The sequence below is a fragment of the Cricetulus griseus genome, chromosome 2 (genome assembly GCF_003668045.3).
Source record: "Cricetulus griseus strain 17A/GY chromosome 2, alternate assembly CriGri-PICRH-1.0, whole genome shotgun sequence".
NCBI lineage: Eukaryota > Metazoa > Chordata > Mammalia > Rodentia > Cricetidae > Cricetulus > Cricetulus griseus.
The window spans coordinates 190,362,728-190,434,816 of record NC_048595.1 but is presented as its reverse complement, the minus strand read 5'-3'; the positions used below and the strand labels follow the sequence as shown (position 1 = coordinate 190,434,816).

At 41.2% G+C, this 72,089-nt stretch overlaps 3 pseudogenes; 2 read left to right on the top strand and 1 right to left on the bottom strand.

Annotated features, from left to right (window-relative positions):
• Positions 1-29,726: 29,726 nt before the first annotated feature.
• On the bottom strand, positions 29,727-33,534 carry LOC100771698 (annotated as a pseudogene).
• Positions 33,535-36,387: 2,853 nt separating this feature from the next.
• LOC100770268 lies at positions 36,388-37,235 on the top strand (annotated as a pseudogene).
• Positions 37,236-65,498: 28,263 nt separating this feature from the next.
• On the top strand, positions 65,499-66,748 carry LOC100771989 (annotated as a pseudogene).
• The last annotated feature ends 5,341 nt before the right edge of the window (positions 66,749-72,089 follow it).

Below are 72,089 nucleotides of genomic sequence, written 5' to 3'. Positions count from 1 at the left end.
TTTTTTTTTTCTCTTGGAGAGCCAGAGATTGAGAACAGAAGGCAAGATGGAGGTGGAAGAATAATAAACCCAGCTCATTTAGGAGTCCACTCTGGGCTCTAGACGGAAAGAGTCAAAATTGCTATACCAGAACTTTGTAACTGGCTTCCTTTTATTTTAGATTAAGAAACTATCAGGTGTTAAAATTTATCCCAATTCTTATTTTAGTTGGTGAAGTGGGTGGTTTTGTATTGTCCCAAATTCTAGCTAGCAGTCCCATTCTGGCCTTAGAGATAAGCATAGTCCTTTGGCAGTTTCTCTATTGACTAACTCATGACTCACTTTGACTCTATTTATGGATTTCTGCCCTTCTTATTCCCAGAGAAGATTGAGGCAGTTTACAGTAAAAACAATATACTCAAGCACTTTCAAAATCAGGGCAAAACAAGGGATTGTATTAGGATAGAACAGTCATTATTTCCAAAGAGAGAACAGCCCAATCCCACCATGTCTTTTTTATAAGACTGACTGGCAAATTTAGCCCTAGGTGTTCCAATTTCAATCAATAGCCTGTAAATAGCACAGATGGGATTATCTTACATTTAAGACAGAGTTGCAGATCAAATTATCTGCACACTGTAAGAACTCACCCATGCTTGAAGCACCATTTCTAAACATAAATGAATAGTCAAAGTCAAAACAGAGTAGAGCAACATGATAAATTTCAAATTAATCTCTCCCAAATACCCAGCATTTTCACATATTTAATGTATTTAATGCACAGTTGCTCTAAGCAAGAGTCATCAGAAAAACAACATCGGATCTGAACTGATATAATTAAAATTGTTTGGTGCTACCATGCGAGTAATGTAAGATGTACTTAATTCATTGGTTTATTTTGAATCCTCAAGCTATTACTTAGTAGTATTTCAAAGAGAGGCTTCATATTTAGATCCCATGCCCTCTTTTATCCTTCAGTAGTCCATCAAATGACAGTTTGGGGCTAGATGGTACTTCATATAGTTTGCTTCTTAATAATTCCAATGTTCTCTCTCTTTGCCTCCACACAAGAAATCGATTCTGTTTACTAGCCTAGAAAATTTCTGCTGTGGCCCCTACTCCAGTGTTAGACACAGGCTGCCACTCTGTGGCCCTCACAGGACACCAGCAGTCAGGCCTCCATGTAGTTTATGCACACAGCCACTATTAACAGGACACTGATACAGCTGTGCAGGTGAATGGAGAGAAGAGAAGAGGGGCAAAGAAGGACAGAAATGGAAAAATTGCAGCTCAAATATAGGGACAACTAGGTCTGGTCATAATTGATTCCCTCGAGACTCAAGCAGCAAAATCAGTGAGTGGTTAATACAGACAAAAGTAGTAAAAGGTGCCCCCGCTTGGGTGATACAGTAGTGTTTGGCGGAAAATATAATGAGATGGTCTTTGTACACATCCTGTGTTGCCTTCAGCATAATCTTTAACCTTTCTTAATTCATCCACTAAAGTAAGTAAAAAACGGAAAGTTGTTAGCTGTGTTTGTGTGAGTTCGCAAGTGTGTGGGAATATGCTCACACATGTGCACCCAGGTATGTGGAATCTGGGGAAGTTGAAATCAGGCCTCTTTCTCAATCGTTATCCCCTCTGCTTTGTTGAGGTCATGTCTCCCACTGAGCCAGTAGCTCACTGCCTTGGCTACTCTGGCTGGTTAGCAAGCAGGTTCCTAGCTCTGGGACTGCAGGTGTGCATTGTTATGTGTGGATTTTAACCCAAGTGTTGGGGATCTAAACTCAAATCTCCATGCTTATATTGCAAGCACTTCATTGGCGAACCCAATGGGCTTGGGGTTGTTTCTGTTCCTGTTTTGATGTAGGATCTTGTCCTCTGTAGCCAAAGTTGGCCTTGAAATCATGGTCCTCCTGTCCCACCTTCTCAAGTGTTGGATTTTGGGTATGCACCAATCTAGGCTCCCACTTACAAATTTGAAGGTACCAAGTTATCTTACAACATTTTTATAAATTCAGACTGATGTGATTTATGGAACATGTCTAACTGAATGTCAGGATAGTACTCAATGAACATTTTGTGAAATAATTACAGTGCTTAGATGATACATAACCATACTTTTCCTTTCACAGATTCATTTGAAATTTCTTCTCAGCACAAAGGAGTTGTATTTGCCCCAGAGGGACAGAGGGCATGGAGTAAGAGACAAAGACAGGAGATAGAGGATGAGGGAGAAGGGGAGAGATCAAGAGAAGGGAGCAGGGGTATTTGTCCCAGAGGGGACAAAGGACTGCCACTGGATAGAGAGGAGGCAGACAGAGCCCATAGGCAAAAGGTGGTTTATAAAAGGGGAAACCCTAGGTTAGGATGAGGTGTTTAATTTTGATTGGGCATGTTAACTAGGTGAGCCAAAGGGCTTTCTGATTACTGGCTTTCAATACTTTGATAGCAGGACCTTGGTAGTCAGCCTCAGGAGGAGGAGGAGGTGGCCAAATAAGGGAATAGACCTTGAAGCTAGTTTAGGAATGCAATTTAACATTTTTTTTTCAAGGCAGAGGGAATGAGGGAGAAGGGTAAGGCCTGCCAGAGCCACATGCTTCATTGGCTAGTGTCCCTTCAATGTAAAGTCAAGAGTCAAGGAAGTGAGTTCTACTAGGGTGAGTGAGACTGTATCATCACAGAGCAAAGCTAATGATTTAAGAAAGGATTTGATTAAGGCAGAGAAGCCATTGCCACAGGAATTTTGAGGCAGCTGGCTACACTGTATCCATAGTTAGGAAGAAGAATGCTAATAATATTCAGCCCACTTCTTCATTTTTATCTGGGACTCCAGCCATGCAATAGGCTGGACCTTTGTTAGGTTTGTAGTTGGGGTGGGTCTTCCCACTTTAGCACAGTATAGAAACTCCCTCAAAGATATCCCCAGAGGCCTGCTTCCTAGATGATTCTAGATTCTGTCAAGTTGGGAGTCAGTAGTAACCATCACAAAGGTCAACAGGAAAGGCAGGAGGCAGAGCCAGAAGTGTCAAAGCGTCCATTTTCCAAGCAGGCATAGACTGTAATAAACCTCCCCAAATTTCGGAAGATACCCTCACACAGTTGTTAAGCACCACTGGATAGTATTTTGAGCATTTCAAAATAAACTGTTTCAGCAGAGCTGAAATGTACTAATTTTGAATACTTAGCCATCTGGAGCATTAGATGCTTAATTACAGCTGAAAACATGAATGAATAGTGCCAGGCAGTTCTTCCCAGTGAGTCTAAATCGTGTTTGTCTTTATTCTCAGAAGAGAGAGAAAAACAAAAAAAGAAGGGATTTGCCAGTTTGGGGCTATATTTTGTTCTTTTTTTCTTCTCTTTTTCTATAGGCATATTAAGAACCTGAAGCCTTGCCAAGATCTCTGTATATTTTCATGAACAATAAACTGTAAATAAAAGTATATCTGTTATGTTATAAAAAAACAACAACAAAACAATGGGCTATTGCAGAGCTCTGTCTTACTATGTCATCTGCCTTTAATGTTAGCTCCCTTGAAGATTACAAGTTTTATGTTTTGCTTGGAGCATTTTCCTCCCTGCTGGATCTGTTCTATGCTCTCAGCAACTAGCCACAACTATCAAGATAAAGGAAATTATGGTTCCATCTTTATTGTGAGAAATAAAAACGTGTTTCTAATTATTGAGCTAAAATCTTAAGAGCCTTCTAAAATGCTATCAGACAGAATACTACATTTAAACTTTTGTAACATTCATGTGATTACTGACTTCAGAATCTCTTTTTATTTATTTTTTCCTTCTGTCTTGCATATGTTAAATGACAGCAAAAAACCAACTAGGTAAACACTGTTGATAAATCAAGATATGTTCAGCTTTGCCCAGGTTCTGCAGGATTTGCATATGTGAAATAAGACTCTCCATGCCACCAAAGAATTTGTGATCTGTTGGGAAACAGGCGAACATATGAGATAGTCAATTGTCTTGTTTCTGTGTTCTAAGGTAACCTCTCTTTATTCTATTTAATCAGGTCCATTTCTACCTTTGTTATTGTCTCTCACAATATGCTGCTTATGACTTTCAGAGCACTAAGTATGTTTGTGATTGTATATTGGCATTGTTAGTTATTGCCTGTTGTTTTTATAGCAGATTGTCTGATTTAATCCGCTGATATATAACCTGTGCTTAGCCTAAGTGTTAGCATTGATAATTACTATCCAATGATGATGAATTAATGAATTGGTGAAGAAAAGAATGCATAAATACAGCTTAGCAAGATGCATAGTTTGTTGTTGCTTTCAGGATCCAGTGTGTTTGTTGAGAAGAAAGAGCAGCCAGGAAGCAGATTCAAGAGAGCTATGTGTGTTTACCCTTGCTTTCTACCACCCAGTATGACCAGGAGCCTGGTCAGTTCTAGAGACACAAGTTGATGCTTGGAGGACCAGAGATGGGAGCTTTGCCTCCCTGTGGTTGAATAATCCTGGTTCTTGAAGATGTCTCTGAAAGAGTTAAATGCATATTTTAAGATCTCCTTGTTACCACAAAGGCGATCAAAATAGCAGGTACTATTTAAAAAGCTGGGGAGATGACTCAGTGGTTGAGAGCCCTTGCTTTTCTACAGGGCCCAGATTTGGTTCCTAGGACTCATATCAGGTATCTCACAAACACCTGTAACTCTTGTTCCAGGGGATCTGGGAGGCATCGTGGGCAGCGAGTGCCATTGCATGCCCGTGATTCATGTAAATCTCAAGCAGGCTGTCACGCATACACATAACATAAACAAAATTCTTTGAAATCACTTTCAGTGTGCCATGGCCTGTGGTCCAGTGCTTCCATGTATCATTTCTGCTGTTGAACAACACAGCTTTGAGTGGTAGATACTACTGCTGAACTTATTTTCCAAGAAGGTGACTAGGGATGAATAGGTATAGGGATTGAAGAAGAGCTTGGATGGGAATTGAATCCAGTTCTATCTGGCTTTAGGATACATAGTTTTAGTTGAAGCCTCTCTCATGGAAAAGCAAAGAAAAATAAAACCCATGACCTATTTCTGCTTCTGGTAGATTTAATTTTAATTTTTTAGTTCTTGTGCATGAGAACACTCTAAGTCATATAGTTAGTAATGATTAATTAATTAATCATTAATCTAATAAATCAATAATTATTTAGTTTTTAGAGTTTTGATATGGAAACATTTACTCGTCTACTTTGTCTTCAAACAGCTTCTGGGCACTCCTTTATATGCCAAGTGCTGTTTTAAAAGGTTATAGTTTGTCAGTAAACACTACCCAAAGACGCCTGCTCCAGAAACATGCATTCTAGATAATAAGCTACACCCTGAAATGCGGGCATTACAGTATGCAGGCATTCACTAAGTCACAAAAATCCGGGAAAGGTTGAAGGGTGTGGCCAAGGGGATCAAGGGAGGTGTCAGGTTTCAGACCTTAACACTAAATTGAGATGAAGGTGGTATTGGACAAAGTGCTCCATGTGGCTCTCCATAGCCTCATGGCCCAGGCCAAAGAAACAGCTGGTGTAGAGGTCTTCGGATGGAAAGAGGGTGAAAGGGCTTCTGGGTCTTCAGTTTGGGGGTGAAAAAGCTAAACAAACAAAGGAAGTGATTATGGATAATTATAGTTGAGAGTAAGGACTCACTGGGAAGCTGTGTGCTGCCTTCCAAGCCCAGCAGCTGAGCATCATCAGTCCAGAGGTGGACCACAGTGTCTCATGGAGGATGATGCTTTTTTTTTTCTTTTCTTTTTCAGACAACCTGAGCATTGAAAGAGGCTGAGAACCTGCACAATGGAGCAAAGAAATCCGGAAAACAAACAGACACTCTGCTAATGCTGGTGGTTGGGGTGGACGATGGGCTATGGAAGTAGGCTGGTGCCAGATTGTAAAAAGACTAACTTGCTGCTTAGGAGGAAATTTCACTTCTTGGATTTGATGAAAGAGCTCAGAAAGGTGCAGTGATGTAGTCTATACTTAGGAACATTGATTTCCAGACTGGTTAAGGAATTTCTATGGTAACAGAGGTAGTAAGTGGTACAGACAGGATTTAAACCCAAGCTGGTCTGACTTCAGAACCCAGGAGTATGTGAAAGTCCCCGTTGCTCTAACATAAGGGTGCAATGGGTAGGTTGTGAAGTCGGGGACTGTGCTTGCTTGGGGAGATGGGGTGCCTCCTTGTCTTTTAGAAACCTAGAATACACTCAGCCTGGCAGTCTGCTTTCCCAAGGAATCTGGAGTGCCAGCTATTTTACAAACATTGCCATCAAAGTTGTCACAGCTCATATTTCTCATTTTAATAATTGAGTATATGGTGTCACAATAACTTCATTGAACTCAACCAGCAAGTCAACCTCAGACCCAAATCAACGAGATGAAAAAGTTAAAATAAAACTGCACTATAAATGTACACATTCAACAGGAATATGTTAGGTCCTATTTTTAGGACCCAGCTTGACATGTAAAAGCAATTATGCTGAACAGACTCAAGTTTAGTATTTAGACTTAGAGGTGTATTAAAATTAGATGGATAAATACCATATTAATGGTGCAGTATAATCACAGATGGCTTTCTTCTTCTGTTCTGGAAAGATAAATGCAGAAGCCGAGGCAATAACAGACATCTTTGCAAGACTGTCTCATGCTGGATTGTTAAAGGAAAGGGATATATTGCCCCAAACTCAGGGTCTTTTTTATGTTAATGTCAGCATGAATGTAAATAAATTCAAAGTAAGACCGGCAATATTTATCTCAGTCTATTTTTTAAAGATTTATTTTTATTGTATGTATATGGGTGTTTTGCCTGCATGGATGTCTGTGCCATGTGTTCACAGTGCCCATGGAAGTCAGAAAGAAGGACCTGATCCTCTGGAACTGGACTTAGAGTTGTTTTTGAGCCTACTTATGGGGCTGGAAACTGAACTCTGTGTTCTTAACCGCTGGGCTATCTCTCCAGCCCCATCACCCCCACTACCTTTTGTTCTTTTCTTTGAATGTGTGTGCATGTTCTAGGAACAGATTTCTAAAAAAGTACCAAGCTTTCAGGTTTACACCCTTTCCTTGAGAGGATGATGATGTTCAAGTACAGTTATAGAAGGACATATCATGGACCTGTGGACTAGCATATTATTAAGGGCAGATAAATTAAGATAAAAAAAATCCATCTATCACCTGCATAACAAGATGTGCGGCTTTTGTTGTTGTTTGCTTTCTCATCTAGTATTCAGGGTGGGAATTTGGTTCTGTCAGCACCAATTTGAAAAATCAAGGCTGTTGATTATCATGATAGCTTGAGTGGGTGTGGTCCAGACCCTCCTGATGTTGCCATCACAGTCAACCTGAGCTGGGGAGGAATGTGGAAAAGGACACTTGAAAATCACTCATAGTCAAGATCTGGAAGCAGCACACACCCTATCTACTAATGTACCAAAGAAGAGACTTGAAACATCTGTGGTATCTTGTATAATAGCCTTTTTATTTGTTTGTTTTGTTATTTAGTGATAGAAAAAAGGATTCTTGGGCTGGGGAGACAGCTCCGAGGTTAAGAGCACTGGCTGCTCCTCTAGTGGTTCAGAGTTCAATTCCCAGCATCCACGTGGTGGCTCACAACCACCTATAATGAGATCTAGAGCCCTCTTCTGGCATTCGGTGAGAACACTGTATACATACATACATAATAAATAAATCTTAAAAAACATGATTCTCAAAGAGGAAAAATAAATCTCATATTATTTACTACAGATCCTATGTACTAAATTGTCACACTTATGAAACTTTAAACCATGATTCATATGGGTGTTCTTGACTGACATTTCCTACCACATTAGCTTTCCCATACTTTAAGTCAAATTGAATGACATTTTTCATGGATGCAGAACTTCCAAATTCAGGTGAGAGCAGCAATTATCTATCAAGGACTACCAGTTTAGCCCCACCACCAAGTTTCTGATTGGTTAGGTCTGTAATTAGCCCTGAGAGTTCACATGTCTACCAAGATTCAGGAGACATTGACTCCTCTGGGGAGGGTCACAGTGGCTGAGCTTTTGCTAAGCTGTTGGCCTTTTTCTCTCCTTACTTTCTTCCCTCTGAGCCCAAAAGGTCTGGGACAATATCTGCCACCTTCTCTCCCAAAGTGGAAGGCCTTTGGAGCTGGTAAATGCTTTTCCACCATTTGTTACTTCAGAACTGTCCTCTTCAGTCAGATTTAAATGGCAGAGAAACTGAGAGTGGGACTGCTGCCTTTCCAAAGAGAAACCCCCTTTGCTTACACTTTCTTGTCAGTGTCTGAATTCAGGCTTTCCTGTATAAACGCCTGACTTCCCTGTGATATTTAAACCATCTTCTTTGAAGCCCTTGAAGAGTGCTGCTCTTACCTCTCTGGGAAAGGAGAGTCTGTGGCAGCTCTCTCTGCCTTTTCCATCAAGCATCTGGCTTCTAAGCTTCTATGGGATGTTACGAAATGTTTAAAAACTAGCAACTGGACAGTCTTTGAGGTACATAGAAGACTGGTGTGTGGATGAATGTTTTTATGGCTTGACAACTTGGGCTTCATTATTGATAAATTGTGCTTTTTGTTGGTCGTTACAAGTCGCCTGTGTAACTGAATATTTATCCCTATTTATGATTTTTACATTCTTTTCTTCCCAAATGGTTACCTCAAGGCAAAAGGAGTCTCTGTGAAGCACTTTCTCTTCTTTGACCCAATTTGTCCACTTACTTCTTTAGGAGATTCACTGTAAGACACTACAGGTGCTCATTTGCCTGGGGCAAGAAAGTACAAAATAGATTTCATAGTGCAGTTTCAAGTCTTATGGGTAATTAACTCAGCATGCTTCCCCTGGATTTGTACCAAGTGCTTGCTTGCCCATGCCGAGAAAAATAATACATTGTTGCTCTCATCAGCATTTCAAAAATACTTTGAAAACATTAATTAATGCATATCTCACATCCCATCATCCCCTAGTTCCAGATGAGGAAACTGAGTGTTTGGAGCCAACAAAGCAATTTACTGCTGCTTTTTTTTTTTTTTTTTTTTTTTTTTTTTTTCTGTTGGGCTCAGTGGAGTGTGGAGCACAACATGGGATGTTGCCCTTTAACCTTGGGGTCATACTCTTTCCTGCTGAGGTGGCAGCTGATACCACATCAAGTTGAAATCCCCACCTAAACATCTGCTGAAAATGATGAGTGCAAGTGGAACCATAGGAAAGATGTATGGCTGGACTTCACACGGATAAACCCAGAAAATATTATGTGTGTGTGCTTCTGTGAATGCCTCTGAGTGTGTGTGTGTGTGTGTGTGTGTGTGTGTGTGTGAGTGTGTGTGTGTGGTGCATGCATATACTTATGTATATGCATCTGAGCATATGTGTTTTGTGTGTGTGTTTTGTGTGTGTGTTTGTGTATGTATATATGTGTGTTATGCATGCACATATGAATACACATCTCATTGCTGAGATTGAACAATTTTTTGCTTAGGCAACATTTTGGAGAGTTAATTTTCCAGCAGGGTGTGGTGATGTGGGTCTTTTATTCCAACAGTGGGAAGGCAGAGGCACTTGGATCTCTGTGAATTCCAGGCCAGCCTAGTCCACATAGTGAGCTGCAGGCCAGCCAGGACAACTTAGTGAGACCCTGTCTCAAACAAGAGGTTAATTTGTTCTGTGGAGAGAATGACAGACTGGTGGCTGACAATGGGAGAGAAAAGCTACGTTGCTTCCTTCCTGTGTCAGGTCACGAGAAAGGAAGAAATAGAAATCCGCGCAGTGCTCAGGGAAGGTCTTACACCTCAAATCAGCTTCCCAAAGGCCTAGGAGTTTCCTAGGTCTGGAGTGGAGCTGTGACTGAACCCAAAAACACAGCAGGTGGTCACCAGGCACTCACAGCTGGCGCTCCACACAGCCCAGCTACTGCTTGGCCTGGGCTGCTCATTGTCAGGCTGCAAATCAGCCCTGATGCTTAGCTTGGAAGAGGGCTCAGTGGCAGCACAGAGGGAGTTCCAGCTCCTATCAGTATGGGTTCAGTCTCTTAGGCCAGTGGATCCTTCTTTCATGGAGACCTGGGCACCTGCTCATCTGGCTGCCCCAGTTTCAGTCCAGAACTCGGTCCAGTGCCGGCGTCTGTCCGAGCTCTCCACACAATGTACACAACCTATGCTTCCTAACATTGGTTCCCAAGACGCAGGCCTTCAGTGCTGGTATTGTATATAGCAGTGCTGGGAATGATTCCATTTGCTTTAATTGAGATGTTTTGAAGATGCTAAAGAAATTACTGAATATTGAAACTCAGAATGGCTCTATAAGATACCAATATAAGCATCGTTTACCCTTAGTTAACATTTTAGATGTCTGTATAGAAATGCAAAGGTTTCTGCTTTATTGTAGCCTGATCCCTTTTGCTTTTTTTCTCTACTTTGGGTCTCCCCTTCTGCAGCATAAGCTGTTCCTGTATGACGAGGTGATGTTGTGTCTTAACCACTTCTGTATTTGATGTTTTCATGTGACTGTGTTCATCAGAATTATCTAGAAACCTTGATTTAACAAAAAAAATGTGTGTATGTATACATGTATATGTGCATATGTATATATGTATACACACACACACACACACACACACACACACACACACACACACACACATTTTTTTTCCTGGTCAATAAGTCTCAAGCGTGTAGATCTTATGAGTCTTCGATGGGTGCAAGTGGCTGTGTTTTTACAGACCTGTCCAGGTTGTGTTAAAATATGAGACACACTGCTTTCACTTTTACATTTGAAACTTTACTCCATGAAATGCTGTTTGCAGGATCATCAGATAAACCCTAGGAACAGCCTGGGTTGCTTACCTTCTCTCAAAGCTTGCTTTATAGGGGCATGTCTGGCTTGGCCTGGGATCTGTTTATACCCCTGCACCCAGCAGGAAATATAACTTTCAGATAGAGGTTCTAACTAAAAAGAAATCTCTTTATTGCACACGGTCATCTATTACACTGTTAAGAACCCCCTGGGGGGTAATTACTGTATTTTTATTGTTTTAACAGTAAGAATGTTATGCAGATAGCTCAGATTTTAGGAATTTTAATATTTACCATCAATCAGAGAGAAGATAGCTCCAGTTTATGCTATGTAATCACTGAATGTTTAAACTCAGACTTGAAAACTAGGTGTGTTGTACAGGGTAGCAATGTAAGCATAGTTTACATTCACTTAGCATTTTAGATGTCTGTATATCATGTGCATACATATATTCAGTGTGGGCTATTCAATAGCTTCCAGATACTGATAAATTCCTAGCTACATACATAAAATTGCAGTCCACATTCAAGAAATTAAGTCCTTGCCATTATTACCATCTGATTCATTCTGTTCTCATTGAAGCTCACCATTAAAATTATCACCTGTAATCCAGGTCTATACTCTGTTATCATCTTCTAGCCCTTTAATTTTGACAATCGATGAAGCAGTCAGCTTCTATGAAACAACAAGAGTCTGCTCAGTGGCAAGCCTAAACGTTCATAGGCTGCTAATGCCACGCCCTATAGACAGCACAAGTCATCAAACTACCTCTTATCTACATGCCAAATCAAGTTCATGCTTCCCCTACCCTCTGTGAGATAGGGTCTTCCTTGAGTCCAAGTTGGCCTGAATTTCTTGATCCTCTTTCTGAGTTCCCCTACTGTTGGGGTTTTATATGCATGTGCTTCTCAGCCTGGCTCCTCACTACTTGTGTTGATAGTGTTTTATCAAAACATAGCCATGCATGTTTGTTTATGCACAGCCTGTATTTGTTTCCATGCTATGAAAGCAGAGTTCAGTAACTGCAAAATAGGTTTCGTAACCCACAAGCTTACAGATTTTGCTCTCCAGTTCTTTACTGAAGTAATTGGCCCATTTAGCCCGTGCTATCACGTGCAACTTTCTGCTGTCACTCTTGGCCTTATAAACACAGGAGCAGGTGGAAGATGTGATCCTGTGTGATACAACATTTCCTCTGCCCTTCCTGGAGGATTGGGGTCATTTACTAGCTGTGCATTTTGCTGAATGTCACTGGGTGTCAAGGTAGGGGAGCTGCCTCTAGAGCCCAACACTGCTTTTGTTCATTTCCCCATCTTTGCTTTTTGATGCAAAAGTACAAAATTTTTCCACATAGTTTTCTAGGTAGAAAAATTTAGCATTGCTAGTACTTTTCAAGAGATCTCCTGCCAGACTTTTCTGCAATGGACTGTGAGATAGGGTAGTTTGCTAGTATGACTTTAGGTCTGAGTACTTTTTTGAAAACATAAATTAAAGTATTGACAAATGAAGAGAAAAAGTGCTACTTACACTTAAAAAAAAAAAAACTATAGAATTTCTCAATGATTTAACATGCTCCATCTCTACAAGGAAACTTAAGCTTGGTGTAATTTCCAAACTGGTTAGCACACATTCTCAAGACTAGCAACTGGGGTGCGGATGTGGGAGTGGGGATGGAGGGGAGCAATCAGGAGACTCTGACCTGAGTCCAGCCTTTGCCTCCTGCTGTTTGTTCCAAAATCAAGTCCCTTTCAGTGGATTTAGGCTGGAAATTCTCTTCTCACAGCCACAGCTTTAAGGCTCACCTAGTTGAAATGCTATTAATTTGTGGCGTCAAAGTCTATATTCATACCATTCCAATGAGTAGAACTGCTTCATTCTAATTGCTTTGAACGTGGTTGCTGTTGAAACCAGCCTCCAAAGACTGCCTCCAGAGGTTGCTCAATTATTTAAGATGTGAACACCAAAAAAGCAATACATCCTGAGGAAGACACACCATTAATTAGTATGTCTCTGGTTTATCATTGTCCTTTTCATGTTTTATCCCACTGTCAGGTTTGTTTAGTTCATTAATAACTAAGGAAGAGTTTCATTTTGTGTCGAGCATGCAGTGTTTATGTTCTTGTAAAAACCTGGTATGTTCATTATATATAAGCCAGAAGTGCAGTTTCCTCCATGCCTTCCTTCCTGTGTTGGGTGGTGTTTGGCTGAAGTTCTCTGTTCAGCACATCATCAGTAGGCTGAAACCACCATACATACTCCTGGGCAAAGTTCTCTCTACATTTGGAGGGGCTGTTGATTGGTGGCCATGGGGACTTTCATTATTGATAGCTTAGCTTTTTCTCAAGTGGTGCTCACTCATAGTCACACCTGCAAAGATAGTACCAGAGGGATTCATCTGAACCCACTAATGAAATCAGTGGACCCGGGTAAGCTTGTTACCGTCTCGTTTTCAGTCCATTGGTCCCCATTCAGGTCTGATAGATTCTGAGGACATTTATGGTTTTTAAACGAATACTTTCTGGGACAATGCAGTCAGAAAGCATCATATGGGCATTGGGACTGTGTTCTTGGAATGACTTCAGATGGTACTCTGGAAGCCCAGGCACCTGCGGCAATAAACAAGCAGGTGTGTGATGGGCAGCACACAGCCTCTGACTCAGGGAAGGTAGTAGGAAATTAACTTGGGAACACACCAGAGGAATTTGGCTGTGCGTAGGGATCAGGGCTCCATCCACAGTGTTCCTACAAGCGAGTTTCTGCTTTGGAAAGCAGAACTCTAATTTGTATTGACTTTCTGTGATGTATCTGTAGGTGTTAGACAGTAGGTAACTGCCTGGATCAGGACAGCAGTGACCAAAGGCAGTTGCTGTATTTTTTTTTCTTCTTTCTGTCTCATGTCATCTTTGAGAGAAAGTCCTAGCTTTTTAATCAGGAATAGCAGGTGCCTGCAGGAGTCTGGTGTTTTCTCATTATAGTCCACACCTGTGCAGACACCAAAGCCCTAGCACACCGGCTTGTTAAACTCTGATTGTCATTGCTTCTTTCAGCACCATGGCTTTGAATCCACACCCCCCCCCCCATGCCAGGTGGGTTGGACCTGGCTTTTTCCCAGCTCTAGGTCACCAAACACTTCACACAAGTCTTCCTGGCCCTATGTTTAGCAATATTGGGTGGCTTGCAATTAGGCACATTGGAAGACTTTATAAGTCTGTTTCTTAAAGGAGCCACTGTTAAGCATTTACTGATGAAGTTCTTTCTACCTGCTTTAGTCTTCTAAGACACAACTTAGGCATGTGGAACGTTTTTCAGTATCTATGCAATCCAACTGAAACCGATGCTCCTTCTGTGATCTGACATGTTTGTTGGTTTGTTTTTTATTAGTAAATGTCATAAGCCAAGCACTATAGAGTGAAAATAAAATAGGTCCTATGCCTTTAAAAATTACAGACACACAATTTTCAACTAGTAAAAACATATAGTTTACTGCTTTTGTTTTTCCTACAGGAACCATACTGTACAACTGTTGCATAGTTTAAATCTAAAACATTATATTATCCTAAAGAGAAACCGAACATACCACAGCTCTCTTCTTCCTTCCAGGCTGCCACCCACACATTTATTCCCATTTCTTTATTAGCCTGTTTGTGGGCATTGTATGGATGGATTCACATAGTTGATGTTTGCTCTTTGTACCTATCATTATCAGGCAGAACATTTCCAAGAATCATCCATGCTCACGCACATATCAGAAGTTTATTCTGTTTTTTTTTTTTTTTTTTTTTTGAGATACGTTTCATGTCATTTTGGGGTTTACAGCAAAATTAAGAGGAAGTTATAGAGATAAAGTAAGTGCTCCTTGACCACAAATATGTGTATCTTCCTTCCAACTGATTAGCTTACAACAATATGTCATAGTCACCCGAAGGCCATCCTTCACCTTAGAGATCGTTCTGGGAGAGCCTACTAGGAGTTTAGGCAAGTGTAAAAGGACATCTGTCCATCAGTACACCATTATTCACTGAACTCCTCTATGCCTTTTCCCTCCCGTCTTAGATTTCTATCTGGGACCCTTCTAACAGAAGGCAGATCAACCACGGAAAGCATGCAAATGTAATTACAGCCACATATGTTTTCTCTTTCTCACTAATCTGACTTGGGAAACAAAGTAGCAAGAAAGTCCCACCGTTTGTTGGCCGTCCACAGCAGACAGGAATCTGACTTTAGTGAATCTTGCCTTTTTTTGTCTTGAAAACCATATTTATTTATTCATTTATTGTTAAGCTAGGGTCTTGTGTAGCTTAGGTTGGCCTTGAACTCACTATGTAGCTGAGGATGACCTTGGCTTTTGATCCTCTTGTCTCTGAGAGCTCTAGGATTCTGGGGTTATTGGTGTGCATGGCCACACCATGTTTATTTTGGCTTTCTCAGGGTTTCATCTGCCTACTCTTGAGTGGGTGGAGGGTCTCAGCTACCATTTTCTGAGCTCCTGAAATTATGGGGAGGAAGAAAAAATAACCTTTCACAAGCACTCCAGATTCATAAGTTCCCATAGCAAAACAAGGTGTGAAAGAAATGTCCATAATCTGTTTTTTTTTTGTTTTGTTTTTTTGTGTTTGTGTGTGACAACACTAAGAACCTTTATATATAGATAAGGAGAAGAAATAGCCAGTACATTCCCACACCAGGTGTGAGAGAAACTGGATACATTTTGAGAAATATGACTGGGCACAAAAGCTGTAGTCTAATGGTATTAACCCAGGGAAAACTTGAAAGACTTTTTTGTTTATGTCTTTTCTGACCTTTCACCTGAAGAAATAGGAGTGCTCCCTTCCTACACATAAGGAGAGGACCTTTTCCCAATGAGCAGCTGATGACTTGTCTAGGCTAGAACTGCAAGAGTGGACACATTCGATATTCCCATTTCTTTCTTGGCTGCAGTAACATGCCCACTTCACTCCTGTTTTAAAACCTTGAGTCTTTGCTTTAAAGAATATTTACATATGGGACTGGAGAGAGAGCTCAGTGATTAGGAGCACTGACTGTTCTTCCAGAGGACCTGGGTTCAATTCCCAGAACCCATATGGCAGCTCACAACTGTCTGTAACTAGAGTTCCAGGGGATCTGGCACCCCCACACAGGCATACATGCAGGCAAAATGCCAATGCATAAAAAATATGGAATATTACATTTATTTACTTATGTACTTGTGCTTTTATTTGTATGTGTGTTTGGGAGTCAGTGTGCATGTGTATCCACACCTTGATGTGTATTTGGGCATCTGTCCTTCCATGTGAGTCTAGAGGAATGAACTCATCTCATCAAGTTTGGTAGCCTGTGTCCTCACCTGCTCAGTCATTGCACTGGCTTGTCTTCTCTTTTTCCTGATTTCGAAAACTAAAGATAATGTTGATTTTGTTGATATTTTCTTGCAACCCATTTTGAGTTTCATTTATCCCCCCCTCAGTTGCTTCCCAGTCTATATTTCATAATCTACATTATAATCTTTAGTGTTTTCTTTGACTTTCTTGAGTTTTTCTTGTTTCTTAAGGTGCATGATGAAGTTATCGATTTCAGATTTTCCTCTTATTTGGTGTAAGCATTATAAAATTTCCTATGAAGCTTTTTTTTTTTTTGCTGCACCCAATTATTTTTCTCATTAATCTTTCCCTTCTTGCTTGCCCAGAACCTCAAGGTCAGCTGGCGTGAGAGCACTGCACCTTCTAGGTTTTTCCTGAGCAAGTCCACAGTCTTGGCCATGCTGCACACAGTTAGCTTGATTTCTAGGACTTCTGTCAGACACCCTTTGGAAGCTCTTGTTTCTCCCAGAGCATCTTCTTTTCTAGCCTTTCATTCCAAAGTTTTCAGTTAGGGTGCTGTTCTCCCTAACTAATGAATTACCTGATATAGCAGAATCCAAAGTTTCTGCTTATAAATGTTTCCACAAATACTTCCTGCATAGCAGCTATATAGCTCTGGGTGAGTTCCCAGTTAGATGAAATAATGACAAGTCTATATAGCAGGTCTTCTAGGGAACCAGAAGATCAACTGTGAAGTAATCTGTAGCAAGGAGTTCCTTCTGTCCCCTCAACACTGAGAACATGGCTGCCACTTTGAAGGATGCTGAGGCAGGGACTGGTGTTGGGTAAGGCAGGGAAAGGGGCTAATAGGAGTCATACCAGCATGAAGCTTGCTCTGCCTCTGGGACTCAGCTTTTCCTGAGTCAGGCACTGTGTGGTTGATGCAAGCTCTTGATTACCATCCAGGGTTCTGAGGAAGTGCATTGTAGTAGACTTTGCCACTCTTGCTGGTGCTTTTATGGAGGCACAGACTTCCATGGTCCTCTACTCTGACATTGCTATGGATGTTAAGCAATAAACCATATTTCACTCCTGGGACAGAGACAAGAGACAATTATTCCTCACAGCAGTTATGGAACATCTCACCAATTTGGAGCCAGCTTGCTAAAACTCCAGTTCCTGTACAGCACATTAGGAAGGTCAGGTGATGTCTGTTGACACAAAGGGTGATGGTAAGAGTAGCATCCTGGGCAGCTGGAACCAGAGTCTTTTATGCTGGGAAGTACACACATCTGCTCACTGCTGCAGGTGGAGATGTTATCTTTACTAAAAAACAATTCCGTGTGTGGGTGCACACATGCACTCACTCGTGTGCCTGTGAGCGCCTGAGTGTGTGTGTTGCATGTGCATGCGCATGCATGTATGCACATGCACACCGATATGGGTAGGTGAGCTTATGCCTCTAGAGGCCAGAGGATAACTTGGCTATTCATTCCTCTTCAGGCTCAGCTCATTTTACTTTTGTGATCTGTGCCTTTCAGCTTGGCTGGGCTGGCTGGCTAATGAGCTCTCAGAATCTTCTTGTCTCCACCTCTGCGTTGCTGGGAATACAAGCATGCACCTCCATGCCTGAATTTTTTGTGTGGGTGCTGGGATTCTACTCCAGCCCTCATGCTTCATGACAAGCATTTTACTAATGTACTATCTCCCCAGCCTCTTCTTTATACTGTTTAAAGCTTTTTCTTAAACAACTGTGTGTTAAAAGATAGTCTGAAACAAAATGAAGTTGTTTTCTTATGTGCACAGCCTTCAAAACTATGAGAAACTCATAAAATAGACCCTGTCATCAAATCAGAAAAAATATGCCTTAGAGAGGGGCCAAGGGTACTAGAAATTGTTTTTTCTTTTTACTTTTATTAATTCATTTTGTGGGGAGAATACATGACGTGTGTGTGTGTGTGTGTGTGTGTGTGTGTGTGTGTGTGTGTGTGTGTGTGTGTGTGTAGGTCAGAGGACAATTTTTGGAATTTTTGGGAATGAGTCTTCTGCTAGCACATAGATGGATTCTACAGGGATCAAACTCAGGTCATCAGGCTTGGCTACAGGTGCCTTTTCCATCCAGTCGCCTTACTTGACCTAGACATTAGTTTTTGTAGAAGAACACAACTGGAGGGCTGTGAGGAAGAAGGGAATGCATTATTTGAAAGAATCACTTCAGCATCTGTGTGGAGACTGTAGAAGAAAGAAAATCTGATGCACTGGGAGGCAGGTACACTGACTGACAGGAAATAGTTATTTTGCATTTGGCAGTGGAGGCCTGGGTAAGTGCTCAGACTTGACATATATGTTGGTAATAGAATTACCTAGATTCGCTGATGAGATGAACAAAGTTTGGGGAACAAATGAGTTAAGTGTGACTTGTATATTTTAACATGCACAACTGGGTAAATGGTAGCTGTGTTTATAGTTTGGGGGTCCAGGAAATTGAATCTATGTGCCCGATTCATGTCCAGGGTAGGAATTGAGGCATGCTGGGTGTAAGGATCTGTGGATTAGAGAGATCAAAGCTAGAGATACAAAACTTGGAGGTCAGTAAATGCTTATAATTCAAGGTCCCAAGACTTGATACCAGTAAATAGAGATAGTGCAGTAAAAAGTTTGTTTAATCCCAACATTCAAGAGGCAATGGCAGGTGGATCTCTATGAGTTCAAGGCTAGCTTGGTTTACATAGTGAGTTCCAGGACAGCCAGAGCGACATAGGGAAACCCTATCTCAAAAACAAAATGAAACAAAACAAACAAGCAAAACAAAAAAAAAACCAAAAACAACAACAACAAAAGAAATTTTGTGAAGTAAGACTCTTTAACCTTGATGTCCCTTTGACATTTGGGGTCAGAAAGATTTACTGAATTAGAGAAAAAAAGAAAAAGAAAAAAATAAAAACTAGGAGACAACTGACTTCAGAGCTGGCCGGGTAAAGACAGTAGTAACAATAATAGTTCAGAAGGCTGTACCAAAGGCTGGGGGTTCTCTTCTTCATTCAGAAAATACCCTCCTAAGTATTTTAGGATCTGTGATTCACTCTCAGTGTAAATTTAAGTGAAACAAGGAAGCAACTTACATACTATTCCCAAAGTTAAAGCAGGTACATGGAGGGCAGAGAAAATTTTAGTAGGTAGGGTCTGGGAGCAAGAGGAACATGGCTAGTGAAACACCAAAGAGTTTTTGAAGTTATGGCTGGGCGTTGGTGGCACACGCCTTTAATCCCAGCACTCAGGAGACAGAGGCAGGTGAATCTCTTGTGAGTTCGAGGCTAGCCTGGTCTCCAGAGAGAGTGCCAGGATAGGCTCCAAAGCTACACAGAGAAACACTGTCTCAAAAAGCAAAACAAAACAAACAACAACAAACAAACAAACAACAACAAAAACAAAAGTTTTTTAAGTTACTTGAATTGCCCAGAAGCATATCCTTCAGTTTCTCTAAGACTTCATTGTCAACATGTGCTATATAAAAGTACTGTCAGTGGTGTGTGTGTGTGTGTGTGTGTGTGTGTGTGTGTGTGTGTGTGTGTGTGTGGTGGGGGGCAGGGGATAGGAAGAAATAAAGATAGAAAGATGGGAGAGTAGGGAGAGAGAAGGTAGAGGGGGGCTGAGAGCTCATGTGTGTGAATTGGGACAATTGAGTTCCTAGTTGGGAAACGAGGGAAAAGTATTGAGAGGAGTGAGATGCAATTCATACATCTCAGAAAAAAGCTAGAGGGACAAGGAAGCATGTGTGGGAATGCAGACATCTTGAGGTCTAGGGATTGCACAGGTTATTGTGTGCCATTAGGTTGACCATTAGGTTGGGTCAGGACATCTCCATATATAAATCTGAGCATTAAAATTTATTGATTTCTTCATGGCCTGTCTCTACTTACCTTGCTGGCTGGCACCATTGTGCTATCCCCTGGCTCTGGCTGTATTTTCCTTCTGAAACAGGACAATGGGATTGATGTTTATTTCCTCCCGATAGCTAAGCACAAATAATTAAGTTGAATAAAGATGTGCCCCCAGAAGAAAGAATGCATCTTGATGTATTTTCAGCTGCTAAGCTTTTGAAACACACCCTGTATTTCCCCACCCACTAGGTTTGCTTTGTTTTTGTAGATGCTGATAATTAATTTCTTATGTTATCATTTGTACACATTAACTCACTTGTTTCCCTTAAAAGAAAGCCCAGTCTCCCCAAATTCACACTATTTTTCAGATAATAGCTACTGATTATATTTTTGATAGACTCTGAATTGGTTTCAATATTGGAAGACCAGAAAGACTGTACGAATGAGACTGATTGTGTTCAAGGGAGGGTCTTATAAGTGGGGCTTACTAATTACGAAGTTTTTAAGGTTCCTCCTAAGTAGTTGGAGTACACAATGCTGTTCCTTTGGTCTCCACCTGTTCTTTACTCCTCTCACTAACCCCATCTTATCTCTTCTTTCTTTTTTTCCCAACTTGACTTCATAACCTCCAAAACTGAAGGAGTTAGATATTCTCAACCATTGAACTGAGGAAGTTGAATACAGATTAGGTTCACATCTCAAACTTGCTGCTTTCCATCCTTGTGACCTTCATCCTTTCTTAAACCCTCTTGTGGTTTCCTAACCTTTAAAAGGTAGGTAATAATAGTACCTTATCTCATAGAGCTCTTGGGCAATTTTGGTAGATTTTTATACACAGAGTACTTAGAACAATGCCTCTCAGTACTTGATAAATGTTAACTGCTGATATTCTTTTTTTTTTTAAGCTTTGTAAGATGTTTTTATTACTCAGTAGGGGGAAAATAATCACATCATGAAATTCACAGGCAAATGGATGGAAATAGAAAAAAATCATCCTGAGTGAAGTAACACAGATCCAAAAAGACAATTGTGTGTAGCTCTGCCATTTAGATTGAAAAAAAGAAAAAAAAAAAACTTCATGTGTGTACCTCTAGCACTGGCCTCGCTACTTACAGAAGCAGAGTGACTTTGAGAAACTCATTTAACTTTGAGAGTCCTGATTTGATTGATGTTTTAGTTATCTCTTTGTTTACACATAGGATTTCAGACTGTAACTCCCGACTGACCTGGGGCTTTCTATGTAGCGTAGGCTGGCCTCCAGCAGGAGGCAATCCTCTATTTCATCCTTCCAAGTGCTGGGAAGGAACAAGTTGGTTCTGGAAACGAAGCCACCTTTGGCTGGAAACCTTTTAAGATTCCAGTGTTACTGAGTGATGGCTGAGTATGATGCTGCAAAGTTCATCCGTCCCTTGCAGAGTAAGTTACTCACGGGACTGCTTTGTATTTCTGGGGAAATTATTTCAAATTATTTCAGTTAATCCCTGAATTGCAGCCTCTCCCCTGGCACTGCATACAACAGCTGTTCAGTACACCACAACAGAAGACAGCATTGTTGGCTTGTCACAGGAAGGACACATTTTTAATTTTTTAAATTTTGTTGTTGTTGTTCAACTATAATCACAGGGGAGTTGAAGAGGTGGGAAGGAAAATTGCCAGAAGAGAAGAATTTTTTTCTACACGTAAAGTAGAAATAGATTAATGAATTCTACCCATGCAATGACAAAAGGAACTCAATTCACACACAATCCCTCTGTTGGCTGCTCATCTTTGGGGCCCAGGCACTCGCAAACATTTCTGCACCACTGAATGCTGAATATAATAACCCTTTGGGAGCAGTTATGGTGAATCTTGTCGGAGGCCTTTTGGGGACATTTGAATCCTTGTATTAATAATACAATAGCCTGGAAATGGATTCCTGAATCCTTCTTGACACCATGATAACAGCAGTCTGAACTCAACTGACAAAAATCTTTTCTATTTTGAGGAAAAAAAAATTCATGGTATAGACAAGAGTTTAACACTTCAAAACACTTTCTTCCATAGCTCGCAAAGAACCATAGTTTTACATCAGAGCCTTATCACCTACAAGATTTTATTGGAAAAGGGTAATAGCTATTATACAGATACTCTTTAAATTGCTGAAAGTGTAGGCTGTGTTTTTCAGCCTTCAGAAATAGTTAAAACTGCTTTACATTAAATTCTTATAAAAACAGTTTGCCCTTGGACAGGTCCTTGGTTGTCTCTGTGCTGTTTTTGTAATTTTTTCCACTAACAGTTTCAGACGTTTTGGCAATTTCAGTACCAAACATAGATTAATGGGAATTTAATTCAGTAAACTGCATAGGTTTAAACCTAGAGCCCAGAGTAAGGACTATTTTAGCAGGGGCATTAGCTGTCTACTTTCCCCCAAAGCCCCAGGTTGGTTCAGATTTGGTGGGGCTGTTTGTATGTCTGTACCTGTTTTGTGTGTTTGTAACAAAGTGGTCTATTGTATCTGTCTGAGTGTCTGTGAAGGTTTGTGCTCTGCTCAACACCATTTTGAAAAGAATTAAGCAGTGTTTTCTCACTGCTTGACCACAGGAAAAAATAATGTGGAAAGTACTCCCCATTCCAGCTAAAAAAGCTTACTTTCTGTATTACAAGGAAAAAGGTGAAAGTAATTAGCAGGATATTGGTAGAACTCAGTCATTGGGGCTGCTCAGTAGTTGGGAGCAGATGACTCTCCCGAGGGATTTAAATGTAGATGACAGGAATAATCATGCAGTTCAAAGAAACTGAACAAAAGCAACAAATTGTACCTAGCAAAACAAGAGGAAGGAATTAATACACGAATGCAAAAATTGATGAAATAACAAAAATAACAGAACCATTCAATATAACCATTATTATGTTTCTATGATAAGGAAATAGTTGATGATGAGAGTTTCCAGGTAGGTCACTAGTGGGAAATAGATGAAGACTACTTTGGTAAGGATGAAGAAGAGCCAGAGAGCTGCCACAAAGAATAAAAAAATGTAGACTACATGAAGATCTCACTAAATTATATTCTAGAAAGATGAGCATTATGGAAAATCAATCATGAAAAGTTTTAAAGCTGGACAAATTGTCAGGGAAACCATGAGAATCCTATAGTGGATGTGAGACTAGACTTCTACTTCAATTAGCTGGTAATATCTACACTCTATTTCCTGTTTTGGTTTTGGTTTTGTCTGTCCTTATTGTGTTTTCTTCCCCTGTGAATACCATAATATTATTGGTTTAAAGAATGTGTCAAACATGGGTAAAATGTCAGTTCAGGTACAAGAAAGACCAAAGAGTTTCACACAGTAGAACATATAAAATTCATTTCTATGCTTTTATATTTCTAAATTATGATTTATATGTAAGAAATTACCACTTGCCACAATTAATGGACTATGAAAAAGTATGTAACTATATATAGTAACTATATATAACCATATACACCATATATAACTGTATATATTTAAAAGATTTATTTTTAATCTATATAAGTATTTGACTGAGTGTATGCAGACGCATATATACTACCAGAGTAGTTTTATGTACATATGTGGATATTTTAAGAATTTATGGGTTCAATGTTGAAGTTTAATTCGAACACCACATTGTAATGATTAGAGTTAGTATGAGCTTATTTTGGTGCTTCTGTTTCATCCTGACCTGAATTTCCATCCTTCGTTACAGAGCCCTGTTTTCTTCTCTTCTTGCTCTCCCTCACAGTGGTATTGTGACTAGGTGCTATAGGATGCTATAGTCTACAACATGAGGCTGAGTCATCTTGCCAGTATATCAGAGTAGTCTACCTAAGCATCAGTGTTTTGGGGTGACTATTTTCCCCCTCCCCCCTTCCTTTGAAACTACAGCTCATTTCACAACTCGACACAGGAACCAGCAGTCTATGGACAAGAGCAGAGTGTAATTGTTTAGTTTAGTTTTGATTATGAGACTATTGTGGGTCAGTGAGGCTACTCCAAGTGAGGGTCCTAGGCCGTCATTTGTTTGTCATTAAACATCTTGCATTGTGAATGGAGCCCTTTCACTCTAAATGTGTCATGATAAATTAAACTGGACGGGCCTTTCCTGAAGGTGAATGAATGTATTTTTTCCAGGAATAAAAACCTAACATAGACTGAAATGAAAACTGATCAAGAACAAAGGCATCATTAATTTCAACTAGAAGAAATAATTCACAAAGCTGAGGTCAGTCTCTTCTCATGGGCAAACTATTTCCTTTCATATACCCTAGTCACCTGGGTACACATTAGTACACAGGAACCAGCCAGAATAGTTTTATTTATGCTCTTAGATTTTCAACACCATTAGTCCCATGAGCTCAAAATGCTGCAAACTTCAAAGTAGGCCCATAGCTACATTATTACTGCTCCACTCCTTCCTTCTCCAGTAGCCCACAAGCTTCCAGCCCCCTGAGTAGGTGAGTCCTAGTTATAGGCACTGTATGGAAGTTCCCTTGCTCTTGGCAAGGTGCCACCTCCTGTGGTTGAAGAGAAAGTATATGAAAAAAAAACTTATTAAAAAGTCCCTCAAACACATCAAACACTCAGCACTGTGTTTTTCCATGATGTATGTGGAAACCAGTCAAAAGCACATTGATTAAATTTCTCCCTAATTTCAAATGGCTTGAACAAAGTGAAAGGATATAGCACACGGCACAGATGTAAACTGTGTCATTTTTCTTTTGCCTGGTTTTCATGAAAGCACACCATTGTCCATTTTGTGCAGTCCCTTTGTGCACCTAGATTATTATATTTTTGCAGCCAACCTGGAAAATTGCTGGTCTTTCCTGTCACAAAATTGAATCTATTTAGTGATTCAAAAACACTTCAAATTCCAAAGAACATTTCTGATTAAAACTATCTCAGCAGTTTTATTGTCTTCTGAAACTTATTTATCATTTATAATTTATTCTTAAAATAGTTATCTCTCACCCCACTCCCTCTGTCTGTGTTTGTGTGTGTGCCCATGTGCCTGTGCAGGTACAGATGCCTGTGTCTGTGTATCTGTATGTGAGTATGTGTATTTGAGTGCTGGTGCCCATGCAAACCAGAAGAGGGAGTTAGACTGTCTGGAGCTTGAGTTCCAGATGGATGCGAATCTCTTGACTCATGTGCTAGGAACTGTACTCAGGTTCTCTGCAAAAGCAGTCAGAATTCTTAACCACTGAGCCATCTGTCCAGTCCCTTTGCTTTTTTTTTTTTTTTTTTTTTCCTTTGGGGGTGGGGAGAACTTAACTCATTCCTGGAATTTCCTTAAAAGTCAATGTTTAAGTCCACACAGAATTCTAGAATGCACCTGTATGTGCATGTATGTTGTGTTTACTTTCCTCTTTTTCTTCTTTAGTCATTTTGAAGGGTTGGCAAGCCTTCCAATGAAAACCTTTAAATGTATTTCCACAAATCAAAACACCATCACAACTAATTTTATATACTTTTAAGATTAATCAAAAGTTTATTCTGTGCATCTGACAAAGAAAGCATTTCTTCATGTGTTACATAGAATATAACACAGATGGGACCTGAACTCCTTCTTAAATTCTTATTTTTTTAATTGTATGCATGTTTTGCCTGCATGTCCCCCATATGTGTGCCTGATCCTCATGCAAGTCAGAAGAAGACATCAGATTACAGCTGTGAGCTGCCATGTGGGTGGCTGGGAATCAAACCCAGGTCTTTTGCAAGAGCAGCCAGCACTCTTAAGTGCTGAGCCATCCTTGCGGCCCATAGAACCTGAAGGCTTCTAATTCTGATTTGCTAATCAGTCTTCTCCTTGCATATGAGTCCAAACCTGGCATAATGGGTGCTAACAGTAGGTTTTGGCATGGTAACTTTTAGCAAGTGTTTAGCCTACACTGAAGAAATTCTAGATATTCCCTGTTTATTGTTAATGTGTAAGTAACAAATAGGAGGGGTATTTGAAGGCTTCCTATCCAGATTTCTTACCTTTACATTATGTTCAGTGCAGGAAACACATTCCTATCATTTCTCTGCTAGGATTGCATGGGATCTTATCTTTATAAACTTATTTATAAAGACGGTAGAAATGCATATGTTCTTTTCAGTTAGATGGCCATGTGCCTTACACCCGCTTGGTACAGTTAAATTGTGAATGCATTGTTTGTTTGATGTCTTAATCCCCTTAGGATATAGAGCTGGTGTCTGCTGACCCTGGGTCACAGTTCCTTCATTACCCATCATGGAAGCTGAGCTGAGTTCTGGAGTCATTTACGTATTAAAAGGAACTCATCCCAGCTGGAATTAGACACAGAAGTCATATGGAAGTCTTTCTGTAGCCACTGTATGTGGCAGGATTGAATGGAGTTCTTAGGACTGAAGTGTGCAGCAGGGGAAAAAATAATCAGGTCAATCCAAGAAAGAAGTGGTTGCAAGAGTGGGGGTTTCTGGGTTAGAGCACAGAAAACAGGGCTTTCTATGGGAGATGATAACAGGTCACGGTTTTGAAGAGATAAGGCTCCGAATAAGTGTTCTTACAAATATTTGTTTACAAAATTCAACCTCCTATCTTAACAAAAGCTAGTAACGTAAGGAAACTTTGCCTCTCTTTGAGACACTGTCCTTCAATGTGTACCTGCTTGACACGACATCCTTGCTGTCCCGTTCTAGACTTGTTTCTGTGGGCAGGGAGAAACTTCTGTTTGAAGTTCCTTGTCCAGCCATCTTTCTCCTTTGCACACTTGCTCAGTTCAGAAGAAGTGAGGAGTCAGACAGATCTAAAAGTTGTTAGAGGTCCTGGGAGTTTCCCATTGAGCTTGGAACCACCAGCCCTGCACGGGAAAGAAGGCAGGTGTGTTACTGTGGGAGGAAGGAAGGGGCGTGTCTGAAGCAGGATGCCAGTAATGGATAAAAGGTGCTGAGAGAGCCAGTTTCCTCCCCACGTGGTCCCTCTCTCTGGTAAGGGAAGCAGCGGCCTTCATCCCTCAGCACACAACATGATATGTGAATTTAACGTGAAGCAGGAACCTTCAGAAATGAAGACACAAAGAATGAGGCCACTTGTGTGTTTTGTGTTTGGATCGACGAGGTAACTGAGTGTGGATATATGTGAGTGGGTCAAGGGAGAGCAATTTAATTGTCGTAATTGGAGGGTCAACCTAGTAAGGCTCAGATTCTACCCTCTGCCCTGTATATTTAGAAACAAGGCTATTCCTTTCATTCAGACACAGGGAGGTAACTTCTGGAATGAGCAGGTGTTCTACAGTTTGCTTCAGGGGAAGGGTGGGTGGGTTCCATGGCATTCTACAGAGGAGTAGAAGCAAAGGGGAGGTGAGAGTGACCTTGGATTTTTCAGGTGGCATCTTGGGAATATTTTGTACCGAGTCCCATCAGTTTTATAGATGTTTATCCCAATGCTCATAACCTCTTTTGGCAAGAGAGAAGTATTAAGAATATTAGTGGAAATGAAAGTTAGAAAATGCAGTTTTCACAATAGCCTCGAAGCCAATCAAACTCAAAGTGGAAATGTGAATTTTCAGCTGGGCCTTCACCTCCAGTGTCCTTTATTCCCCTCCATGGTGCATGGGGGGGGGTGAGGTCTCACTATGGTAAACCCAGCTTACAGAAGAGTATAAGCAAGGCCAAGGACGATGCCCAAGGCCTCTGTCTAGTCAAGAGGATGCAGAGGCTACTTGATGGAAAATCCCAAATGGTCATTCTTTCTTCTTAGATTGGATGTCCTCGACACACTAATGATCAGGTTGAACCAAAGAGTTCATCTTTTCTTGTGTCTGTTATTTTCATCAGAGATGGAAGTGTGGGCTGACTAAGAGAAACCTCAAATACCAGAAACTCCACCCCAGGATAGCAATCTCAAACACCACCCCCCCCACCCCTACTCCAGGACAGCAACTTCAAACATCCCCGGCCCCCCAGCCTTTCCTTTTGATCTGGGATCATCATTGCCTATGTAAGGAACCCTTTTCAGGTTCAGTGAGCTGAGACATGTTTAGTATGAGGTGGCGCCTCAGGTCAGCTATGGTGGCAGGGAGTGGAGCATTCCCCCCGATGATGGCTTCTGTGCTTGCCAGGCAGTTTCTGCACATAGTTTATCTGATGATTTATTGCAAGCCCAGCTGCTTTGCTTATTTTTTCAGTACTTGAAATAGAAAAGCAGATTCATTTGTAATTGAAGCTCAGAGAGAAATAATATTAAATATGACTTTCAGTCAGACAAAGGGCAGAAGGTAGAAATTTGTCTCATGATTTAAAGCCATCTGCAGACAGAAGCCTGTTGTTCTGAACAGGCCGTGGATGCGCCTTTAGCTATGGGAGGCGCTTTCTCCTGGGACTGAAGCTGAAACATGGCTGTGTTTCTCAGACGGGAGTCATCAGCTGTGGTGATCCAGAAATAAAATGAAACTTTAAAACACATGTACGCCAACATTTATCCATACCCTGTGTGGACTGGGTTCAGGACCAAATGGAATTTTTCTAATAGAGCTAAATGAAACGAATACCTGACACTGAAGCAAAGGAAGGGAATAGTAAAGGATGGAAAATGCATCCAAGATTTCTGTTAGCAGTGATTCCGGCAAAGCCATGTCTTGAGGACAGAATTGCTAACATGCCGGTGACTCTGTCATCCGCCCCACTAAAACTAGTGTCCGCTTATTTCACTTATCCATATTCTTCCTTTGTTTATGTGTGCATTCATTCATTCTTTTATTCATCCACTCTGTTACTGCTAGAAGTTTTCAGCGAGAACTGTCGTTGTCCCTTCCTCTTGTATGTCCTATGATTGTGCCTGTGGTGACACCAGATTACCAAAACCAAATCCCCAGGTGGTTTTAGTGCTTGAGATACAGACTTGCTGAGCCCTTTTGTTTTGTTTTGTATTTTGAGACAGGGTTTCTCTGTGTAGCTTTGGTGCCTATCCTGGCACTCGCTCTGGAGACCAGGCTGGCCTCGAACTCACAGAGATCAGCCTGCCTCTGCCTCCTGAGTGTTGGGCTTAAAGGCGTGTGCCACCAACGCCCGGCTGAGTCCTGTTTTTATAGTGACTGTGTGATAGTAGGAGCGGAGACAAAGTACTATGGGACCATGAGAGAATGACAGCAGCAGTTGGTGTAGCTCTCTTAATTGGTCCCTAAGAATTCAGTTGTCATGCAATGCTAGATCCTTTGCCCTAAGTCCCAGGTGAGTTTCTTTGCTATTTCTCCATCCTTATTTGTTTTTCTTCTCATTTTTGTTTCTTTAGTTTTATTTTTGTCTATTATTTTCTAATTTATTGAGGAGTTAGGAATTGATTTGCTTGTGAAGGTGCTTCTTTCTTTCTTTCTTCCTTTCTTTCTTTCTTTTTTTTTCTTGAGCTGATCCAGACACCAGGGAAATTCCTTTTCTTAAAAACAATTCATGAGGCATGACAAATACAACTATCAGCAATATATTCAGCAATATATTCTTATCATAGGCAGGGACCCAGGAGTCAGATACAATGTACTGAAAAATGTTATGTGTCAGGGGAATGGTGTAGGAGGTGAAGGAGGTTGCGTACCAATCTTATGATCTGGGTTTGATGCCCGGATCCCACAAGGTGAGAGGAGAGAGCCAACTCCTGGGAGTTAGTCTCATGCCTCCACATGTGTGCCATGGCATGTGTGCCCTTCTCTCTCTCTCTCTCTCTCTCTCTCTCTCTCTCTCTCTCTCTCTCACACACACACACACACACACACACACACTAAAAAATTTTGATTTTTTTTTCTTATAGTTGGACTCATACTGTATTGGTTGACATGGGCTTTATCCCACCAGCAATGTTTTATGCATGAGACCTCTGGGATTTGAGAACCCAGTAATCAATTCCCCAGCTCCAATTTGGGAATTCCAGCTCCCTAGGAGCCTAATACACAAAGGCATAGAGGGCTTGGAGACCATGATTTCAGTCTCACAGATGAATGGCACTGAGGAAGTCCTCATTATCCGAGTCTTGGAGAAAGCAGGGTGAGGCAGGAGGACTGTGCAGTGACAGGATCTGGGCCCCAGGGCCAGCTGGGCCACAGTGAGCTCTCTGCCCTTATGCATGAGGAAAAACTGGAAATGAAAACCATTGCCATAGGTTGTATGCCTCAGTGACCAGCCATAAGGAGACTGACTGAGCATAGTGTCTGATCCTAAAGTGGGGACCTGCACAAGTCATTGAGATGAACTGGCCTCCGCTCCCTCAGCACCTGGTCCACAGTGTGGATACCTTCAGAAGATACATTCCAGGGATCCCGCTCCCCAGCCAGCAGGGCATCCAGTGTGCCCTTCTCGAGTACAACATCAAAGGAACCACTAGGGAAGTCCAGAGCTTGCATATCCATGGTTTCCCAGCGAGACTGGGCACATGAGCATAGCGAACTTTCATAGCTGCCACCACTACTGGAAAGTAATCCACGCTGGTCACATTAGGGAAGCCTCCAAGGAATAGTTTGTAGCTTAGGGCACTGTTCCCGCACCCTAGCACGAGGATACAGTCCTCCGGACACAGCTCCGGCTATAGGAGGGCATGGAAGGAAGCGAAGTCCCCGAATCACTAGTAAGGTCTCAAGTTGGCCGCATCTTTGTAGCGCTGGTCCCAGTACTGGACTTGGCAGTACTGGAAGTTCCGCTCGGGTAACTCCGAAGCGGACACAGGAGTCTCAAACCTTTTGATTTTTAAAAGAAGTTAGTATGTTAGATTGGTGGAAAGAAAATGACTTGGTGTCACCAAGTCAAGGTGACACATGAGAAAAATACAGGTCTTCGAGTCCCCAGACAATGAGGAATTCTGTGGGCTTAGTTTCCAAATCTTTTCATTTGGGAGTTTAACTAGATTAAATTTGTCTTTTCTGCAGCAAATAAGGAATGTCTGTCATGTATCTTCAGGCATAGGTTGTGCCTGTACCATCTCTCCTCTAAAAGACACCTCAGAAATCAAGCTAGAGACCATTAGCTTAGGGATGCATTAAACATTCACAAACATCTATAAATGAATTTTAGTGTGTTACTGATCATGACTGCCAAGTTATTCATTCAGTGCTTTCATCTTACTGTTTTCTTTTTGGGAATTAGATAGTTGGTCCATGCTAGGTAGAGACCTGTATTGTCAGTCCCCACCAGCACCTTAGGTCCTTAGTCTCTTGGTAAACTTCCCTAGTAGATAATACTTGACCATTTGTTGCTAGGGAATTAAGTGCACCTTCTGTGATCCATTCGGGGATGGTTCTTGGAAGCCTGTACTTGGTTTTTCTCTAGACTTCATCCACATGCCTTTCTGCATGTATCCACTTTTCTTTCCATCTTTTTGCTGAAGTTCTCCTAGCACATCACTGAACTAGAGAGTGGTCTTGCAGACCCTTGGTTCTGTGGAATTTGTTATTTCCTTTCTTGAACTTATTCAGTTCACTAAGTACCTTACATGAGTGTGGAGACAGGGTGGCGAGAGAAGGGCAAAGATGGATAACATCGTTCAGATAGTGTAGTGTTAAAACAGCAGGTGCATCCAGAGGTATGGCAAGTCCAGTGGGTGCTGAGAGGATAGAAGCAAACTTGGGGTTGTTAGTGGAAATAGAAGGGTGTGATACTTTAAATGAGAATGGTCCCCATAGGCTCATATATTTGAATATTTGGTCTCCAGTTGGTGGCTGTTTGGGAAGGGTTAGGAGGTGTGGCCTTGTTGGAAAAGATGTGTCATTTGGGGTGGACTTTGAGGTTTCAAAAGCCCAAACCATTCTGTTAGCTCTCTCTGTCTCATGATTGTTGATGAGCTCTCAGCCACGACTACTCAGCACCATGGCTGCCTGCCTGTTCCCTTACTCCCTGCCATGATGGTTTTGGACTCCACCCCTTTGGAATCATGAGTTACAAATAAACACTCTCTTGTATAAGTTGCCTTGGCATGGTGTTTTGTCACAGAAATTGGCAAGTAACCAAGACAGAGGGGTTATGCACATGCTGTTCACCAGTTGCAATGTGTGGTCACTCAGACACCTGACTTTCCTTTGGATTAGGAGCAAAACATGAAATATTGAATAATAAGGACCTATCTGAGTGGAAACAGATCTCCAGGGACACAAAGATCAAGATAGAAGAGTTAACTTCTTGGGAACCAAAGCAACAGGGTAGTGACTCTGAGTGAGGGATATCTTTAGAAGAGTCAGCACTTTGAGGGTGGGTCACCAGGAATTCCAAGTCAGCTGGATCAGTAGATCTATGTGCTTGTATAGCAACAAGCATGGTTCAATGATAAAGGAAGCCACCACCACCTAACACACAGGGTGGTTTTTTTTTTTTTTTTTTTTTTTTTTTTTGTGTGTGTGTGTGTGTGTGTACCAGGGGCTGCTCTGATTTCTGCACATTGAATTGAATCTTTTCATCTTCACAACAACCTCTAAGCTATAGTTACGTACCCAGTTTCACAGCTGTAGAAGTAGAGACCCAGAAAACTACTTTGACCCTCCAAATTAGCCAATACCCCACAGATACAGAAATAATACTTTAGCTTCTGTGTTTTATTGTTATGAAATTTAAGAGAAGGTTTATTGGCTGAAGGTGGGTCCTTTTCTTACTGGCCCATTTCATGTCAGGAATTTGTGCGAGTGTGCATGGTGTGCACACATACATGCAGATTCATACAGAGATCAGAGGACAACCTCATGTCAGTCTTCAGGCAGCTTTCATCTTTTGTCCGAGACAGCGTCTCTTATTAGCTTAGAACTTGACTACATAGGCCAAGCTATCAGCATCCCCCCCCTTCCAAGAATTTACCTTTTCCTGCCTCCCGTTCCTTCTTCCCTTCCGAGAATAATGGTTTCTGCCCATTTAGCATTGGTTCTGTGGATCTGAAATCCAATCCTCAGAGTGAGAGATGGGCACTTTAACAGCAGAGCCTTCTCTCCAGACCCAGTGTGAGTCTTTTCTGGAAACACTCTAGAGCCACTCAAGGACCGTGGAGCTGCAGGGAGAAAGGAAACAGCAGCAACTTCCCATGCATGTGTGGTCACAGGACTGTGGGCTTCAGTGCCTGGCCTTGGAGTCAGTGTAAACAGTTGGACTTGCTGCACAGTTCACCAGTTGACTGGTTTGAGAAGGGTATTGAGGTGTCTCTGTGACTCACCCTCTTTTTTTATATAAGCCAAGAGAACTCAGTATCCAACTTATGTGGGTATTTTGAAGGCACAGTGCTACACAATGATGGCACTGGGTCTTTGGCAAACTGCCTGGTACATAGTAAGCACTCAGCAAATGGTAGCTATTACTAGTCAGTAGGGGACAGATGATTTTCACACCAATTTCCATTGCATGGCCACTTTTAATTTACCACTAATTACATTTTGATGACATTTGCATACAGCATTTAATTGACTGAAAAATCCCATTAATACTTCATAATGGAGTACACAAATTATATGGGAGAAACATTCTTGGGATATTATAATAGAAGGCTCTCTTTTTCCCTTCTATCAAACACAAAGTCTGTGGAGGATGACTGTATCTCACTGGGAACTCTAGGCAGTTTCATGTAGATGGTATCATCACTGCCAGGCTCCTCGTGAGCAAAGATTCCAGTCATTTTACAGTTTTCCAGTCATTCTGTGTGCAGCATCAAGGACTTACACTCTCTTTTCTACTGTGCCACAATCATATAGTGTCACCACCCTTCACTCTCCTGGGGTATGCTGTGAATTTGTGCCTTTGCTTATCCACCAGCAGAACTTGAGACCTTAGTGTTCTTGTCAGGTTCTTCTGCTCCATAGTTTCATTGTTGGCTCAGCATTTGTGTCAATGTGGCGACAATTATTGGCACATCCATGGGGGCATTTCCCCACCATCTTTTGTCCTCTCTCTCATCATGTTGTCTCTACCAGTGCTATGAATAGGGTCCTCAAAATTATGAAACTGGCTTTCTTCTTTTTTTTTCTCAACATTTTTAAAAACAGAAGAAAATCACCCAGAACCACTTGTAGATTATTAGTTCTTATGTTTTTCTTTTTTTTTACCCAAAATTTTTATTTATTTATTTATTTATTTATTTATTTGTTATTTATATACAATGTTCTGCCTGCATGTTCCCCTGAAGGCCAGGAGAGGGCACCAGATCTTACTACAGATGGTTGTGAACTACCATGTGGTTGCTGGGAATTGAACGCAGGTCCTGTGGAAGACCAGTTACTCTTCTGAGTCCCTGTTCTTTTGTTTTTCAATGATCTTTAATGATCTTCAATCCCTGGGAAGAGCCTGTAGCCCTTGATATTTCCCCTTATGAACCTGGAGGGCAAGTATTCTGAAAGTGTCTTTGTTTGCGTCTTCTTCCTCCCGCCTCCTCCTAATTGCTATTGAAGGTTCCAAAGCTTCTTCAGGCATTGTTTCCTGATTCCCTATTTGCACTATAGATTGTTATTTTTAGGTTCTTCTTTATGCTTATCCTCAGTGAAATTCATAATTGTCATTGTCATCTGAAATATATTTATTGTTTCAGAGTCCTGACAGTGTCTGTGCTGGCTAGTTTTACATCAACTTTGTACAAGGTAGAGTCATTTGGGAAGAAGTAAACACAATTGTGAAAATGCCCCCACTAGATTGGTCTAAAAGCAAACCTGTGGTATATTTTCTAAATTAATGGTGTGGGAGAGCCCAGCTCACTGTGAGTAGTGCTATCCCTGGGCTAATAGTCCTGGGTGTATAAAAACAACAACAACAACAAAAACAGAAAAAACATATTTTGCAAGCCATAGAGAGCAAGCCAGTAAGCAGCATTCCTCCATGGCCTGTGCATCAGCTCCTGCCTCCAGGTTTCTCTCCTGCTTGAGTTAGTGCTCTGACTTCCCTTCATGATTGACTGTAGAGCTGTAATCTGAAATAAACCCTTTTCTTCCCAAGCTGCTTTTGGTTATGATATTTTATCACAGAAATAGAAACCCAGATTAAGACAGTACCAATCAGTTACACAGTATCTGAAAATGGGATAAGAAAGATTTAGACTTTTCTGACTCACATATATACAACATCTTCAAAATGTTTTGCTTTTTGTATGTACATTTGCATTACTGTTTATTATTTACTTAATATGTTTAAAGTTGTTTCTTCCTATGAGGTTATGTGTTTGTAGAAGGCAGTGCAGATCCCCTTGTTTGGTATTTACTGAGTACCAACCTCAGGCCAATATTCAATGTAAAACACAGCTCTACAGATGGTTTATGGAGGCTGTCAGGCTGTCACAGAGGGAGATTGAATAGGTTTGGTAAGATTTATCATTCTCTTAGTCATGTTCATTGCTGTGCAGGGTCTAAATCAGACCTGTGACCCTTGTAGAAAGGCTAGAAGGCTAGAACCTTGTAGAAAGGCTAGAACCTTGTTGCTCATTTGAAGATTGATCAGGAACACAATTGCAGGGTGTATGAGGCATAGGGGTATTACTGATTGCCTGATAAGACAAATTAGCAGATGCCACGTGGCTCTTACCACCCCCAGCCCCACTCTGTTCATCAGTTGTTCTTATGATAGGGTTTATGCCAGGAACATAACCCCCTTTCTCCCTGTCTGGGTTGCCCTCGTATGTGTGTGTATAATGCTACCATTGTAAGAAATAAAAATATCCACAAGTACTGATAAAAAAATAAACTTTAATCAAGCACAGTGGTATATACCTCTAATCCCAGATACGACACTGAAACAGGACTGATATTCTGAAGACCTCTTGGGTGACACAGTATGCCATCTGGAGAAATAAAAAGGTTTCCTTTCTTCCAAATTATAGATAGAAAGCGATTAAAGTCTGTTAAATTCAGAGATAATTTCACATACTTAACATTGAGGATCATTACTTCTTGGTATTTTCTGATGTTGGCTTACTAGGCCATTGTTTTGGGGTGCCTGCTTCCCAAATTGGATGCTATGTGTATGTTGCACTTTCTTTCTGTTGTCTCCCCAGTGCATCAACTCCAAGCCCCAGCTGCTCCAAGTCTGCATTACTCAGCTCCATGCCCCCTTCCAGGTCTTCTATATGATGAACTATGGCAGCTGGATGGGCTCAAACTTCCCCACAGGGAATCCAGACTGCAATCCCAGACAATGCACCATGACCTCTCCAAGTTATAAGACCAGGAATTCAATGACAAGGAATGTTGGAAATGTCTTCTCATGTCAAATGAATTTGAAGAAGCGAGGAAATCTATTTCAAAAACAATACAGACTAACAGAAATGTGAGTTTGTTTTAATTTTTAAATGTTGTATGCCTGTTAAAGGTGGAGTCATGACAAAAGTATGGAGATTTTCTCCATTATGAAAGCTCAGTGGCAGTCTCACTGGATTCTGGTCACCTTAATAAAGATGAGGGCAATTTTCACACACTTAACAGTCACATAAAAACACTAAAAGAATTATGCAAAAGAACAGATAAAGCTCTCTGTTCTCCAGCAGAGCAAGATGCCCAAGGGAAAGAAGGCTAAGGGGAAGAAGGTGCCCCCCCCCCCACCATCATGCAGAAACAGGAGGCCAAAAAGGTAGGAAATCCTTTGTTTGAGAAAAGGCCTGAGAACTTCGGCCCTGGGCAGGACATCCAGCCCAAAAGAGGTCTCACAGGCTTCATCAAATGGCCCCGTTACATTCTACTGCAGTGGCAAAGGGCCATCCTCTATAAGCAGCTTAAAGTACCTCCTGCCATTAACCAGTTCACCGAGGCCCTGGACCAACAAATAGCTACCCAGCTGCTTAAGCTTGCCCACAAGTACAGGCCAGAGACAAAGCAGGAGAAGAAGCAAAGGCTGTTGGCCAGTGCTGAGAAAAAGGCTGCTGGCAAAGGGGATGTCCCAACTAAGAGGCCACTTGTCTTCGAGCAGGATCAATACAGTCACCACCTTGGCGGAGAACAAGAAGGCTCAGCTGGTGGTAATCCCCCACGATGCAGACTCCATTGAGCTGGTGGTCTTCCTGCCATCCTGTGTTGGAAGATGGGGTTCCTTTACTGCATCATCAAGGGAAAAGCCAGGCTGGGACGACTGGTCCACAGGAAAACAAGTACCACCCTTGCCTTCACACAGGTTAACTCGGAAGACAAGAGTGCTCTGGCTAAGCTGGTGGAAGCTATTGGGACCAATTACAATGACAGATATGATGAAATCCGCTGCCACTGGGGAGGCAATGTCCTGGGTCCTAAATCTGTGGCTTGAATTGCCAAGCTAGAAAAAGCAAAGGCAAAAGAACTCACTACTAAACTGGGTTAAATGTACACTCACTGCTAAGTTTTCTGTACATAAATACAAACTTATCTTCCAGATAACACAAAGAAAAACACTGAAAGAAGGTGAAAGTTGTATTTTTTATTGCCTAGGGTTAATGTTCATTCCTGTATGAGGAGGTCAATATGATTTTTATATAGTTTATGCTCAGACTTTTTACACTCAAATATTGATCTGTTTTGTAGACTGGGGGTGTTATACATCAATCTAGTGGAACTGGCTCTTTTGTGGTCATGGCTGTTCACATGGTGTTTTTAAAGATCAGGGTTCCAGTAACAATGTTAGTTACACAGAAGCCTGCTTAGCTGTTGTGTATTGATTTTGTTTTAATGCTATTATTATTGGTGAAAAAATCTACCAATGAAACTAGTCTAGATAGAAATGTTAGTGGACTAACGTACTACTTTCCTTAGGCTAAAAACCTTCCTCTTTTTAAAGACAATGGTGATTTTCCTTGTGATGGAACTGAAAACTTGAATGTGCTGCATGTGGGTCTTCACACTGTGGATGGATGTTCTTCCTGTGGCCAAATAGTCTCTCCCTAGCACCTTCTTGGGATAATGGGAGTGCCCTTTGTGTTTTCTCATGCTTCTTCCACAAGCCCCAGACAAAGTCATCTTCTTTAAATAAGTGGATACATTCTTTGGAATCTTGTTCTTGGGTGGTACATATGTTGTCTTGAGTCAAAGAATACTGTCTTCCAAAAGATATTTCCGTGTCCTGACATTTGGAGCTGGTGAATATAACCATATAAGTATATATTAAAGGCTTGTTTTATTATCTATTTGTGTCCATGTCTGTCTGTGTATGTACATGTGTGTTTGGGTGTCTGTGGAAGCCAGGAGAGGACATCAGATCCCTTGGAGCCAAAGTCACAGGCAGTTGTGAGTCATGAGACAAGGGTGCTGCAAACTGAATCCCAGTCTCTGAAAGAGCAAGAAGTGCCTTTAACCCAGAGACAACTTTCCAGTCCCCGTCCCCTGCTTGTACCGTATTTTGGAAAGGTCTTTATCAATATAACTAATGATCTCCAGATAAGACAAATATGAATTATCAAGTAGGCCATAAATTTGAAAGTTCCTTGTAAGAAGAAAAAAAAAATGCCATGGAGGGCTGGGGTACAGTGGTGCATAGTAGGGGGTTGTGTTTAAGTGTCCAAGAGTGTCAGCCTCACCACCCAAAGAAGCAGCAACAAAAATGTACATAAAAAAGAGAAGTCTATATGAAAGCAATGGCTGAAACTGGAGTTCCCTGAAGTAAGTGCTCTCAATTATAGACTTCTGAGAGGCTCGTCCTTCCTTTACCTCAGTTTCAAACTTGCAGCATCTAGGGACTGAGAAAGAATTTATTCCCTGTGTTTTAAGCCTCCAAGTGTGTGGTTGTTCCTCCATGAAGGGACCAGCTTCCCTTTTGGCAGCCATAACGGCCGAACACGTGCTCTATGACCTTGTCTTAGTCACTAGAAAGTCAGATGCCTGCCTTGTGACAAGGAACCAATCAGAAGTTAGCTGGTGGTGCTATGCTTTACGACTCTGGGTGTACTTTACGGACAAGCACACAGCGATGACACAGAGCATAGCAACCACCCTGGGAGGGCCTATGGGCCATAACAACCAGTTGGCCAATCAACACAGGGCAAGCCCTCCAAGGCTGGAGGCACACCAATAGTGAGCCTGTGCATAACCCTAGACACTCCCCTTACAATACCCTACAAGATCTCTTGGGAAGCCCTAAGAGTTGTCTTTTGATAGCCATCCGCCATGGTGGGTGGGTGAAAGACCCGAGCTAACATGGGGTTAGCTCGTTAAATTACAATAAAGCCTCATGCAGTTTGCAACAAGCTCTCGAATCTGCCTGGTGATTGGGGTGACCGCAGTCGTGGCCTGGGACCCCGGATACCTGAGTTTTCCGGGGGTCTAACATCCACAGGGGTCTTGACGGGGTTCATTTTCATTATCTGCTAAGAGAAATTAGGAAAGAAATAGCAATGTCTTTTCATTCTTATTCCATGACTCTGGATAAATTCTGGGACACTAAATTTAAGGGTGTCTGTAAGATAGACTATGATGTAGTAAAGATCAGATCTCTGTGAAACTCCAATGACTGAAACTTGGACCCTACCGTCTTCCCCAATTTTCTCTTTTCTTCAATTGGCATAGCTTGTGGTGTGTGTGTGTGTGTGTGTGAGAGAGAGAGAGAGAGAGAGAGAGAGAGAGAGGGAGGGAGGGAGGGAGGGAGGGAGGGAGGGAGGGAGAGAGAGAGAGAGAGAGAGAGAGAGAGAGAGAGAGAGAGAGAGAGAGAGAGAAAGAAAGAGAGTTACATGTTTTATGTTTCTCCTTGAACTTCCACAGAGCATGTATCAGTTTTGGGGGTCAGCACAGGTCAGTTACCATCAGTTTGATTCCAGGGTTAGAGCCTAGATGTGAGTTCTGAGGTGGGCATCTGACACATCTAACCATTTACTGGGGTGGTGGCATGGGAATTCAGAGCAGAGGGTGCATGGAACTGTCCCAGGCAAATTCAGAGGTGGTTATAGTTTAGTTCCATACAGTCCACTGAGGAGCAAAGGAGGTGTTTTGGTCGAAAATGCTGAGAATAAAGCAGGCCCACAGAGAGAAGAAAAGCCTACCTTTCAAAACTTTTTGCTGGCTATTTCCTATCAGGAAAACACAAGTTCCCATTCTTTGCATACATTAGCTTGTCAAGAGTCCTAGGTGACAGAGAAGGGCTACTCATTCAGGCTCAGTGAGTCCCACCTAGGCCCTGTTGTCCAGCATGAAAATAGATTTCTCCTTCCTCCCTCTCTCTCCAGCCCTGTGAGAGTGACCTTGGGGTGCTCTGGGCAGATTTGACCCAGGTTTAACTTATGAAATGATTGGCACCAGCTCCCTCTTTATTCATATCAGTTCTATTCTGTTGTTGAAAACAAATAAACACCAAAAGCAAGCCCAAACAATCCCAGCAGGGGCTGAATCCGAAAGTTTCTTCAGCATACAAGGTTCTGAGCAGAAAGACTAATGTGACAAGTGTGCTTTGTGACTAATTCAGGATAGACTGTGGGAAAGAGGGGCTGGAGGAAGATGGAGAAAGAATGGCCCAGTCAGAACGATTAAGAGCCCTCTGTCCTACAAAGGATGACAGGGGAGCTCTGAAGAGGTAATTGGGCCCCTGATGTGAAGAACAGTCACAAATAAGCCGACAAAAGCCCTGCATAAGCCCGAGGCATCCAGCAAGGATTAAGCATCATTAGCTAACCTGTTAGCATAGAAGTATCTGGCCGGTAGAAGACAGCTCTGCGTTAACCCACACGCTGACCTGGGCCAGCTAACTGTACCTTTGAAGCAGGCTTTGTGGTTGAATGGTTTAGATTTCAACATTTTAAAGGAGTTGGGTTGGGGTGGGGATGGGACACAAATAATGAGTGTCAGGGTTCTGGAAATTCATGTCTTCATTTGTTTTCAAATCTAGTGCAAATTCTTGGGGGGAGGGTATTACAAGATCATCACAAGTCATTGCTCTTAGCTGCTGCTTTTGTTTTTGATTTACAGCTTCCTAGCTAGCCCCAGCAAGAACAGTCCTGAGCGTGAAGGCAGAATGCAGTTGATAATCCTGCCAGTGACTCAGTCTTTGGCGTACCACCATTGTGTTTGAAGGTCAGGACCTATCAGTGAACAGATGCCTGCCTCTTTTGGAGTTTATATTATAAAGTGTATCAGAAGTGGCAGATGCTTCAGGAGAAAATAGAGCAGGAGGAGGGCTGAGAAACAAGAGCTGCTCTTCTCAATGGGCTGGTGGTTCCTGTTATTTTTAGCTCACCCCCCACTCTGCCTGATTTACCCCTTTGACAGGTTCACCAGCAACCCTAAATGTTTTAGGAGTGGCAGTCTTACTTGCTTTGGGTTATATTCTATTTTATTGTATTTTAAGATTGTCCCACCTGTTGTTTGATGAGACTTGAGCTTACCTGTGCCAAGGGCTCAGCTTTGGCAATGTAGCCTACCTGATACTTCCCAGCTGTGAGAACCAGGAGTATCAAACCCATGTGCTCCCTACCCATATCTTCATACTTCAGAAGTTTGCCATAGGAAAGGACGGCTTTTGATCAGCTATGTGGCTACTGGGCCCCATTCTCTTTCTGAGGCTTATCATATAGAGCAGAGAGGCAAGTCTGTCTTCATAGTCAAGCTGATTGTTACTGACATTTCAGGAGAAAGAAAATCATGGCAGTTATGATATATTTTTCAAATACTAAAAAGAGAAGTTTCCACATGTTCTCTATGGCAGTTTTCTTCATTCCTTCCACCTTTGGAAGGGATGATGCTACAAGAAGCTGCCTTTGAAGTTCAGGGAATCATTTTTTTTGGGGGGGGCGTGCACGGGGGTGGCATGATCTGAACTTGATTAAACACTTCCTTGGGAGGATCTCTTTATGCTTCTTGGGGTTCTCATCAAGGTGTTCAGGACTAGCTATATAATTTAGGGACCCAGTGTAAAAACAAATTGTCAATAATTTCCTGATGATGACAACAGAACATTAAGCAGAAATGGGACCCTGCTGACCAGACATGAAGCTAGTCCAGTCACCACTTACTCCTATGTTTGAGTCAACTGGTTATTTACTATAAACATTGCAGACAAATTCATTTTGTATGATATACTTAAACAATTAAAGGGAAGAAGGTATATACACATTAAAATAATGTGTATCAGAAACAACCTTTAGTATGATAAACATTTTAATAACACAGAGCTAGGTTATAATCTGCCTAACCATGCACCGTTGGTCTGCAATAGGTGTTTTTCCACTCTTGGAAAGGAATATAGGGTAATGGAATAGAAATGCTGAAAAGTTCAGGCATTATGCTGGCCTGCCCCTGTTACCTGGTGGAACAGGCAGTACCCTGGTCAGCCCAAGGTTCCATGGGAACTAAGTCTGCATGCAGGTGCAGAGGACCCCTTTAAAAGATAGGCCCCTGCCCATTTACGCTCTGTTCTCTCTGTTCCCTCTCTCTGTTTCCCTGCTCTACTCTGTCTCCCACCTATGCTCTCGCTCTGTCTCTCTATGGCGACCGGCCATGGAGGTCAGCCATTTACCCCTGTTCCTCTTCTTAGTCTCCCCATTCTGCCGGGCCTTATAATAAACTTATAGTCTTATGTCTCATGTCTCAGCATTTCTCTTTTCTTCTTTTTAAACAAAACAATAACAAATGCCACAAACCAGATTTTGAGACCCAGTTCTTGATAAAGAGGGAAGTTAGGAAATGCATTCAAGTTTTGAAGACTTGGGAATTGTTGAGTTAACATGGGTTATTTTTCAAGATTTATTTATTTTGTTTGTGTGTCTGTGTGTAGGTGTGTGAGTGGATGCCACCTGTGTGTAGGTGCCCCAGGAGGCCAGAGACATCAGATCCCCTGGAGCTGGAGTTACAGGCTATTGTGAGCTGTCCACTGTGGGTACTGGGTACCTAATTTAGATCCTCTGGAAGAGCAGAAAAACTCTTAACCACTGAACCATCTTTCTAGCCCCCTTAAGGTCTTTTCTAATTCAGTGCTGCAGCTATTGATGTAGTAGGGTAGTTCTTCACCATCTGCTTGTATTTGTGGGTAATTGCTATTATAAGACATGGGCTGTGTCCACCAAAGCAAATACTCACTTTAACACTACTTCAGAAGAGCTCTCAGAAGAAATCGAACTCATTTTTAGAACTTTTGGTCTGGGGAATTGTACAAGGATAACACCAATGCATGGTCAGGGGTACACATGTGCTCATGTGCATTCATGTGAACACACATTCCACAGTTAGAACAAGGGTTGGAAAAGCATAACCATTTGGTCCAGAGAGACCTGTAGACTGTTTTTGCAAATAAAACTTTATTGGAACAAAGCTACACTTATTGCTTTGCTTGTGTCTGTGGTGACTTGGCACGCCAGAGGCAGTGCTGAGTAATTGCTATGGATTCCATTTGACCTGTGGCGCCTACAGTATTTGCTCTGTGGTCCTTTGCAGAAAAAAAGGAGTTTACTTCTTCCTAAGTTAGAGTCCTAAAACTGATGAAATATTCTGTGTCAAATAAGCCTACAAAATACATAGTAAAAGGTACATTTTTATTCACATACTAGTTTTTATTTAAAACCGTGCAAACAAGGTGATTATAAACATAATTTGGTTTAAAACATTGAAATCCGTTATTTTCCTGTAATTATAACTAACAGGACTGCAACCATTTACATTTCTAACACGATTGATTTTTACTTCTAGTTTGTTGTCTTTAATATGCAGGGTTGCTAAGCATTTAAACCATTGTGTATTTTCCATTTAATTTCTATAAACATGTTTGCAGTGTGAAAACTAAAAATAATGGTAACCTATCTGAAGACCTTTTGAGAACCATTTTGTTTCTAAGCATCAGTCATGTGAATTAGACTCTGGATATATTTCCTATTTTAAAGTTAATGTGACAGAGGCTGGAGAGATGGCTCAGTGGTTAAGAACATTAATTGGTCTCTCAGAGGATTCAGGTTCGATTCCCAGTATCCACATGGCGACTCACAAATGCCTGCTAAATCATAACTCCAGTTCCAGAGTTGACTCCCTCTTCTGGCTTCTATGAGTACCAGGCACACACATGGGGCACATACATGCAGGCAAAACACCCATACACATAACACTAAAATTTACAGAAAGTTATGTGATATGTTTAGCATTAACAGGGAATGTACTCAAAAGTCTAGTTTAAAATATGGACAAAAATGCCACATAGCAACAGAATTTAAATTTTCAACAGATGTTATTTACTTCCCAAGATAAATCAAGCAATTTACTCTACAAATAAAATATCAAGCACATATACTGTAAAGGAGTAAGCATATTTTCTCAACCTAAAAATAACCAAAAGAGAGAGAGAGAGAGTGAGCATATTCATAAAGTCTCTAGGAGAAAATATTTGAATTTGGAACTTTTGACAGATCTTGGCTGTGGAATTTTCACTTAGTATTTATATATTTCTCCAAGTAAATTGATAGAATCTCTCCTTGCCTTATAAAACATTATTTGATTAGGCAGTGAAAAGTTATTGAAGCCTACACATGTTTATAGAAATGAGTGTTATGGATAGTAACATCTACTTTTCAGTTTATGCAACAGATGTAGGAATTAATTTGGGGGTTTTCTTTCCTACAACCTGGTTGCTCTTAGACTGGGGGTTGGGGTATGGAGTGAGGGGTTGATTTAGCAATACAAATCCTCAAACTTGATTCTACCCACTTTGCACCCATTTGTCTAATTCTTATAATTTTGGTTGTGAGCCTAGCCTTTAATGGCTGAGCCATCTCTCCAGCCCTTGCCTAATTCTTATATGATGCTTTTTAATGTTACCACATATGTAGATTAATTTTTGTCACCACAGCCAGGGTACATTCTTTTTCCATAATGCAGATAAATTCCCTCATGGTTTCCTACCAGTAGCTGCATTCTTTCCCCAGTCTTAACCCCACGCAGCCACCATTTTCATATCCATAATAACTATTTTTATTTTGTTTTGAAAATGGTGTAAAGGAATCAGTACACATGTGGCTCTTGGATTGGCATCTTGGTATCTTTCACCCAGTGTGACTTTCAAGTCCATGGAAACAGTTGAGTTGCAAACATCTTCTTTTACATTGCTGCATCTTATTCCATTGTACAGATGGAGTACAGTTTGCTTATCATTCGCTTTGATGTGCCTATGCAAAGCATCGAATGCTTCCTGATGCATTTCTTCCTCTCTGTTGAATTCAGATCTCTAAGTACTCTGGACACAGCATTTTATCAGATACCAGAAAATGTAAATAGTTTCTCCCAGTCTATGGCTTATACTTTCATAATTTAAAACATTATTTTGCTTTTTATCACATTCTACTGTTAATATTTTTTTATTTATCCATGTGTGTGAAATACAATGGCATTTGTGCACCACAGCACACATGTGAAAGCCAGTGGACAACTTGTGGGAATCCATTCTTCTTTCCTATTACATGGGACCTGGAGATCAAACTGAGGTTTTCAGGCCTGGCAGCAAGTGACTTTATTCTCTGAGTGATCTCACAGGCTTTGCTTCATCTTTTGTTTTATAATAATAATAACAAATATTATGTAGTATATAAGTTATGTAGTAATATGATATACAAATATAATAATTATTATTTGGCTTTTCAAGGCTTTTCTTTGTTGCCCTGGCTGTCCTGGAATTTGCTCGGTAGACAAGGCTGACCTCCAATTCAGGGATCCATCTACTTCTGCCTTTCAAGTGCTGGGATTAAAGGTGTACTCTGCCATACCTGGTGCTCACTTTCACCTTTTTTTTTTGTAATAATTTTTATTAGTTCAAATTAGGAACAAGCTTGTTTCACATGTCAATCCCTTCTCCCTCTCCCTCCCCTACCTACCCCCACCCCATCTATCCTTCACTCCCCAGGCAGGATAGGGCCCTCGACGGGGGCTCCCAAAGTCTACCACATCATCCTGGGATGAGCCTAGGCCCTCCCCCATGTGTCCAGGGCAAGAGTGCATCCCTTCACGTGGGATGGGCTCTCAAGGTCCCTTCTTACACCAGGGAAAAATACTAATCCACTACCAGGGCCCCCCTAGAGTGCGGAGGCCTCCTAATTGACATCCATGTTCAGGGGTCTGGATCAGTCCTGTACTGGCCTCCCAGACAGCAGTCTGGGGTCCATGTGCTCCCCTTTGTACAGGCCAGTTGTTTCTGTGGGTTTCACCAGCCTGGTACTGACCCCTTTGATCTTCATCCCTCCCTCTCTGCAACTAAGTTCCAGAGTTCAGATCAGTGTATATCTGTGGCTGTCTGCCTCTGCTTCCATCAGCCACTGGATGAGGGCTCTAGGATTGCATATAAAGTAGTCATCAGTCTCATTATAGGGGAAGGGCATTTAGGTTGTCCTCTCCACCATTGTCTAGATTGTCAGTTCGTGTCATCCTTGTAGGTCTCTGGAAATCTCCATAGTGCCAGATCTCTCCTCGGACCTATACTGGCTCCCTCTAATATGGTATCTCTCATCCTGCTCTCCTTTATTCTTCCTCCAACTCAATATTTCTGCTCCTCCATATCCTCCTCACCTCTCCTCATCTCCTCCTTTCATTCTGGCAGCTCCCCCTCCCCTCCCCTTATGCTCCCATTGAGCTCAGGATTTACTGCCCCATGCATTTTCCCCTTAGAATCCTTCTTGTTTCCTAGTTTCTTTGGTGAAGAGGATTATAGGCTGGTAATCCTTTGCTCTATGTCTAAAATTCATATATGAGTGAGTACATACCATGTTTGTCTTTTTGTGACTGGGTTACCTCACTCAGGATGGTTTCTTCTAGTTCCATCCATTTGTCTTCGAATTCCAAGATTCCATTGCTTTTTTCTGCTGAGTAGTACTCCACTGTATACATGTACCACATTTTCTCAATCCATTCTTCAGTTGAGGGGCATCTAGGTTGCATCCAGGTTCTGGCTAATACAAACAATGTTGCTATGAACATGGTTGAACATATGTCCTTGTTGTATGAACGTCTCCTTTGCCTTGCAGAAGCTTCTCAGTTTCAGGAGGTCCCATTTATTAATTGCAGATCTCAATGTCTGTGCTACTGGTGTAATGTTCAGGAAGCAGTCTCCTGTGCCAATTTGTTCAAGGGTATCTCCCACTTTCTCAAGTAATCAGAAATATTACTTTCACCTTTTTAATGGTCTTTTAGAGTAGGTTTTCTTTTTGAAAGAATTATGTTGTATACATATTTCCTTATGTGGGTTTGTGCACATGTGTGTGTAGGTGGCTGTGGAGTCTAAAAGAAGGCATCAAACTCCCTGGAACTTGGGTTATAGACATCTATGGTCAAAATACAGGATATTATTTCAGTTTTCTGCTGTTTTCTGAGAGTTTGGTTTTGGCGATAGTTACATGGGCTGCTAGAAGAATGTGTATCCTTTAGCGTTGGGCTGAAATATTCTGTAGAAGTCTGTTAGGTCCATTTGATTTATAGTGTTTAACTTCAGTGATTCTCTGCTTGGCTATTGTCTGGATGGCTCATCAAAGTTACTATTATTGTGTTGGGGTGACTCTGGTTTAAATTTACTGTCCATTTTATGAGACTGCATACTCTTGTGTTTGCTGTGTACATATACAGAACTATAATATTTTCCTGGTGAATTATTCTCCTAATGAGTATGACATGACCTTCCTATTTCTCCCGACATGTTCTGTCAGCTACTAGAATGGCTACATCAGCTTAAGCCCTCATTTCCTTTATTTGGAATACCTTTTTCTATCCTATGACTCTAATGTGTTGTTTGTCATTGATGGGGAGATATGTTCTTGCAGGCAACAGAAAGATGGATTCCGTTTTCTGCTCCAATCTGCTAGACTGCATCTTTTTACTGGGAAAATTGAGACAATTTATATCAAGAGTTATTGAAAGTTGAGTCTTGCCTTTTGTCATTTTGTTGATTTTGAAGATTTTCTTAGGCACTTTTGATCATTTATCCTGATATTATTTATTCCTGTGATTTGTTGATTGCATTTATCATTCTCTTCAGCCTGAAGTATTCTTACCACCTTTCTCCGTAGAGATAGATTATAGTGGTCATAAATTCTTTAATGTTCTTATCCTGGGAAGATTTTTTTCTCTTTCAATTTTATTATTTATTTTTGACAGAGTCTTACTATGTAGCTCTGGCTGTCTGGAATTCACTATATAGATCAGACTGGCCTTGAAATCAGAAAGATCCTTCTGCCTCTGCCTCCAAAGAGCTGGGATTAAAGGCATATGTCACTGCACCTGGCACCTGTCTTCTCTCTCAAATTTAACATAGTTATTCTGGGTGTAATAGTCTGGGTTGACAACTATGGTCATGTAGAACTTGGGATTTATTTTACTAGGTACCTTTGGCTTTTGAAGTTTCTATCTAGGGACTGCAGACATGGCTCAGTAGTTAAGAGTATTTGCTGCTCCTACAGAGGATGGAAGTTCAGTTCCCAATTCGCAACTTCCTGTAACTAATGTTCTAAGAAATCCAACACCTCCACACCCCCTTCCAAATTAATGTGGCTTTCTCTTTCACCACTGTTGTTACTTACACACACACACACACACACAAAAAAAAAAAACCTCCCCCAAACTATGGAACATGTTCAGTGCTGCCTGCAGTTATATTTTATAGGGCTGGCCACTTGTTATTGGATAATCAATTGCGGGCCTCATCCCTGGGAAGATGAATTCTCCCATTCTCAGCAGTTGTTAATTGTCTTTAGTTCTCTCCATCTAGAGATGAGAATTGGTGAGTTTTCTCTATCTATGTTGGATATCAATTGTTGGAATTGTTCAGGTCTTGTTTAGGCAGCCATGTGTTGAGGGTCCATGGTGGAGCTTCCTAGTCATCTAGAAGACACTGTCTCACAGCAGAATTCCAGGTCTTCTGGCTCTTGGGATCTTTCTTCCCCCTCTCCTGTGATGTTCCCTGAGCCTTAGGTGCAGGAGTTGTGTTGTAGATGTATCCAATGGGGTACGTGTTCCAAGGATAGTTGTTCTGTGCATTTTGACTAGCTGTAGCTTTCTTTTATGGTATCCTTCTGTTCCAATGAGAAGCTTCTTTGATTAGGGGTGAAATTTATATTTACAAGTGTGTAGCTGGAACTTTTCTATTTCACCTACCAGTTCCATATCTGCTTATAAAATAATCATTCAGAGGCTTAATATTAACTATAATTGTTTGTCCAATGGCCCAGGCTTATTACTGGCTAGCTTTTATATTTAAATGAACTCATTTCTATTAATCTGGTATAGCCACGTGGCCCTTGGCTTACCAGTGTGTTCTGGCATGTTGTTCTATGTGTAGCTGGATGGCATCTCTCTTGATCCCGTCTTCTTTCTCCATGTATCTCTGGATTTCCTGCCTAGCTATATTCTGCTCTGCCATAGGCCAAAGCAGCTTTATTCAATCAATAAACACAACACATATTTGCAGCGTACAGAAGGACATACCACATCACGTGTGGTTTAAAGGTAAGTATTTAGAATGCAATTAGAAAATCACATTAGTTTAGGAAGAGGTAGTAATAGGAGTTACTCATGGGGCCATGAACTCTCAAGGCATGTGTAGTTGAAGTACTAGGCATGATTTTCTACCTGTTGCATGAGACTTAAATCCAATTAGAGCATTGTCAGTTAACTATAAAACTACACTATCTCACTCACCATTGCAGAACTGTTGACTGTTGTGGTTAATTGGCTTTCCAGCTGGGTAGGACTACCAAATGCCCTCCTTCCTTGGTAGCCTGCATAGCGCCTTCTGATACTATGAGAGTGACTGCTCAGGGGTGAGACTTCCAGATCAGACCCAGCCAACTACCCCAAGTCTTGTGTCGAGATGCATTGTGTGATCAGCAATAGGACTTTACCTTTGAATTCTGGAAGCCAACCTAGAGCAAGCACAATGGCTGCATTGTTTTAGGGCATCTCTTGGACTCCCTTGGCCAACAACTTGAGAGGAGCTTTCTCATGAATGGTATTTGGTGTTTTGTTAGTTCATGGCTCTTTTGGGGAACATTATTACTCTTGGTAGTATAACTTCTTTAACACACACACACACACACATGTGATTTTCAATAAATATAAAATAATGACTCATCTACTCTTTTTCAGTTGTCCCGCCTTTCTCCCTCTTCTCTCTTCTTCTGTGTTGTCCTCTCCCCTCCTTCTCTTGTTAAAGCTTTCTTTTTCTATCCCTGCTTCATAACACCTGTGTCTTATTATACCCCTCTCTACCGCAGTTCCAGACCATGGTCCCTTTTACTTCCCTGGGTTCTTCAGTTACACCAGGTTATATACAAACATCTAAAGGTTTGGAACTGGAATCCACAAGTTAGAAAGAACATGTGGCATTTGTTTTTCTGGGTCTGGGTTATTTCATTCATTTTATTCAGTATAATGCATTCTAGTTTCATCCATTTACCTGCAAACTTCACCATTTCATTTTTCTTTACAGCTGAGTAGAGTTCTGTTGTGTCATATGTATCATATTTTCATTATTCATCTGCCAGTTGAAGGATATTTAAGTTATTTCCATTACCCAGCTATTGTGAGTAGAATAGCCATGAACATTGCTGAGCACATAATTGTGGAATAGGATGCTGAGTCCTTTGGCCATATGCCAAGGAGTGGTATAGCTGGGTCATATGGTTTATTTATTATTAGCTTTTTGAGAATTCTGAAAGCTGATTTCTAGAGTGGCTGTACCAGTTTGCCACACCACCAACAGTGGGTGAGGGACAGTCAGCCTGTCTTTACATCCCCACCAGCATTTGCTGTCAGCTAGCCATTCTGACTGGGGTGAAATGAAATCTCAAAGTTGTTTTGATTCACATTTTCCTAATTGGAAGTTACAAAGGAATGGGGATGGGCTGAGAGAAGGTACTGAGTGGTTGGCATGGTAGAAAGATGGAGATGCTGGGTATGGACCACATGTGGTGACTATGGATCCTGGTAGGTAGTGGGGCTGGGGTTAGTGGTGATTCTCAGAGAAATGGTGGTAGGCCGAGAGAAGGCTCATTTCGAGTTTTTGTAGATAATCAGTTTATCATCTTTGTAATGCACTGGTGTCTTTTATTACTTATTCAGTTGTTTGTGTCCTCCTTATTAAGTTGTATAACCAGCCACTTACGAATTACTATTGACTTTATAAGAAGCCATGAACAGGAGACATTAGTCCAAATTAATATCTATTACAAGATTTTTTTATCAAATACAGAAAATGTATTGCCTTAGTTAGGGTTTCTATTGCTGTCATAAAACACCATGACTAAAAACAATTTGGAAAGGAAAGGGTATATTTCATCTTATAGCTTGTAGTCCTTCTTTTAGAAAAGTCAGTGCAGAAACTCAGGCCATGAAGGAGTGCTGCTTACTGGCCTGATTTCTATGGCTTGCCCAACATGCTTTCTTCTACCACCCCGCAGCATCTGCCAGCGGTTGGCCCCACCCCCAATGGGTTGGGCTCTCCCACACTAATCATTAATTAAGAAAATGTCCCACAGGCTTGTCTATAGGGCAGTGTTCTAGAGGCATTTTCTCAGTTGTGGTTCCCTCTCTTCAGATAACTTGTGTCAAGCTGATGATAAACTAGCTAGGATTCTCCCTGCATCCTAGTGATAAGGAGTAGATAACTCATTGAATTGAGGAAAGGAATTGAGTAAACACTCCTTAAAATAAACATAGAAACATACTACAGATTATTAGTTACCAAAGAAGTCAACTTATAAACATGAGTTTCTATTGTATATCTATTAGCAATTGAACAGACTCATTGTACAATATGCTACTAAGGATGTAGTGTGGGTTTTTAATGTACGGGTAGCTTGTGAAATGGTACAATGGCTTTAGGAAGCTAGGACAGTTTCCTAGTTTTAACCCCAATGTAAAAAAACAAAAAATCCCTAACATATAATTCTACACATAAAGTGTACTTGTTCATAGTACTTGTATTCAGTATTGCTCAAAGTGAAAAGCAAGCCACATGTCATTCAGCATATGAATGACAAAACAAGTTGTAGTTTTTATACAATGGGCTACTACCTAACAACAAAAAGGAACAAACAGTGAATGCATGCCAAACATGGATGCACATTAGGAAGTTTGCATAAAAGAAACACAAACCAGGACGTATATTATAGTTCTATTTATTTGAAAGTCTGGAACAGGAAAGACTAAATTATAATGATACAAGCAAAACAAGATGAAATGGAAATAGGGATGGGGTGGTAGCTTTGAAGGAATGAGAAGGCTGAGAGTGAGGCTCCATGGTGGAATGTTTGTCCAGGATTGCTGAGCCCTTAGGTTTGGTCTATAGTGGAAAAAAAAGAGTGGAAAAACATCTGTGGTTGATGACAGTGTTCTAAATCATGACTGAAATGGTGGCTGTGCAGAATATACATGAGATCACTGAACTGCATACTTAAAATGGATACACTTATATAAATTATACTTCAATAAGACAATTGAAAATGTTATTTTTTAATTCAGTAGAGTATTGCTTAATTCAGAGATAGTCCACTTTTCAAAAATTTGTAAATATATTTTATTTTTATGTGATCCTTATAGGATTTATTTATTTATTTATTGCTCAGTAAATGCATATATTTGGGTCTCTTCTCATGAATATTGCTAATTTTACTGGTAATGCTTTTAATTTGCAAGCTCTAGAAGCTATATATTTTTCTCCCTCCTTGGCTTTCAAAACTCACCTTTCATTTTGTCTTAGTTCTTTTTAACACTGCTCTTTCTCCATCTCTTTAAATATAATACTTCTCATTTCTGTCATTTTTTTTTCTGGTTGTACTCTAGAAGTAATCTTCAGTGTTCCTTGTGTCAATTGGTGTTCTTTTGATACACAACACAGAAATGGATTTGTGCTAAATTATGGAGCAGGGAATACAGACAAAGCTATAAATTAGTAGAGCTAGAAGGAGCCACAATCATGGGCTCATATCAAGACTAACAGGTGCAGGCATGGCAAACTCCAGCCCTCCCTGAGGACTGAAGTGGCAGGGAGGGAAATCCCACTTATTTAGAGATTTGTGAGCTGCCTCTTGGACTGGTCTATTATAATTTCCTCCATATTCTGAGGGTATTTCTCTCTTTGTTCTGAGATTTGTTTGCATAAGGACCTTGCTTTCTTATTTTGTTGGCATAAAAGGATATTTCTGCAGATGTGCTATTTGCCAAAGTAGGTCACAGAAAACTTGGTGCCCAGTACTGGCCTCAGTTCTCAGACAGTCTGATCCAGCAGAGTGTATGAAAATTCACAATCTCAGACAAGTGCAACCTCGAGGCTTAAAGTACACATTTCCCACTTAGATGTATTGCCTGAGATAAATTGGACTTTTCAAGACAGAAGGGGACATAGCCCTTTTCTTCCCATGCCAGGGAAATTAAAACTGTAGTGCTGGTTCTGGGCATTCTTATTGGGATGTATTCATTCGGATACCTCAGGGAGCAGTGGGGCTGTCCCTAGTGACTCTACATGGCACAGGCATGGGTTACTGAACTAGGACACAGGCAGAAGGAGACCCCAAACTAAGTTTCTCTAGCTTCCTTTTCCTGGAGGAAGTGGCTTGTGGTCTCCTAGGAAGGGGATAATAAGTTGTCAGTAATGAGTTAAAATTCAAATGTTTTGTATTAGCAGATCATCAACTTTCAATACATGGTGTGTGAATGTACAATACAGGGAGTGGCAAACTATTAATATCTTTTTGTGTGGACTTTATGACCATACCATGAACTGAATCTTTGGAATAGAAAAAAAATACAAAACACCAATATTTTGCTTTCTCATACTAAGAAAGCTGTCAGGCTCACTATAGGCACATTTTAGGTAATATTTTAATTAAGCCAACTGATTCTGTTCCCTTTGCTTGCTATTATTTATCACCTATTTGAATCTCCCAAAGTATAACACTGCCAACATCAATATTTGGTACAATGGTCAAAGTTTATTTTTTTGTTTTGTTTTTCCACACAGGGTTTTTCTGTGTAGCTCTGGCTGTCCTGGAACTCACTCTAAACCAAGTTGGCCTCCACCTGCCTCTGCCTCCCTAGTGCTGAGATTAAAGTCATGCATCATCACTTTTTCCATTAGTCAAGTACTTCAACATGGTTTTATCACTACTTCTCTACATAAGTGAATGCTAAGAATTTCTCATATTTTTTTGAGGCTTCCAAAGACTTCTGAGGTTTATGCTCTCTCACTCTCCTCTCTTTCTGTCTCTCTGTCTGTCTCTGTCTCTGTCTCTGTCCGTGTGTGTGTGTGTGTGTGTGTGTGTGTGTGTGTGTGTGTGTGTGTCTCCTCCCAAAGCAACAGAGTAGGCCATTTGGGGTTAGAGTAGCTGTTTGAAATAAAACCCTTCACCTGACTTTGCTCCTGGTAAATGGAGAGATTCAGTCCAGCCTTCAGCTCTTGGTTCATAGAAAGAATTTAGAAAGATAGATGTAGTAACTACCAATATTAATTAATAACCTCTGAAGAAGGCAAATAGATGTGAGAAGATACTGTCAGTAGAATACGGAATGTCTGGGAAGAAGTGAGGCAGACCAGAGATGACCATCTGTTTTCCTCTCAGAAAAATAGATGGCAGACACCATCACTTGGGGGAAGCAGCATTGACTATAATTGGCTTCAATTCAATTGTTATGAAGAGTACTGCAGAAAACTTAGACAAAGTTAGTACAAACTCCCTTGTGTACTAGTCCTGTGGCTCAAAGGAGAACGAGGAGGAACCCAAGCTCATACCAATACTCTCAAAAAGGCCACAACAGCAACAACTGTCAACCCCCACTTAAAGCACATGTTAGGCAGGGGTGGACATCAGGCCTGTACTTGCTTTCCAGTGAAGCGTAGGACACCCAGGTAGACATACCTTCTTTAAGTTGGAAGAGGGATTCCTCATGAACTCTTTCTGTCTACTGGTGTCTCTTTCATTCATATGCAAACTAGAAAAGGCACTGAAAGGTATGTCTGCTACTTTCTAGCTGGCACACACTATGTACATAGCTGAATGAATGACTACATCAGTCTTCTACTGGCCAATTCAGCTTATTTTGGGGTGAAATAGGTATGGATTTGTTTGGGAAAGGTATGTAAAGAAACATAAGGACAGGTTTTATTAGTTTTCATTCCTGGAAACAGATGAGGCATGCTTCAGCTCTTGGAAAGTTTGATGACTGGCTTTGTGGCTTCTTCATACTCTCTTATTCTGGCAACAGCAATCTGAGGTTTGCCATTTTCTTGTTGGAGGGGGTGGCTGAGCAATGATGTCAAATCAATGGCCTTCAGATGGGATGAAATCTGGATTAGAACCTGCTTTGCTAAGAGAGCAATCCAGAACCAGCTGAGATGATCTTAATAGTTTTTTTTTATTTTAAAGACTGATTGTTTTTATAGTATGAGTGCTTGCATGAATGTAATTGAGTCATGTTGGTTCAGTGAAAGTGGAAGCCAGAAGAGGGCATTAGATAACCATCAATTGGAGTGGCATGGATGGCTGTAAGCCACCATGTGGGTGCTGGAAATCAGACATGGATCTTCTCCAAGAACCACCAGTGCTCTTAACTGCTGAGCCATCTCTCCTGCCCTCATCTTTTGTAGTTTTAAATAGAATCTTCAAACACCATTATACGGGGCTTCAGCCTACACTTACATCCTTGGGAAAACATCCAGTAGCCAGTATTGGCTTCTCTGAATCTCTAGCTCTCCCATGATTAGCATTGTGACTACATGATGTGGAACTAAAAGGCATGACACTAATGTCACCAACGTCTATGTTGGTCCTGAGGTTTTCTGGCAATATGGTTTCACAAAAGATGCTGGAGGCTGAGGCTCTGGGTTAACCTCAGGCATACAGTGCTCTTGCCGGGCAGCTTGAGGATGACCTCTCAAAGAGTCATAGAAGTCATGCCTTTCCAAAGAGAGGAGTGGTCCCACTGGCAGCCTGTAAGCAGGCATAGGCACTTGCTTGTCTTCTGATATTCTCTCTTTCTCCTCTTTTTCTTCATAAAGATCTATTTAATTTTATTTTTATGCGTGTGGATGTTTTGCCTGCATCTGTGTCTGTGCAACATGTGAATGAGTTTCTGGTGCCTGCAGAGGCCAGATGAAGGTGTCAGATTCCCTGAGATTGGAGTTACAGACATCTGTGAGCTACCATGTGTGTGCTGGGAATCAAACTTGGGTCCACTGGAATTACAGAGTGCTCTTAACTGCTGAGCTATTTTTCCAGCCCCATTCTTCCAGTCTTAAGTTTTTTTTTTTTAATTCTTCATCTCTCTCATGACTTGACAGTGGTTTATCATAGAATTAGAGGTGATATCAATCATTGCCAGCCATCTTGGACAGAATGGACATTAATTTTAGATTATATTGATCAAGGTAGCATAGTTAAATATTATTTGATTAAAGAGTCCCTTGCTTATTTTCTGTGCAGTTCTACTGGAGTTGGGAGACTTTCCTTCTGTGTGGGATCTTTGGGACATTACTTACCTCTGGTTTCTAGCTTGGTGCCACTTTTTGTGCTCACTGAACACACATTCCCTGGCAAGCTTGTGTTTGTGGCGTTGCCTTCCTTCTAATGGCATTATAATCTGTTCTGCTTGGAAATAGAAATGTGCTGAAATTTCTTTCCCTTAGGGATTTCTATAGAGGTTGTTATCACAGGGCTGTGAACATGCTGCCAGGACAAAGGCAGAAAACATGCTAGCGTGCCAGTCCTAGATGGGTGGGAGAAGAGAGGCTAAACAAAGTGGGAGCGTGGGCTTGTGTTTCCCCCCGACTATTCAAATACATCCAACACAATTTGTTTCAGGGCCGAGGACAATCAGACTCCGTATCTCTGAACTCTGACTTGACAAAGAAAAAGAAACAAGGTACAACTCAGAGAAAAAAAAATTAAATCCATTCATCAAAATTAATCCACATGGATAAGGAAGGCTAGCTGTACAGAACAAAGAGGGAAATGCATTTCAGTTTTATCTTTCTCTCCAAGTGGAAGCCCAATGTTTATGGGAAAGCAAAGCTCAGAACACTTCACTTTTGATGTTTCTAAACACTGTTCTTGAACCTGTAGATTATTGCTTTGCCTTTTAACACCAGTCCGCGAAGGTGATTCCTGTTTATTCTGTTCTTCCTTTTCTTTTCCTTTAAAAAAACTTTTCCTTTTGTTGTTGTTAAAGAGGAATAAATCCTGATAGGCAGATGACAAGAGCCAGTGCTTTTCTTTGCAGGGAAGTGTGCCAAATACTCTTTAGTGAAAAAGTCTCCTTTCAAAGGGATGCTATTTAAAAAAATCCCATTATGGCATCCAGGTACTCTGGAGAGATAATTGTAGGTACCAATTATGAATGAATGAATGAATTAATGAATGAACGAATAAACAAATAAAAGCACATGACCCGTTTCATCACCTGAAGGGATAGACTGCTGAAAGGGGTTTTCTGATAGTTGACTGACATCTGACAGGGCTTTTTTTTTTCTTCTTAAAACAACAACAAAAACAACAACAACAACAACAAAAACCATCTTCAAATAGCTTCCTGTGGACTCAGGGTTCTGACCCCACATTTGTTTGCTTTGTGTGAGCTCCTCAAGAGAAAGATGCTATCAGGTGCATGTGTGCCATGGGAATTGGCTCACAAAGACAAAGGTTGCATAGGGTTCATAGTGACTTGCATTTTTATAACATCTACAGCATCTAGGCAGAATGATAAGGTTGATTTTTATTTTCTAAAAGGATTACTTTTCATTAAAAAAACCCTCTTGAGTATAAAGTATACTTTATGTGAGTATAAAGGTTATGTTAGGAGAAAAAGCAAAAGCAAAAACAAAAACACTTTTCCTTTATTCTCCTCATTCGACATCCAGCGTGCTAAGCCCCATACAATGAGGCTCAAGCATTTTATTTACTCGATTATCTGAAAATTTCTACTTCTTTTGAAAGCCTTCATTTGGCCATAACACATAGGAGGTAGGGGAGGGGGACCCACTTCAGAAGAGAATAAATTGGGGGCAAGAGAGATGGTTCAATAGCTCTTTGCTGTTCTTGCAGAGAACCTGAGTTTGGTTCACTACACCCAAAAGGCAGCTCGAAACTGCCATAATTCCCATTCTAGGGGATCTGATGACTGGTTCTGGGCTCTGCAGACACCAGGCATGTAAATACATACAAGAAAACTCTCATACACACAAGAAATAAACAAAGTGAAAAGACAATATTGGAAGAGTTTAATCCAACTCATAAAGACTTCGATTAAAAAAAAGTGTTTTGGATCATCTGTCTGAGCTCCTTCAAACAATAGTCATCCCAACTTGCATGGGCATTTCTGGTGATTATCAACATGATCTTGAGAGTTTATCTCACAGGGGAAATCACCAGAAGCTGCTTCTTATTTTGAGATAAAGCCTGGATACCTGTAATTTCTACATCACAGAAAACCACAAAGCATGTGATTAATCAGTTCTTAGGAAACAATAGATGTTTTAGTCTCTTCAAATATTTGAGAAAAATAATTGTGACCCTTCAGAGGTCTTTCCACTTCAAGATCCTCCTTGATATCAAATGCACTTGCTTTCTTGTAGGATACAGTCTTCAGTGTATCCAGCTGGTACCTATGGATACAATGATGGTCCTTGTCTATAAATTCCAGTTTATTTCAGTTGAATAAGTTTACTTAAATCAAGTTGTTATGGAACCTCCCCACATATCTGACTTACTAGAAGAACCTTGGAAAACTTCTTTTCACTTGAGGATAATCAGCTTCAGTTGATATGAGGCTGGCATTTAGTCATCAGTATCTTCTAAAAAGCCTCTCACTGTAGTAGTAAGACAACATTAGTTGTCATCAGGTAGGAGTTTAAGACTGGAGCTACAATTATCTAATAAATGCACAACCAGGCTCCTATCTGAGCATTTCTGGAAAATAAATGTTACCAATTATCAAATACTTTCTTGGTGCCTGGCATCAGGCTAACTGTGATCTCACTTAAATATAAAATGTATAAAGAAAACTCGTAGCTTACAGTCACCAAGTAACGTAGCCAAGGTGATACTGGATAGAATACATAGTCAAGGAGATCCCACATCATGTTGCCTGGACCTCCAGGTAACCTTTCTCATGCCATTTTTTTAATAGAACAAGAGCCTGAAGTGGCAGTGGTATACAAGGGTAAGATGTTAGCCTTCAACAAGCCTGTGCATGAAAGCTCAATGGAGGCCTTTCACTGTCCACATCACTGGGGATATGGCACTGGGAAGACCCCAGTAGGATAAGGGCTTTGCACCATTGTGTTGTCCTTCCTTGAGGAACCAAAACTGAAGATGAAGGAGAGAGTTCTCAGAGGCCAAGTGGTCTAACTACAATTGTATTCGGTAGAGAGACAGCCAGGGGGATTTTTGTAAGTCCCCATCCTGGCCTTCATGTTCATCTCCCTTTTGTGTTTCATAAAAGAGCAGGGGGCCTTTCTCTAAGGAAGAAGAGGATGACATTCATAAATGACTAAAGAAAATGATCACTTGTGACACATTCATTGCTCCATTCTCAGTGCTTATTCCTAAAATCCTTCCAGCCTTGAAGAGCTCCATGGCTGCCATATGCCAACCAAAAACTGTCCATTCCATTCTGAGCATCTCAATAAACTGCTTCCTTAGGACACATTGCCCTCTCTGCTGGCCAGTGTTATGTTAACTTGACACAGGTTAGTTATTTAAGAGGAGGGAACCTCAATTGAGAAGATGCCTTCATAAGATCAGGCTGTAGGCAAGCCTGTAGGGCATTTTTTAAATTAGCAATTGACGTGAGAGGGTGCAGCTCATTGTGAGTAGGGCCATATCTGGGCACCAGGCTCTGATTTCTATAAGAAGCAGGCTGAAAAAGCCACGTCGAGCAAGCCAGTAAGCAGCATCCTCCATGGCCTCTGCATCAGCTCCTGCCTCCAGGTTCCTGCCCTGATATGTTTGAGCTCCTGTCCTGACTTCCTTTGATGATGAAGAGTGTTGTGGTATAGTAAGTCAAATAAACTCTTTTTCCACAAGTGCCTTTTGGTCCTAGTATTTCATCACATCAGTAGAAACCCTAACCAGGACACCCCCCATCCTCTGCTCCCAAATCCTGTTCGGATGTCCCTGAGGCTTTCTTAGTAACGGCAGTGATGGAAAGATTAGAGCCCCAGGTGAATGTTTCTCATTACTTTATTTTGTAATAGGTAAGTTAAAAAAATCAAAACTTTTGTTTCCCAGTATTTGATTCTTTGCTGATCATTTTAGCCTTTCACCTTGTAAGCATTCAATGACTTGAGTAGAAGCTACTCTGTTATTTGTATGTCTTGACAGTGGCAGGTAACAACCTAGTACTGACTGGATTACATATTATTTTTGTCTTTTACCTATCACAAATTAAATATTGGACTAGACTAAATGTGTATCTTGTTGACATAGTAGTCATGGGCAATCTATGTTGCTTTAGTGTACTCATTCGATATTTTAGTTTCGTTCCCCTAGGAGCTGATCTTGAGGGCAGGTTATTATTTTTAGTTCACAAAAAAACTGACCTAGAAATGAAGAACTTATGCAGGTAAAGAAGAAGAAAGTGATTGGGAAATCCTGAAGCCTCCTTCCACAGTGCCCCCACTTAATTGCATAGAGAAATGGTGGGAAATAATGCTGAACACAAACCTTAGAATTATCATGCCTAGGAGTAAAGGTGGTAAGGTATTTATTTATACTCCACATCCAATGTGTGTCAATCCATGGGGCATGGACCACCTCTGATTGCTCTTGGATACATGTCTCCTTTAAAGATGCTTTGTGCTCTGAACCTGTAATCCTAATAGTTGAAAAGCTAAGGCAGGAGGATTAAAATTTTAAAGTCAATCTGAGATATATTGTAACATCCTTTTTAAGAAGAAATAAGATCACAAAACTGGCTGTCCAAAGTCTGGGTGAGCAACCTTGGAAGTCCTAAGTGCCGGGGAAACATGGTGTTCAGATAAAATGTTATTTAAGAGGAGGGAACCTCAATTGAGAAGACGCCTTCATAAGATCAGGCTGTAGGCAAGCCTGTAGGGCATTTTTTAAATTAGCAATTGACGTGAGAGGGTGCAGCTCATTGTGAGTAGGGCCATATCTGGGCACCAGGCTCTGATTTCTATAAGAAGCAGGCTGAAAAACCGAAGTTACTAGAGTGAGGAAGAGCCAAGGATGCAAAAGGCCCTGGATTTGTTCTCTATCACCACCTTTAAAAGAAGGTTATTTTGGTTTATAATCATGTTTCAAAAAATTTGAATCTGTAATCTCTTTTCTAAAATATTTGTATTATTATTATTTGTTGCTGAGATGGGGTCTCATTATGTAGAGCTGGCTTGAACTCAGAGATCTGCCTGTGTCTGCCTTCCAAGTACTGAGATTAAAAGAATGCACGTCATGCCTAGTGGTTTATATTATTTGAATTAAATCTCCATGCACTTAGTAGTCATATCCACCAAACTGCTAGCTATTCACGGCATAGTAATGCAAAAATTGATAGTGAGAGTTCAAGTATTTAGATTACAGCATAATACAATTTAAAAACAAAGGCCTGATGAGATAGCTCAGTGGTTAACAGCAGTTTTCAGTTCCTGCCCTTATGTGGGGGTGGCTGGCAACCTCTCCTTCCTACCTCTGGAAATGCTTGTTCTTACAGAATTCTCTCTCATAGCCAAGTGTTACAATGTGAGCATCCCAAACCACCTAAAGAGGCACAGAGGTGTTCCCATCACACAGACAAAGTCAGCTCCTGCTACTACATCTTGCCATGTGGTGACAAGCCAGCCAAGATGTCCTTATGATTACCATAGCTGAGATCTGATCACATCTAGTAGGACTCTGTGTATGAGCACTGACTGTCTAACTGAGCCCAACGTATAGAACAGAGAGATCCATGAATGTTATCTTGCTTTAAGTCACAAGAGTTTTCAGAGTGGGGGAATATTGTCATGTTGAAGATGGCTCACAGAAGTATCTAACTGGGCTTCTGGGTAGTGGTTTTACTATTTATTGCAAGAGTCTTTTCAGTGAATGAGATCATTGGTTGTGAGCAAGGGGATGATTTTGAGGAGTCTAAAGAAATGGAAAGAACAACGTACAGATGGATAAACCAAGGGGAAACAGCAGACCAGTTGTGCTGAGGCCAGATGATGAGGAACTCAAGAGTCTATTCATCAAGGAGGTTCTTGTGTTTGAGGTTTAAGGCAGGTGTCTGACTCTGCTAAGTAATTTTAATTGTTGTCTTACGCTCACAGCCTTATCAACTAATTAGAACGCCATGGTGCCTCTGACTTGTCTCCACATATGCTAATTGGCTTTGATCATGCTCATTCATTCATCCAAAGATATATCCTGCTAGGTGTTAAAAAGATCATAGAGCCAAAAGCCAAGCTTCCTTCTCTTGAAAAGCTTGAGGTGTCTTTGATACCTAAATATGGAAGAAATGGGAAAAAACGCAGAGCAGAAAGTGATCCATGGGAAAACAGGTCTTCTGAGTGCTCCAGGTGTTAAAAAAGAATGACTGTGAATTTCCACTCAGAGAGGGGACTACAGTTAGACCTATCTTGAATTGCTAAAATGACCCCAAATCTGACACCATAGTAATACTTTCAAAATTGGCTGGTTTCCTTATTGTTATGAAATAAAAACAATGATAGCAAATAGCTCAATGACACTAATGTATATGTACTAAGATCTAATCTAAGTGCTGTGAGTGGATAAACTTACTTTAAAATATAATCCAGTCTTCCCAGAATCCTTTGCAGTAGAGCATTATTGTCCCAGTGGTCAAAGCAGCTATAGAGTCACTAAGTAGCCTGTGCTCATACAGCAAGTGATGGCAAGCTGGGATCTGAACCTTAGCATCCACTACCAATTGACACAGCACCACCTCTTACCATAAAGCTATGTGTTTTCTAAATAAGGTTAAATCTTTTAAAAATTCGATTTCTTCATGTTATTTTATGTATGTGTTTTTCCTGCATGTATGTATGTATAGTATACCAAGTGCATGCTTGGTGCCTGCAGAGGTTAGAATAGGGAGATCAGAATAGGGCATCAGATATCCAGCAACTGGAGTTACAAAAGTTTGTGAATCACCATGCGGGTGCTGAGAATCAAACCTGGTTTCTCTGCAAGAGCTACCGGTGTTCTTAACCCCTGAGCCATATTTCCAGCCCTATGTGAGTTTTTAAATGACAAATTGGTAACTCACTTTTGTCTCACTTGCACATGAGATAGTGATACCATCGAATCCATCTACCAATCTTACTCACATTTCACACTTTAACATAGGACAAAATTGATTTTGTTTGCTATGGATATTTCACTAAGTAAAATAGAATCAGAACTTCATTACATCAGGAGAGACCAGTAACTCAGTAACTAACTCAGTGTGTGTCTTCTTTTTCACCCATTGCTTTGGTAAAACTGCAGATTATTTGATAAAGCTCAAAACACAGGATTGAGCCTGGTTGAAAGCATGCTGGGTCTGCAGCATGTCTTCATCTGTTTTGTTTTTTAGACAGGGTCTCACTATGGAGCTCTGGCTGTCCTAGAACTCATTATGTAGACTAGGCTGGCCTTGAACTCACAGAGATCCTATTGTCTCTGCCTTCCAAGTGTTGTGATTAAAGGATTGCACAATGCCCAGCTTGCAGTTTTTACTTCCCTTCACTGCTCTTGTCACATCTACTCGGTTCATCCAGGAATAAAACAACTTGTAGTGCAAAGATGAAGAAGAGTATGCCTATGGCAAGAATATTCCTGTGTCTTAATGTGGCGTAGGCAGAGATGCAGGGCAATCTTCATGTGTGGCTTTCCCAGTTGTTTGTGGGTTTGTTTCATTTGATACTCCAATAAACTGTACTCAATGCTGACCTCTTCTGAAGAAAAATCACAGCTTAATTAGCTTCCAATGGCAATTAGGAGCTGATCTCAGTACACTAAACTTCTTATCTTTAAATGGATCAGACTCAGTCGAAAGTTTGGATCCTTTTATATAGGCCATAGTAACAATGGGATGTACTATTTATTGAGAACAGATTATTTGACAGTCTATGCTCTAAGTTTTCTTTCCCTTTGTAATTTTTCTTTTGGTGGGCTGGTACTGGGATTTGAACCCTAGGGTCCTGTACCTACTAAGCACATGGCATGCCCTTAGCTCTTTTCACTGCATTACACCCCAGCCTCTCATTTACTCTTTGACACAATCTTCTGAAGTAGAAACTATTGTAATCTCATTTTAAAAACTGAAATAAGGACTGGGGAGATGGCATAGGGCTAAAGGGCTTGCTGCACAGCATGAAGATCTGAGTTCTGATCCCAAGGACCCATATACCAGGTGTGATGGTGTGGACCTGAAACTTCAAGGTTAGTAGATCCTGGGGGCTCACTGGCCTGTCAGTTCAGCTGAAATAGTGAGCTTCAGGTCTAGTAAGAGACCCTCAAAAAATGGCCTAGAAAGTAATTGAAGAAGTTATCCCTATGTTGACTTTTGGCCTCCACATGGACTAACACAAGGGCATGCACCTGTGCACACATGTATCCACCACACATCCAAGTTGAAACAGCAGGTTCACCGACTGTTAGTAACTTCTAACAGCCACATAGTTCAGTTTGGATCTGAGAATAATTTGTCACCTTTTGAGGACAGAGCTCATTAGGTAAGCATGGCTATGTTCTTGTCTAATGCTGAAACTGGAGATATCACACTCGGAGTTCACCCAGTGTGTACCATCCATTTTGAAATTAGATGCTCATATTTGATAACTGGTAGTATGTGCCTGTAATTGGACAACCCTGGAGGTAGAGGCATGAAGATGGCTTCAAGTTGGAAGCCAGTCTGTTCTACAAAGAGGGTTCTAGGCCAAAAGAGCCACATAGCAAAATCCTGTCTCAAGAAACAAAATCAAAAGAAAACAGCAAGAAAGGTGTCACTGTCTGGCAATAGTCTGGTGAATCTAGCAGAGGCCTTAGGAACTGATTAAAACGGAAGGCAGTTTTCGTGAGTGGTGGCTGGGTCAGGTCCTAACTGCTCTAGCCCAGCTGTACACTTCAGGGAAAGCATAGCTGCTAGCAGAGCTCCACAGCAGGATTTTGTAGGATACTAATTATTTTGTCGGCTTCTCTTGCGGAATACTGATTTTTTTTTTTTTTAAAAGACCTATCTGTTGAATCTCCTCCAATCCCAGTCTAAGATATTTCTGTCTTAATTAACACATCAATGGGCACTACAGGATTAATAAAAGATTATTCTTGGAAGGTGCTTAGGGTATAGAATGTCCAGGCCCCTCTGCCCCTCTTCTTCTCATTTCATCTCCCATTTTGGAATCCAGCGGGTACCCTCCTGATTGCAGTCCTGAATATATGTGTTGGCAGCAGCTGCTAAGGGAATAAACAGGACATGACAGATGTGTCAACAACTAGGGTAGACTGGCTCGGATTGAAATTGCTCTTCAAGTGAGTTTGAGCCAAACAGCTCACAGACATCCGTTTGTGGTACTTTATTAAGCTAAAATATTAGTTAAAAGCGCAATAAATGTATACTAGAGTTAGTGAGTTTTACAAAAATTCAAAAGTGTAATGTTTTGATTGGAAGATCAAATTTAAAAATAAGAGTTTATGCTTCTCTTGCCAGTCATCTTCATTAGAGTGATGCTATCTTTAAACCTTGTGAGGCAAACCCTGACATAACTGTCATGATGCCCAGGGAAGACAGGGCGACCTGGAAGTCCAACTGCTTACTTAAAAAATAATTCAGCTAAAATGCCTCACTGTGGGAGCAGACAAAGTGAGTTCCAAGCAGATGCACAAAATCTAAGTGTTCCTGTGAGGGAAGGCTGTGGCACTGATGGGCAGGAACACTGTGATACTCATGGCCATCCGAGGGTATCTGGAAAACAACCCTATCTGGAGCTGATGGGGGACGTCCTTCTGTGTGCTGTGAATATTTTGTCTCTCTTATTGGTTGCTGAATAAATCTGTTTCAGCCAATGGATGGGCAGGATTTAGCCAGGTGGGAAATCCAAACAGGGATAGAGAAAGGCAGTAGGTGGCATCACAGAGATGCCATGTAGCTGCCAGGGATGTAGTATGCCCAGGCATTTTCCAGTAAGATAAGACCACATGGAGATACACAGATTAATAGAAATGGGTTAATAATTAAGAGAGCTAGCCAAAAAGAAGCCTGAGCAATAGGCCAAAGAGTTATAATTAATATAAGCCTCTGTGTGTTTATTTGGGGCTAAATGGCCCCAGGACCAGGCAGGACAGAAAATCTGTCTACATGGAGCAAAAGCTGCCTCTGATCCAGGGAGACACTGTGGGCTTTGTGTTCACCAAGGAGGACCTCATTGAAGTTAGGGACATGCTGCTGGCCAATTAGGTGCTGGCTGCTGTCAGTGCTGGTGTTCATTGCTCCATGTGAGGTCACTGTGCCAGTCCAGAACACTAGCCTGAGGCTGGAGAAGACCTCTTTCTTCCATGCTTTAGGCATTATCACTAAAATCTCCAGGTATGGAACAATTGAAATTCTGAGACAAAATAGGAGCAATTAAAGCCACACTGCCTAATATACTGAATATCTCTCCCTTCTCCTTGGGGGTTATCATCCAGCATGTGTTTAACAGTGGCAGGTTTTTTTTTTTTTTTTTTTTTTTTTTTTTACACAGAAATGCTTGACATTGTAGAGCAGACTCCTCCTTCTTACAGGGTGGTTGAATGTTGCCAGTGTAAGTCTCCGGATTGGTTACCAGACTGTTACCTCATTGGCACACCGTATCATCAGTGGGTACAATCGGGTCCTGGCTTATCTGTAGAGACTGAGTATACCTTCCCACTTGATGAAAAGGTCAAGGCCTTCTTGGCTGATCCATCTGCATTTGTGGCTGTTACCCGTGTTGCTACCACCCCCTACCTTTTGATTTTCTTTTTGCTGCAGCTGCAGCTGTAGCAAAAGGCTGAAACCAAGGAAAAGTTGGAGGAATCAGAAGAGGATATAGGACTTGGTCTCATTGACCAATCCCCTCAACGGAACTAACCCAGGCAGCTCAATTTGAGAAACATGAAAATAAAGGCTTACTCCTCTCACAGGAAAACCCACAGAAAAGGCTAGCCTGGCTCATAGGAACTCACAGAGTCTGAACCAACAACCAGAGCATCTGCAAGGGACTGACCTAGGCCCTCTACATATATGTGACAGTTGTGTAGCTTGGTCTACTTGTGGGACTCCTAACAATGGGGGAAGGGGCTGCTCCTAATTCTTTGGCTGGCTCTTGAGAACCTATTCCTCATATTGGATTGCCTTGCTCAGACTTAATACAATTGGAGGTGCTTAGTCTTACTGCAACTTGATTTGCCATGCCTTGTTGATACCTAGGGGAGGCCTGCCCCTTTCTAAACAGTGGATGGGGGCAGAGTGGGGGAGGAGGAAAGAAATAGGAGGTGAGGAGGAAACTGGTAGGAATGTAAAATAAACAAAAAGTGTAAAAAAGGAGTTCCTTGTATGCCTAACCACTGGCTATGCACATTCTGTAGTCACTGGCCCCAATATTTCCCTCAGACTGATTTTGGTCATCCTTTAGTTTTAGCCATCATCACTTCAACCAAGGCTTTGAGGATGATACCCAGACTAAATTTAGATTGGAGATTCTTGTTTAACTTTTTTGAGGTTCAATGTAGTACTTTGGAGTTTGAAGGGCTCCCTAAAGTGGTTCCTTCTATCTTTTAAAAAGTAAATAAATCATTTACTTTTATTTCATGTGCACTGGTGTTTTGCCTGCATGTATGTCTGTGTGAGGGTGTTGGATCCTGGAGTTTCAGACAATTGTAAGCTGCCATGTGGGTACTGGGAATTGAATCCAGGTCCTCTGGAAGAGCAGTCAGTGCTCTTAACAGCTGAGCCATCTCTCCAGCTCTGATGCACCAGGATTTTCTAGAGCAAGCACTAACCCAAGTGGAAAAGGGTACAATGCTCCTTTTCTGAGTGTTGACACTTCAGCGTCACAGACATCTCATTTTGCCCTTAAGATGTGTTTTATGTAGTACACTGAGTACTTCCTGCATCTACTTCACATGAGTTTTTATGAACTAATAGCCTTCTTCTTTTAGAGGACTATGACGGCCACACCCAGTCCACCACCATTCATAGATGAAGGAGTTGAGGCTGTATTGAATGCAATGACCTGGAGTGTCTCCCCTGAAATAGTGACTGGACTAGCTGGTGATCTGGCTCTCCCTCTGCCCTCCTGCCTTCCTGAAAACTTCTATAGCACTGCTTAGGGGATGTGAGTGTGTGTTAGAATCATCTAGGGGGCTTGCTAAATCCTGCTTCAGGTCTGTAGGTCCAGGGCAGGGCCAGTCAGGGTATCAAGTGGCATTTTACCTGTAACGGCGACCTTTAAGTGCTTACATGAGTGCTGTATGGATAAAAGACTCAACCTGTCCCCACTGCTTCTCGGTCTCTTGCCTCTCTAACATGGATGTTCTCATTAGGAATTCGTCCCTTGCTGTCCTCAGTCCTCAGTGACAGCCTCCCCAACCCTTTCCTTTTTATTCTCATTTCACTTCTTTTCTTTCTTCCAATGCTTTGTCTTGAATTATTCTCCTCCTATTTGCACAGTTTCATGCATATTGGCTTCTTTACAACTAGGCTAAAATCATCTTTAGGTGGGAAGTGTATCCTGTGTTTTCATAATTGTGACTATATATAAATTATTAACCAATATGTATAGATTAAGGACACCTTTCCATCAGTTTGACTGACACACATCAAAGGAGCATATATGATTTCCTTATTTGTGGATATGTTAAAAAGAAAAAAGAAAAATTAACTGTTATTGTTCTCACTAGCAATGCTCAATGCTTCATTCTTTTCCTGGGATTTTGCACAATGATTTTTTAAATATATTTTCTGAAACACCATTTGCTTTCTTCATCCAGGGCCAGTTCTAGCCAGTTGTTGCTTAGCAATAATAATGACATGTTGAGACTCCTCTGATGGACTTTGATGGCAGAGGTTGGCCAAGGGCAACTGGTTGGTTAATTGTGGCCTCCAGTCATCACCAGGTGATCAGTGCCTGAGAGGAAAGAAAGGCACTGGAGCTGCAGCACAGTGCATGGCAGATTGCATTTGTGGCACAAATTCACATTTCAAAAATTGAGTAGAAAGAAAACCTTAATATGCAGAACATTCTCATATCTTTGGAACATGGGGCAGCTACCTGGCCTAAAATAGCATATTTTTTTCTTTCTGAGAACTTCACAGGGTTATTTACAGGGTGTGTGGCTTCTGCTTTCTGGAATTCTCTGTGGATGATGGATGATGATGGCCACAGCACTGATGGCAGAAGGGCCACCTGAGGAATGGCCACTTGTAAAATGTCACTCTTAAACACAGCCATTTGTGAATGATTACAGTTTATGTTTGTTGTGCCCTTTTTATTGTAACTCAGAATAAACTCATATGCCTGGGGCCTTTTGGGTCAAGTTGAAGTTCACAGTGGATCACAAGCACTGGGTTATAAAATCCCTCTAAATAAAGGTTTCTATTGGAAACCTTGAACTGTTTCCTTGCCTTTAGGGAGGCTAATGCTGCCGGAGAGGGACTCATGATCACTCCTCCTGTTTGCCCCAGAGCTTTGTGGTCATGTTGCAATTAGTGATGTTGTAGGAGACCTACAGAGAATGTTGTCCTTGCTGATGGCTCTTTCTGTTGTTAGACTGGCATTGCTGTTACTATTTCCTAGAGTACCAGGCTCTTGAGTCTCCTCAGCATAGGACAGAACAGGCCAAGGGACTTGAAATATAGTGCAAACAATGAGAAACATGGATATAATCCCAAAGGGAGAGAAAACTGGGATGGCAGACAGGTATTCCTGTGCCCATTGTTACTAAGGAGGTGTGTGGTGTAGATGAGTTTATTTTGCTGTGAGCTAAAAATTCATTTTCAAGAAGCCCCAGTGGTAAGAAAGATCAGAGACATTTAATCTAGTGCTCCAGTCTTTAAGGGAGTTAGGCTACATGTAATTAACTAATTTTTCCATCTTCTTCACTAGAAGATTTCCCCCCTGTGATTTTCTACCTTTACTTTTAGACTTAGAGATACAATTTGTCAAATATCCTCCAAGCATTGGCTCACTAGTAAGAATTTCTGAACTTTGACTATGAGATACAGAGTGATGGTCCATCTATCTCAAGAAAGTTCCCAAAGGAATTTGAAGTTTGCTTTTAATTATGAGATCCACCTGGTTACAAATAGACACCTAGGGTGCTCCAGTGCTGTAATCCTTTAGTGCATGATACTTATACAACAAATAGATACCTATTGTTGGTGTGTTTATACCCACTGTGGGCTGTTGGTACTTCACTCTCCTTTGGAACATCCAGGCCCTAGAACACTGGAATGTTGATGCATTAGACAAGGCAGAATTGGGAGCAGGAGAAGGAAGGAAAATCTACAGAATAGAGAAATGATGTCTGAACCATGTCTCTTTAAGACTATATACTAGGCTCTATACACCCCATACATCCAGACCCACTAATCTTAAGATAGGACTCTGATGATGCTCAAAATCCACAGTGGCTGTCTCATGCCTATTCAGTGGAGTCTTAGCACTGCCTTCAGGCCTTCAAAGACTTGCCCCGCTGTCATTTTTAACCCAAAATATTTCCCCTTGCTTCCATTGCTTTCCATTTGTCTCTACTGCAGTGCCAGGCTCTCACAGCTACATGGTAAGCCACTTGTTGTCAGGGATCAATTTTGTCCATGTTCATACAATTGACAGCCTTGATCTCTGCCCCCTTCCTTCTAGAGAGAAACCACTCATCCCACTCTTCCTCCCTGGAGCCAACCTCTAATATTGCTGGGTTCAGTGTCAGCAAGTCTACAGCAGTCAGGGCTTAAAATTCAAACTGCCCTAGCTGGGCAGGTAAAAGTATCAGAGTCAAGCCCCAGCTGAGCTTTTGTATCTAAGTCCCAGGATTTGCCTGCTGCCTTGTGTTGAGCTGGACTTTGTGCCTGGGGTTTGTTATTGTTTTGTTTTCTGAGACAGTACAGGCCACAGAGAGGCCCAAAGCACCCTGTTCCTATTTACATCCTGAACTTACCTGCCTCCTGAACTTACCCAGAAACTCACCCCTTCCCTCCATTTAACTGTATAAACCTGTTTTGACCTTATCATCACCAAGACCCTTCTAAGCCTGCCTAGGCTGGACAGCAGGTCTCGGTCTGCTTAGCTTGCTGTCTGATTGCATTCCGATCTTAGATAAGTGTCTCTGCATATTGCCTAACTCCTCACTTGCAGGCTCCTAGAGTTTGTCTTTTATCTGGTTCATTCATGGATTTTGTGCTTACGTGCTGTTTAGCAGAAAGCCAAACTGTTCACTTTTGATAGTAAGGGATTTGAGCATAATCTGGGAAAATCTGCTATAATGCTTTGTTGGAAGTCTTGAGAGGAAAAGCAGTTGTTGGTCATGCTTTGGATGCTAAATATAGGTAAGGGAATCAAGACAACACACTTGGAAAAACTGGCATAAATTTACTATATGTTTCAATGCTGAACTTCTTGCAGATAAATGTATTATCTGTGCTTCCCATTTTCAAGTAAAGAGTTGTATTGTGAAAAATGTGTTGTGTGTTTTATCATATTTGTTCATCCATTTAACAGATTACCAAGCATCCAGTACTTTCTTCAGGAACAATTCCCCTCTATTTCTCTAGTGGGGAAGCTGATATTTAGGCAAACTGTATCATGGCAGACAGTGACAAGTGCTGAGCTGAGAAGCTGGGCGGCTGGGGAGTAGATAGCCATTGGGGCCATGGTTGTGGAAGAATGACCTGAAGAGATGACATTGATGCTGAAACTTCAGTGACAAGCAAGAGCCTTTTCTGCAGAGATTTACCTGGAGAGTATGCAGGTAGAGAGAACAGCTAGTGTGGAAATATCAAGACGAATATTCACAGCAGAGGTGGAAGGTGGCAGTTAACCAATGCCTAGCAGCAGATGAATGAACTCCCCAGACATATAACATCTATACTGCAGAATACTATTTAACCTTTAAAAGCAACCAAGACTGATGCATGCCACAGCCTGAATGGATTTTGAAAATACTAGATTGAGTAGAATAAACTAGACCCAAAAGACTACTTTTTATATGATTCTACTAAAGTGAAATATATAGAACAGTTAAGTCCATATTCTAGGAGTGGCTGCCAGTGGCTGTGGGATGGAGAGTGATTGCCTAATTGGCACAACATTTTCCTAGGGTGTGATGGAATAAATGCTTTGGAATTA